Raw genomic sequence first — 70,880 nt, forward strand, 5'->3', positions numbered from 1 at the left:
TAAAACATATATAAAATCATAAACAAACATCGAAATATGTATCTAATCTGACTACATGAATCAATGACTCGTGATCTAATCTAATCTTATCTCAAATCTAGGGATCCCAATCTAATTTAGACTTTGGTATGCTGTATCGAGTGTGTCTGAGACAGACGTCGATCTACATCTGAAGCTCGTCGATACACCGTAAGTCTAGAGTCTTATCGGTTCTGAGAAAGACTCGGCGGTTCTGCCCTAGCTAGGCTGTCTGCCCTAGACTCGGACTCTGACTCTGTTCTAAGTCAATACATTAACATATCAATCTGATAATCTGCAAATATCAATGCAATAAAATAAAATATGTGATTTAGGGAAACTCAAGTCAAACCCAACTCGAGTTGTGCAATCCCGAATCAACATTTATTTATACCTTTCTTGCTGTCGCTCTGATACAATCGAAGTCTCGATTCAAAGTCTGTCACTGTTCAATCTGGCAATGACAATATCAATATATTCTGTATCAATAATCTAATCAAATCACAACACATCTGTTTTATCAAATTCTGGCGGTACAACAGCACAATCTTGCGATACTGATAATACTATATCAGTCTATATCGATTCCAATCATTTACAATCAACCAACATATAAATCTGATATCAATTCTAGTCAATTTCCTTCTGAAATTCATAACAATTCCATATTCAGTCCGTTTCTTAATCTGACTTCGATTCTACGCTGTCTAACATGTCAAGAATAACATATATGACGTGTATTCAATTCTAACAACATCATAATTTCAAAACATGTCAAAACGTAGTAAAACTTACGTCCAGTTGTAGCCTACGTCGATAGGAACTCGGTACCGAAGTCGGATTTAAAATCTAACGGACGGATTGAAATATAAAGGCGTAAGGATTTTCACTCTTTTTCCCAAACCCTTTTCTCGGTTATATTCTCAAAATTCAGAAGAATTTCGTTTGATACGTATATATATATATATATATATATATATATATATATATATATATATATATATATATATTGCATGCAACCATAAGATACGTGGCATGATTTTTCATAAACCACGTCTCTCGCTCGGGCGGACATAAATTTCCGCCCGGGCGAGCAACTCTCGGCCCTTCTGCGCGATTCAGTCTCGCTCGGGCGGACAAAAACTTCCGCCCGGGCGAGACACTTTCGGCCCTCTTGCATAATTCTGTCTCGCTCGAGCGGACAAAAACTTCCGCCCGGGCGAGACACTTTCGGCCCACATCTTGGCTCTTCCTATTTCTTGGTCCAATAAAATCTCAGACTGGCCCGGCTATAACCACATTAAGTCATAATCCATAATCTCATATTAATCTAATTAAAATCTCGGGCATTACATTTCTCCCCTCCTAAGATACGATTTCGTCCTCGAAATCACAGGTATTTTATTCGTATCACTAAGGAGTATATATACAAAACTGTATGCAAATTTACATCATCGAAATAACTCTGGGAATTCTTGTCTCATATCTGATTCAGTTTCCCAGGTTGCTTCTTCAACACCATGACGAGTCCATTGAACTTTTACAAGTGGAATAGTCTTCGTTCTGAGATGTTTTTCTTTACGATCGATAATCTGAATCGGTTTTTCAATATAGCTCAACGTCTCATCCAGTTCGGCCTCGTCTGGTGGAATAGCATGTGAAGCATCAGGAAGATACTTCCTTAGTAACGATACATGAAAAACATCATGTATTCTGGATAATGAAGGCGGTAAGGCGAGTCGATAGGCACGATCTCCTATTTTCTCGAGAATCTCATAAGGCCCAATGTATCGCGGAGACAATTTTCCTTTCTTGCCAAATCTGACAACTCCTCTAAAAGGTGAAATTTTCAAAAATACTCGGTCTCTTACGTCAAATACCAATGGTCTACGTCGAACATTGGCATATTTGGCCTGTCTGTCTTGTGCTGCCTTCATTTTCTTTCGAATTAGCTTCACTTTTTCTGTCATATCTCTGATCATATCTGGTCCAATTTCAGGCACTTCAGAGATATCATCCCAATAGAGAGGGGATCTACACTTCTTTCCGTACAACGCTTCGAATGGTGCCATCTCAATACTCGTCTGATAGCTGTTGTTGTACGAAAACTCACAAAGAGGCAATGCATCTTGCCAATTAGTGCTAAAATCTAGCACTACTGCTCTCAGCATATCCTCCAGTGTCTGGATAGTCCGCTCTGACTGTCCGTCGGTCTGTGGATGATATGCGGTACTCAGATGTAACTTCGTACCAAGAGCCTGCTGCAAGCTCTGCCAGAAGTGCGAAGTAAATCGAGGATCACGATCTGATACAATCGACTTCGGCACTCCATGCAATCTGACCACTTCTCTGACATAGATCTCTGCCATCTGGTCAAATCTGTACGTCATCTTGTACAGTATAAAACATGCAGATTTGGTCAATCTGTCAATCACGACCCAAATCGCATCACAACCTCGGGAGGAACGCGGCAACTGCGTCACAAAGTCCATGGAAATGTGATCCCATTTCCATTCAGGAATGGACAAGCTCTGTAATAAACCTCCTGGTTTCTTTCTTTCTGCTTTCACCTGTTGGCAATTCAGACATTTGGAAACAAATTCGGCAATGTCAGTCTTCATTTGTTTCCACCAGAACTGTCTTTTCAAATCATTATACATCTTTCTGCCACCAGGATGAATACTGAATCGACTGTTGTGCGCTGCTGACAATATCTGTCGTCTCAAATCTGAAACATTCGGCACAACCAGACGATTATTCACGTACAAAACGTTATCACGTACCTGATACTCTGATCGATGTCCTGTTCTGACCATCGATACTGATTTCTGTACATTCTGATCACCTCGCTGAGCTGCCTTAATTCTCATAATCAGCTCTGGTTCTACTTGCACCGTATAAAGTCTCAACGGTCTATAATCCGTTTCAAATTCTAATCCAGACAAACAGCAGTCTTTGATCAAATTTGAAACACCAATCGTCGATAAGGATAAAGAACATACCTTTCGACTTAGTGCATCAGCTGCTGCATTAGACTTTCCTGGATAGTATTTGATTTCACAATCAAAATCTTTAAGCAAATCAAGCCATCTTCGCTGTCTCATATTCAATTCAGATTGTGAAAACAGATATTTCAAACTCTTATGATCAGAATATATCTCAAACTTTTCACCGTAAAGGTAATGTCGCCATATCTTTAATGCAAAGACAATGGCTGCCAATTCTAGATCGTGAATTGGATAACGAGTCTCATGTGGTTTAAGCTGTCTTGAGGCATAAGCGATAACATGCCCTCGTTGCATCAGCACACATCCCAACCCTCTGTGAGAAGCGTCGCAATAAACCACAAAATCACCAGTACCGGATGGAATAGTCAACACCGGTGCACTGGTCAACCTCTTCTTCAACTCCCGAAAACTGGTCTCACATTCTTCAGACCAAACAAATGGAGCATTCTTCTGAGTCAGCTGAGTAATTGGTTTAGCTATACTCGAGAAATCTTTAATGAAACGACGGTAGTATCCCGCTAAACCCATAAAACTGCGAATTTCAGGTACTGATGTCGGTCTTGGCCAAGAAATCACGGCTTCCACTTTACTGGAATCAACTGATATACCATCTCCTGATATAATATGACCCAGAAATACTACCTGTCTTAGCCAAAACTCACATTTCGACAGTTTAGCATATAACTTCTCAGCCCTTAGAATTCGCAACACAGTTCTTAAATGCTCAGCATGCTCACTCATATTCTTTGAATAAATCAAAATATCATCGATGAAAATAATCACAAAATCATCGAGATATTTCTGGAAGATACGGTTCATCAATCCCATGAATACAGCTGGAGCATTCGTCAGACCAAACGGCATGACAATAAATTCATAGTGTCCATACCTGGTTCTGAATGCTGTCTTTGAGATATCAGAATCTCTGACTCTCAGCTGATGATATCCCGATCTCAAATCGATCTTGGAATATACTGAAGAACCCTGCAACTGATCGAATAAATCATCTATACGAGGCAAAGGATATTTATTCTTTACCGTTGCCTTGTTCAGTTGCCGATAGTCGATGCAGAGTCTCATCGAACCATCTTTCTTCCTTACAAACAGTACTGGAGCACCCCAAGGAGACACACTCGGTCTGATGTACCCCTTGGCCAGTAAATCTTCCAGCTGGTCTTTTAATTCTTTCAATTCAACTGGTGCCATTCTGTACGGAGCTCTCGAGATCGGCACGGTACCTGGCATCAGTTCAATGCTGAATTCCAATCGAAGTCTAGAATAACTCAAAAATAAAATATCCAATACAACCATATCGAATCAAAACAATACCGATAAACTAAACCAACCAGCTACTCAACGTCCTCCTCCTGCTCCTCCTGAGCTGTCCAACCTGAGGCCTGCCCCGTGGGAATGGGGTGTCCAAGAATAAACAAAACCGAGGACGTGAGCGATAAGAACGCCCAGTACAAAAGTATGAGTATACAGACCTATATGAAATGCACATGCTATGATCATGATACCGGGGTAGTCAAGAAACAGGAGTCACAAAAGGATCTCAACAATGCTCAGTCTAGAGGCGCCAAGTGGATAGTGCCGCGCGGTCCAACCTCTGGGTCACTGCATCCACTACAAGACAGACGTGGACCTAAAAATGTCCCGGACCACCGAAGCCCTCCCGACCCGTCGGCCACTGTGTACTCTCGGTGTCCATGCGTCCACAAGACAGGGCTGAGCGGCCCCAAGATATAGCTTATCTCGAAAGAGATACAGCTCAACAGTAAAGGCTATCTCAAAGGAGAATACGGCTCAACATGAAATGCAACGTGCAGTAATAAACGTGACATAATAACATGCATCATATGACATATAACAATGCACCACATACTCATGCAACACATATATGAATGTATACTCAACCAGGATATCTCGGATAGTACTTTCGTACCTCTATCACAGTAATCCTAATCCACTGGAACCACCAGACAACAGGTCTAATCCAAGCCTATTCATCAAGTGAAAACCATCACTAAACTTATCTACCAGACTTAACTAGATAATCCTGAGATAAATACTGATAAAATTCCAAACCTTCGTCCGTCGCTAGCCCGCTGATGCCGCTAGCTCCCAACTAGAGCACAGCTCTGCTACAAGACCAGTAGCTCCCCGCTAGTGCCCAAATCTCGGAACAAGACTAGAACCTGTCAGAAACGACTGAAATGCTATGAAATGCTCTGAATTGGCGAGTCAAAATGAGGAAATCCGATCTCTCTAACTGGAGGTAATCCCGGGATCTCATCTGGGAAGACGTCAGCAAACTCACGTACCACTGGCAGATCTGCCAATGCTGGACTCGACTTCAGTAAATCTACTGAATATAATATACAAGGAATCCTTCTGCTCCTTTCTGTAACAATCGAGTCATAGATAATACGGATACTAAAGGAATTCTCGATCTAGAACCCTTACCGTAAAATTTCCATTCTTCAGCCATATCTGGTCTGAATCTCACTATCTTGTGGAAACAATCAACTATCGCTCTGTACTTGGTTAGCATATCAACACCGATAATACAATCAAAATCTGACAACCCAAGTACGATGCAATCTAACTCAATCTCATGCCCGTCATACTGTAGTACACAATGGTTAACCGAATTCACGGATATCAAACCCATCCCCAACGGAGAAGAAACAGACACTACATTAGCTAACGACTCTACAGGCAATGCATGACTCAATGCAAATCGTTCTGAAATAAATGTGTGTGAAGCACCGGTATCAATTAATACGTAAGCAGAGTAACCACATAAAGAACAGTTACCTGCTACAACGTCATCTGGGGCTTCCTGGGCCTGCTCCTCTGTCAAAGCGAAGACTCTGGCCTGCTGTCTCGGAGGCTGGCCAACTGTCTGGCTTCCTCCTGACCTCTGCTGTGACTGAGCTGGCGCTGGCTGGAATGTATGAACAGCAGCGGATCGTCTCTCAGTCTGTGCTGCTGATCCCGATGACTCGGCCCCCTGCGATCTTTGGGAACCTCTCTGGGGACACACTTTAGCAAAGTGCCCCGGCTGTTTACAGAAATTGCAACTACCAGTCACTCCCTGGCATTGCTCAGTAGCATGTCTTCCTCCGCAAGTCTTGCAATAAACTCCAGTGTAACTCTGGCTCAGTCTGGAACCACCGGAGCTGGAAGAACTACTGCCAGATTTCTTGAATTGCTTTCCCCTGGCTTTCAAAAATTCTTTCTTTCCTCCACTACTGCTGCCACTCTCAAATCTGGGAGGTGGTTGTTGTGGTCTCGGTGCTGGAAGCACAAATGAAGCCCCTTTCTGTCTCATCAGACCGGCTTCTGCTCCCTTGGCTCTGTTCAGGGCATCAGTAAAATTATCTGGTCGCCCTGTGTTCACCAATGTGAAAATGTCGGGGTTCAAGCCATTGATGAACTGGTCAGCAGTAGCTTCTTCGCTGTCAGCCACATGTGGAGCAAATTTCAGCAAGGAGGAGAACTTTGACACGTACTCCTCTATGTTCATTTGTCCTTGCTTGAGGTTGGCAAATTCCGCTCCCTTGTCCTTCCGGTACGACACTGGAAAGAAACGTTGATAGAATTCAGTTCTGAATATATTCCAGGTAATATTCGTACCTCTATGCTCCATGGCTCTCTTCCTCGTAATCCACCAGTCCTTAGCAACGTCGTGTAACTGGTGTCCAATTAATTTTACCCTCTTCTCATCTGTATACTCCAAGGATTCGAACAACATTTCTATATCATCGAGCCAACTCTCGCATTCCACAGCGTTCTCTGTGCCTTTCAAGGTTGGCGGATGAAATGACTGAAATCGTTTCAGTAACATTTCCATTGGAGTCGGTGTGACATCCATTGGAGGATTGGATGTACTTCCCTGTTCTGGTACTCGTCTCGGAGGCATATCTAATAATCAAATAGATTAGTAACAGATACAACAATTCTGTTTCAATTCTCCTCTGATCATCTTACTGCTGATCTAGAATCAGTACTGATCCAATCTCAATAACACATATTACTATATCAAATCAGATAAAGAAGTAACATGTAATAAAGCAGTAAGACATGCTAGCATTAAAAAGCAGGAAAGAAAACCTCAATCTACCCCGCTCACTAGCCTCTTCTATCTCAATCTAAAGGATCTATCGCTCTGATACCACCTGTTGTGGGGACCCGGACGCTAATCATCTTTTAATCATGATTGGGACTAATTAATCAATTATAATAAACAGGGTCTAATTTTTTTTTTTTTTTTTTTTCAAATGCGGAAGGTAATGGAATCAACTACTATACATATCAGTATAAACGTATCACTCTGATAAAATATACAATCATACATGCTCAGGTTCAACAACTACAATCAAGTGTTTAAACCCTAGCTCTAGTCCAAGTCCGGTATCACCACTCTAATCTCAGTCTGTCTTCATCTCTGTGACCCTGTACCTGTCCCACCTGTTGTCATGCACACATACAAACAAGACAACAGCCGGATAACTCCGGTGAGATATAAATATCCCAGTATAAACAATGTGTTACATGCAATCATATAAAACATATATAAAATCATAAACAAACATCGAAATATGTATCTAATCTGACTACATGAATCAATGACTCGTGATCTAATCTTATCTTATCTCAAATCTAGGGATCCCAATCTAATTTAGACTTTGGTATGCTGTATCGAGTGTGTCTGAGACAGACGTCGATCTACATCTGAAGCTCGTCGATACACCGTAAGTCTAGAGTCTTATCGGTTCTGAGAAAGACTCGGCGGTTCTGCCCTAGCTAGGCTGTCTGCCCTAGACTCGGACTCTGACTCTGTTCTAAGTCAATACATTAACATATCAATCTGATAATCTGCAAATATCAATGCAATAAAATAAAGTATGTGATTTAGGGAAACTCAAGTCAAACCCAACTCGAGTTGTGCAATCCCGAATCAACATTTATTTATACCTTTCTTGCTGTCGCTCTGATACAATCGAAGTCTCGATTCAAAGTCTGTCACTGTTCAATCTGGCAATGACAATATCAATATATTCTGTATCAATAATCTAATCAAATCACAACACATCTGTTTTATCAAATTCTGGCGGTACAACAGCACAATCTTGCGATACTGATAATACTATATCAGTCTATATCGATTCCAATCATTTACAATCAACCACCATATAAATCTGATATCAATTCTAGTCAATTTCCTTCTGAAATTCATAACAATTCCATATTCAGTCCGTTTCTTAATCTGACTTCGATTCTACGCTGTCTAACATGTCAAGAATAACATATATGACGTGTATTCAATTCTAACAACATCATAATTTCAAAACATGTCAAAACGTAGTAAAACTTACGTCCAGTTGTAGCCTACGTCGATAGGAACTCGGTACCGAAGTCGGATTTAAAATCTAACGGACGGATTGAAATATAAAGGCGTAAGGATTTTCACTCTTTTTCCCAAACCCTTTTCTCGGTTATATTCTCAAAATTCTGAAGAATTTCGTTTGATACGTATATATATATATATATATTGCATGCAACCATAAGATACGTGGCATGATTTTTCATAAACCACGTCTCTCGCTCGGGCGGACATAAATTTCCGCCCGGGCGAGCAACTCTCGGCCCTTCTGCGCGATTCAGTCTCGCTCGGGCGGACAAAAACTTCCGCCCGGGCGAGACACTTTCGGCCCTCTTGCATAATTCTGTCTCGCTCGAGCGGACAAAAACTTCCGCCCGGGCGAGACACTTTCGGCCCACATCTTGGCTCTTCCTATTTCTTGGTCCAATAAAATCTCAGACTGGCCCGGCTATAACCACATTAAGTCATAATCCATAATCTCATATTAATCTAATTAAAATCTCGGGCATTACAAAAGATGACCTCTATATGATTTCAATTTCTGATGGCTTCAGTGTAATGGAGCTGTTTCTCAATCTTGGAAGAAAATGTGATGAAATTTGTAGAACCCGTAAATTAGACTACGTATAAGCCATGCATAATTCTAGTATTTTAAATTAAAATGATTTTATTGCATGAGTATTTAAATGCTTTTCTTTAAAGTTAATTATTTTATGCAGTAGTTTATTTTTTATCTTTTCAGTTAATTCAGTGAGGCCGGACTGGAGTTGGAGTTTTGAGATAAAATTTAAGATTTAAGAAATCATTCCCAGAGTTTATTTTAGCTAGCTAGTAAGTTGATTTAAGTTAAAAAGGAGGTTTAATGAATTGTTTTAGTAACTTGAGGTGAGTAGGAAATAAGTTCATTTAGGTTCATTAATTGAGGTGTTAATTCACTAAATTATTTAAAGGATAGGTAAGGCTCTTAAGGTTTAAAAATTTACTAACCAAACAATATTTTCCTTCCATTTATTGAATAATTTCGGCCACCCCCCTTAGTGAGACAACAATTCTATGCCAACTCACCCTTTGACCATTTCCTTGTCACTCCTTAGCATGGTAATCTTTTCACCCTTAATTAATTAATATTAGAACATTATCCTAGTCTAGGTTAGCATGAGAATTCGGCCACACCTCATTCTAGATTTCTCCCACAATCATTTGATATCAACGAATTCAAAATTCAAAAGAGAGGAGACTTGGTCATACCATTTGAATTCCTTTATTATTGGATCTCCCTCACTCTCCTAACCACCATTTCCCTACTCCCCATTCTCGAATTCCAGAGTAATATTAGGGTGAAAAACCATGAGTTCTAGGGAAGAAATAAGAGAGAAAAATCGAGCTTAGCAAGAGAGAAACAAGGAAAGAAGAACGCTCCGTCTCCTCCGCGCCGCGTCGTCGTTTCGTTCGTTTTCTTTTTAAAACGAACAAAGGCATGTTTATATTTCCTTTCACTCTTCAATCAAGTCATACTAATATTTTAAAACATATCACGTGCATGATTTATTAGGCAAAAACCGAAATATTACAAAATCATTTTCAAAAAGGTAGTGCAGATTTTGTTGGCTTCACGCTATGCCTCACAGTTTTTGCTGTTTTTGTTGAGTTACAGGTTGATTAGATTCCTGGCTCCCAAGGCTGCATCTAAACACATACTAGGGTGTGTCAATACCATGTTGGTCCATTCAAACAAGTTCCATGCATGCTAGAAACCTAAAATGACAGCAACCCCTCATTTATGCCATTTGAGTTTCGAATTTTTCTGTTTTGATGTCAAGGTGAGTTTCTGATCTTGGCTGCCCTAATGGCCTATAGTCATGGTTAGAACACTTCCCTATCATATCTAAGACGTGACCAAGTCGCCCATTTGAGGCTCGGTCCATGGTGAAATCGGTTTTCAAATCAAACAACAAGAACAGCCCCTTCGATCCTTTTAAATTCTGCATGTGTCCTCTCGGTTTTGGGTGTTGGTGTGGATCTTGGTTGGCTCTTAAGCCCTTAGCCATGGTTCATACCATACCCCATGATTTCTAGATCAAGCCATGGCCAACCATATGGCCATTGGTATGATGCATGACAGCAACAAAACGAAATTTCAGAAACATCACCGTACAGATTTTTGTGTTCTCGGTTGAAGCGTTGTGTTGTCCTAGGTGTTGGATTGGATTGTGTTTGGCCTAGGGCCCTTAGCCATGGTTCAAGCCACTCCTTAGGATGTTGGGAAGAGACTCTGGTCGGTGGTTCAAGCCCCAATGACCAATCGTCTCGCAAACGAAGCAATGCAAGCGCAAGTGCAGTTGCTGGAATTTTCTGGCAGCAACTTGATGCTTCGGTTCGGAGGCTCGTTTGAGTTCTTGGTTTGATTTTAGCCTATGTCCTTGGAAAGGACAGTGCCTCATCGTTTAAGAAGGTCATGTTTTTATCCTTTTTTGATTCGGATCATTTTTGAAGTCGTACGAGAAATTACGGTGCGATGTGCCAAATTGACTCTCGAAAGAGCGTTTCATGTTTTGGCCTCCATTCACCAAAATTTCGGCCCTTATCGTTTTTGGAGCATTATTTCATCATTTTAAATTTATTTTAATCATGACTAAATGATGGTTCGGTGTTGGTTCGGGTCGGCACGGAGTCATGATTAAATACGGAGTCGTTGGGCGTAATTGTCTCGTTTTTGTATTCAATTACAAAGTTTTGTCAAGAAAATCATTTGCATATTTTTCATGTTAGATTTAAGTTGCAGCGAGCCTGGGAACGATCCAATCCATATGGTAAAATAATACAGGATATTTCATTATGCCATTTAATTATATTACGTGCATAGAAAATATTCATTTTTGAGATTTATACGATATTGCTTGTGGTCATTTCACTATCATGGGAGCATTGTATTATCCGGTCGCCAGTTACTGGTCAGTTCAGTTCAGTTTCACCCAGTATACTCTGGCATTAGTCTGATCAGACAAATATTACTAAACCCGGGCGCCAGTTACCGGTCCGGTCGCCAGTTACCGGTCAGTTCAGTTCAGTGCATGGGCCACTTGCGTAGACCATAATCTCAACAGAAAATTATTATATGCTATTTCAGTACAGGGCTCCAAGGAGCAAACATTTTCACTATGATTTTCAGTTAAGTTTTGTACGTATTATAATTGCTCATGACAAGTTATTTTCACATTATGCCTCATGACATGATATTTTTATCCCATGCAAATTTTACTATATTATTTACTCGTTATTTACGATATATGCATGCTGAGTCTTTAGGCTCACTAGACTTGATTGTTGTAGGTACTGATGATGTCGGGGCCGAGGGCGGGGACCAGTGAGCTAGCTTGGGTCGGCAGTAGTGGCACCCGATGACCTCTTTTACAACACTTGCCATTTTTTTATGCTCAAACATTTTATCAGTTGTTGGATACTTTAACTTATTATTTTGGCGAGTAATAATTTCTTCCGCTGCTATTTTGAACATTTAAACTTGATTTATCAGTTGATTTTGTGAATGAGGCAATTTTGATTATTTTAAAAAGAAAATTTTTAATTTTTCCGCAAATTTTCAAACACGAATTTTCGGGCCATTATAGCTGGTATCAGAGTAATGGTTCTGTAAAAGGGTTGTACTACTACTGACCACGAGAAGCTCATGAAGTCACGTCTTCGGTCTGTAAGTTTTACATTTACGCATTTTATTTAAAGCATGAATTATTTAACAGCATGTTTTCATGAAATGTTTTACGTCCAGATTTATTTTATTGTTCAGTATTTAAATTTGAATAAATTATGGAATTATGCATGTTAGTTACGTATGGGTTATGTATGGAACAGTATGCCCCCTAGACGCATCCTCGAGCGCACTAGAAATGAGGAGCCTCGCCAAGAGGACAGGGAGGAGCACATGCAGGAGAGAGAGACCTACAACCTCCACCTGACATGAATGCCCAGATGCTAGCTGGGATGACTCAGTTCTTCGCACAGTTTTCGGGGAACCATGTTGTGGCGGCCAGGCCGACAGGGCCCGAGGCTGTCTATGTGAGATTCATGAAGATGCGTCCTAAGGAGTTTTCAGGGACATCTGATCCCATGGTTGACGAGGGCTGGATCAAGTCCCTCGAGGTTATCTTCGAGTTCATGGAGCTTGGAGATGCAGACAGAGTCTGATGTTCAACATATTTATTCGGAGGAGATGCCCGCTTATGGTGGGAAGGAGCATCTGTAGCCCTGAACTTGGCTACACTGAGCTGGACACGCTTCACGGAGGTATTCTACTCCAAATATTTCACTTAGGAGGTGCGCACCAGGTTGACCACTGAGTTCTTAAGCCTGAGACAGGGAGATCTGACTGTTACGGACTTCATCCGTAAATTTGAGAGGGGTTGTCCTTTTGTGCCAGTGATCGCGAATGATGCTAAAGCCAAGTTGATGCATTTTCTGGTGGGTCTACGGCCGATCTTGCGCCGCGATGCTAGGGTGTCTGACCCTGCTTCTTACGAGGTCGCTGTTTCCAAAGCTCTAGCCGCAGAGCAAGATCAGCGTGATATTGAGAGAGACCGCCAGTGCATGCGCCCAGTCCAGGTACCAAACCGCCCTCCTCCTCAGCAGCATCAGCAGCAGAACAAGAGGCCTTTTCACGGGCCGCCTAGAAACAGAGGTCAACAGCAGCAGCAGAGACGCCCTAGCCCCGAGGACTCTTGAGCACCGAGTTTGCCCTAAGTGCTCACGCCGCCATCCTGGAGCATGCATGTTTAGCTCAAGGAAATGTTACAAGTGTGGCAGTCCAGACCACATGTCGCTGCAGTGCCCTCAGAGGAATCTGCCTACCCAAGGCAGAGTGTGGTGACCCGGCCGCTAATCATACTCTTAATCATCATTAGGACAATTTAATCAATTAAAATAAACAGGGTCTAATTTTTTTTTTAAAAAAATACGGAACGTAATGGAAATCGTACTAATATACATATCAGTTTATAACAAGGTACAAGTCCTGTACGACATACATTCACTACAGACTAAGGTTCAACAACTATATATCAAGTGTTCAAACCCTATCTACAGCAACGTCAAGTCCGTGGTCTCCACTCTAATCCTGATCTCTCGTCATCTTCTCGACCCTGATCCTGTCCCACCTGTTGTCATGCACACATACAAACACGACAACAGCCGGATAATTCCGGTGAGAACATAATCCCAGTATAAATCAACGAACATGCAATCATATAATCAATATAAAGCATGAAGCAGATATCAGATATAAATCAAAATCTGAAAACATAATTAATGTAAAACTATCAATTATCCTCGTGACTCCACGACTCAGACTAGACTCAATCCTAGTCTAGGGATCCCTATTTCCAGACGTTGGCATTCCATATTGATCACCAGTAATAGAAGAAACTCCAATTCTATCCACATCGATAGCCAATCATCCGGTGACAGACTTTGGCACTATCGCCAATACACTATCTTGTGACATCGTGCAATGTGCCCGTGGCGATCCCACCACTATCAGGAACTTCTGTCACAAGATTACTCATCTAATACATGCTTCCTACAAATCAATAGAACAACATATAATAATCAAATCAATGCATACAATAACAATAAGTATGTGATTTAGGGAAACCCAAGTATATCCTACTTGAGTCGATCTCTCAATACCACATTGACTTATACTTTTCGTTTGTAGTCACGGTCTGAAGCAATCTCAATTCTGAACTCAAGACTGTCTCTGTAAATCTAAAACGACATATCGAGAATCATAATATCAATATTCCATTCTCAATTCAACACTGAATCTGATTTATCTGGATTTAATTCAAATCACGGCATACCGGTACAATCTCAGTATCCCCGTCAATACCATATCAACAGATATCAATTACAATTCATAACTCATATCCGATACCATAAGTAATCAGTCCATAATACAAATCTGTCCAATATCAATCGATGTCTAACATGCCAAAAACATCATATATGAAGTGTATTCGATTCCAACAATATCATAATTTCAAAACATAACAAAACGTTGCAAAACTTACGTCCAGTGGTAGCCTGCGTTGATAGGAACATAGTACTGAAGTCGGATTCTAATTCGGAAGGACGGATTTCTCACAAGATCAATTTAAATCCACAAAGTAAAAGCTTTTTCCCTGGAACCTTTCTCGGTTGGTTTTGGCTTCAATAATGGAGGAAATATGTTGTTTTACATATATATATTACATGCATGGAATCACACGTGACATCCTCCAAAATTTTGTCAAAATACCTCTCGCGTATATGCGCGTACTATCTTCGCGCATATGCGCGAGACCTATTGTCTCGGCTCATAGCATCACGGGGACTCGCGCATATGCGCACCCTCATTCGGCGCATATGCGCGAGGTCCTTCAAAAATTGCACAACTCTCGGGTACCATATGCGCGGATACACGTCGCGCATATGCGCGAGATGTTCTGCCTGCCTCGCGGATATGCGCCCAGTCTGGTCGTGCATATGCACGAGGTGCTCTGTCCTCGCACATAAATATCGCACAGTACCTTAAATCGTGTCTCGGTTGACCCTTTCATAATCACATTAAATTATAAATCAATATTCGTCAATTAACAGTGATTAATTCTTGGGCCTTACACAGAGTTTTTGCCCTGTATGCGACAGAGACAAACCCGGAGACCATGCTTATGACAGGTACATTTAAGCTTTAAGTTTACATTTGGGATTTAATGTTTGGGTTAAGATTTTTGAATATAGAATTGCAATAGGATTGAATGCTCTACTCAGTATTATTTTCGGGAATTAGGTTAGAAGAACTTTGACCTTTGCATGTCTATAAGTTAGTTCTTGTGATTATTGGGTTCAACTTAGTAATCCAACCTTTCAGGGAGAATATTTATATCTGGTTCCGCTACGAAGGCCTTGATAGATTCAGGGGCCACTCACTCATTTATTTCGGAGGTCTTTGCTAATTTCCTCAAGGTCAAGACTGTTGGGCTAGATGTAGCCTATTCAACACGAAATATTTTTCGAGAGTACGTTTGGATTTTTGGGCCACTTTTAGACTTATTGGGATTAAACTCTTTTAAAAACTTTTAAAATTCATTGTTGGCTCATTAACTAATATTTTATCTATATAATTAAGCCCTAAGCATCCATTTACCCTAAACCTAAAACATGTATCAGCCGCCCACCTCCTCCAATTGGCCATCTCCATCGGAGTTGCAGCATCAAAGATTTCGGTGCTTCTTTTTCCACCAAGCTCAATTCTTTCCACGTCCCGTGTTCCTCCGGACGTTTGTGCACCTAGCATCATAAGGCACACTTTATTCCATTTTTTCTTGTATCACACACATGTTATACACTGATGTTGGTATTCATGCATAAGAAATTTTGATTCTAAGTCATTCCATGAAAGATCTTTTCGGTTTCATGAGGGTCTCGTTTTCTATGAATGTCACTCACGTTTTTCTGCATATTGGTGCAAAGGGCTGCGGTTATTGAGTGTCTAGAGGCTGCTGTGTAAGGTGGTCAAGGGTCTGTGCAGATCAGGAGTGAGAGGCGTAGGCGCTGGAAGTGTGAAGTTGATCGGGTTTGGTTGTAAACGTGAGGGGCCAGGGGCTGTGTGAGTTGCGAGGGACTGTAGGTCTGGTGCAGCTGTCGTGGGGTTATAGGCTCGCGTCTATGAGTCCAGCAGGGTTCATTAGGGTCCCTAATGGTGCGCCATAAAGGTTGGTTAAGTGCTGGAGAAGATAGAACCAAAATAGTTAAGATATAAATTAATTTATGTGGGTTGGTTCGAAAGTTTCTGCACATGGCTTGAGCAAGAATTATGGGACTCGGTTAAGCTTGGTTTAGGAGGTTCATTAAGGTCTTAACGGTGAACCTTAAAGGCTAGACACGTGACGATAGAGGTGGACCAAAATATTTAAGGGATTGAAGAGAAGACATGTGTTGGAAGATAAGTATACAAGGGTGGCCGAGAGAAATTTTGGGAATATTGGGTGCTGGCCGAATTTCATAGATTTATAGGACATAGTTTAAGTAGGAAATGGTTAAGAAGGAGTTGTTTAAATTACGGTTCTAAGTTGGGAAATTTTTTATTTAGTTTCGAGTCAATTCGGGTTAAAACCGGGACCTCGGTCCAAGTTTTAAAACGAATCGAATAAGTTATAAAATGGGCTCGAGTTTACGTCTAAAAATTTTTATAAATATGTTTTCGGACATTTTAAGGGGATTGATAAGTTTCGGGTCAATTTTAGAGGTCCAAGGGTAAAACGGTGGGTTTCCAGGGGCAAAATGGTCATTTTGCACCCGGGGTGAGATCTTGGTCCTGGCAGTGCCCTGAGCACAAATCATGATATTTTTAAATGTTCATGCATCACGTTTACGATTTTTACGTTATTATAATAATTATGGTGCATGCTTGGTTTAAAGAAATTAAGAGAGAAGAAGTGAGAAAGTGAAGAGCACTCTGTCTCTGCCGCGCCGCGTCGTTATTTCGTTTGTTTTCTGTCAAAACAAATCAAGGCATGTTTATATCTTCTTTCACTCTTCAATCAAGCCATATATGTATTTTTAAATATCGCAAGTACATGATTTTAATGCAAGAAGATCGAAATTGTTCATATTTAATTATGTTGGTTAATTATATTACGTGCAAAATATTCATTTTGAGATTTATGCGATATTGCTTGTGGCCATTTTACTATCATGGGATTATTACTTCACCCGGTCGCCAGTTACCGGTCATGGCAGCATTACTAAATCCGGTCGCCAGTTACCGATCAGTTCGGTTCAGTTTCACCCAGTATACTGTGGCATTAGTTTGATCAGACAAAAATTACTAAACCCGGTTGCCAGTTACCGGTCAGTTCACTTCAGTTCATGGGCCACTTGCGTAGACCATAATCTCAACAGAAAATTATTGCATGCTTTTTCAGTACAGGGCTCCAAGGAGCAAACATTTTCAGTATGATTTTCAGTTCAATTATGCACGTATTGTAATTGCTCATGATAAGTTATTTTCAAATTATGCCTCATGACATGATATTTTTACTCCCATGCAAATTTTACTATATTATTTACTCGTTATTTACGATATATACATGCTGAGTCTTTAGACTCACTAGACTTGATTGTTGTAGGTACTGATGATGTCGGGACCGAGGGCGGGGACCAGTGAGTTATCTTGGGTCGGCCGTAGTGGAACCCGAGGACCTCATTTTTTAGCATTTATTATTTTATGATCAAATATTTTTATCTGTCGTTAGATTATTATTTTTTTTATTTTTTTTACGGTTATTTTGCAAACATTGAATACTTCCGCTGCCATTTTGAACCTTTAACTTTATTTATCAAGTTAATTATGAATGAGGCCTTTTATTTATTTAAAGAGAAATTTTTTAAATTTTTCCGCAATTTTTCAAACACGAATTTTCGGGCCTTTATAGTGATAGCATATGCTTCCCGTCAGTTGAAGACTCATGAGAAGAATTACCCTACCCATGATCTAGAGTTGGCCGCCGTGGTATTTGCCTTGAAGATTTGGAGGCATTATTTGTATGGAGAGAAGTGCCAGATCTTTACCGACTACAAGAGCCTCAAGTACTTCTTTACGCAGAAGTAGTTGAACATGCGTCAGAGGCGTTGGTTGGAGCTTGTGAAGGATTATGAATGTGACATTAGCTACCATCCGGGTAAAGCTAATGTAGTTGCGGATGCATTGAGCAGAAAAGTCGCAGTGATGGCTCACTTGATGATTCAGAGACCTCTTTAGACTGAGATGCAGAGGTTTGGTCTAGAGACTTATCCTCGAGGTAGAGTTCCCCGTCTATCTACTTTGACTATTCAGTCATCTCTTCTAGACGATATTCGCAGTGGTCAGTCAGCAGATGAACAGTTGGCAAAGTGGAAGAAGAGAGATGAGGACAAGGGCAGTATCTTGTATTCAGTCAGCGACGGTATTGTGAGATACCGAGACAGGATGTGGGTTCCTAGCAGTGGTTCTATCCGAGCAGATACTCTATCAGAGGCCCACATGTCGCCGTGCTCTATTCATCCAGGGAGTACGAAGATGTACCGAGATCTGCAGTCATTGTATTGGTGGCCTGGGATGAAGAAAGACATCAGACAATTTGTGTCTGAATGTCTGACTTGTCAGTTAGTGAAGGCGGAGCATCAGAGACCAGCAGGTTTGCTCAAGCCTCTTCCCATTCCCAAGTGGAAGTGGGAGAATGTTACCATGAACTTTGTGACCGGATTGCCGAAGTCAGTCAGAGGGTCAAATGCTATCTGGGTGATTGTTGATCGTCTTACCAAATCAGCACATTTCTTGCCCATTAAGACGACTTTCACCATGATTCAGTATGCAGAGTTGTACATCCGGGAGATAGTCCGACTTCATGGTATTCCAGTTTCTATCGTATCTGCGAGAGATCCCAGATTCATTTCCTCATTTTGGAAGAGTTTGCATTCGACTATGGGTTCGAAGTTGCTGTTTAGTACAGTTTTCATCCGCAGACAGATGGGCAGTCAGAGCGAGTTATTCATATTTTGGAGGATCTTTTCCGTGCTTGTGTGATTGATTTCTCTGGGAGTTGGGAGTCGAACTTGCCATTAGTAGAGTTCACCTACAACAACAGCTTCCAGTATTCTATTGGTATGGCTCCATATGAAGCACTATATGGCCGTAAGTGTAGATCTCCTGTTCATTGGGACGAAGTAGGAGAGAGAGCAGAGTTGGGTCCAAAGATTATTCACAGGCTGCCGATGTAGTAGTCAAGATCCGTGATCGGATGAGGACTGCTCAGAGTCGACAGAAGAGTTATGAAGATCAGAGGAGGAGAGACCTAGAGTTTGCCGTTGGCGACCATGTCTTTGTGAAGGTGGCACCTATGAAGGTTGTCATGAGATTTGGGAAGAAAGGGAAGCTCAGTCCGAGATTCATTAGACCATTTGAGATCCTCGACAGAGTTGGGACGTTAGCTTATCGTGTTGCTCTTCCGCCGAATCTGGCCGGAGTACACAATGTGTTCCACATCTCTATGCTGAGAATGTATATGGCGAATCCTTCGCATGTCTTGAACTTTGAGCCGTTGCAGCTTACTCCGAACCTATCTTATGAGGAGAGACCAGTGCAGATCTTAGACAGACAGGAGAAGAAGCTTCGGAACAAGCTGGTTAAGCGAGTAAAGGTCAAATGGCTCAACCATTCAGAGGAGGAAGCTACGTGAGAATCTGAGCCAGAGATGAGGAGTCGTTATCCCGAGTTATTCATTAAGTTTTAATTTCGAGGACGAAATTTCTTTTAAAGGGGGAAGGGTTGTAGAACCCGTAAATTAGACTACGTATAAGCCATGCATAATTCTAGTATTTTAAATTAAAATGATTTTATTGCATAAGTATTTAAATGCTTTTCTTTAAAGTTAATTATTTTATAAAGTAGTTTAATTTTTATCTTTTCAGTTAATTCAGTGAGGCCGGACTGGAGTTGGAGTTTTGAGATAAAATTTAAGAAATCATTCCCAGAGTTTATTTTAGCTAGCTAGTAAGTTGATTTAAGTTAAAAATGAGGTTTAAGGAATTATTTTAGTAACTTGAGGTGAGTAGGAAATAAGTTCATTTAGGTTCCTTAATTGAGGTGTTAATTCTAAATTATTTAAAGGATAGGTAAGGCTCTTAAGGTTTAAAAATTTACTAACGAAACAATATTTCCCTTCCATTTATCGAATAATTTCGGCCATCCCCCTTAGTGAGACAACAATTCTATGCCAACTCACCCTTTGACCATTTCCTTGTCACTCCTTAGCATGGTAATCTTTTCACCCTTAATTAATTAATATTAGAACATTATCCTAGTCTAGGTTAGCATGAGAATTCGGCCACACCTCATTCTAGATCCCTCCCACAATAATTTGATATCAACCAATTCAAAATTCAAAAGAGAGGAGACTTGGTCATACCATTAGTATTCCTTTATTATTGGATCTCCCTCACTCTCCTAACCACCATTTCCCCACTCCCCATTCTCGAATTCCAGAGTAATATTAGGGTGAAAAACCATGAGTTCTAGGGAAGAAATAAGAGAGAAAAATCGAGCTTAGCAACAGAGAAACAAGGAAGGAAGAACGCTCTGTCTCCTCCGCGCCGCGTCGTCGTTTCGTTTGTTTTCTTTCCAAAACGAACCAAGGCATGTTTATATTTCCTTTCACTCTTCAATCAAGTCATACTAATATTTTAAAACATATCACGTGCATGATTTATTAGGCAAAAACCGAAATATTACCAAATCATTTTCAAAAAGGTAGTGCAGATTTTGTTGACTTCACGCTATGCATCACGGTTTTTTCTGTTTTTGTTGAGTTACAGGTTGGTTCAATTCCAGGCTCCCAAGGCTGCATCTAGACACATACTAGGGTGTGTCAAGACCGTTTTGGTCCATTCAAACAAGCCCCATGCATGCTAGAAACCGAAAATGACAGCAACCCCTCATTTATGCCATTTGAGTTTCGAATTTTTCTGTTTTGATGTCAAGGTGAGTTTCTGATCTTGGCTGCCCTAAAGGCCTATAGCCATGGTTAGAAAACTTCCCTATCATGTCTAAGACGTGACCAAGTTGCCCTTTTGAGGCTTGGTCCATGGTGAAATTGGTTTTCAAATCAAACAACAAGAACAACCCCTTCGACCCTTTTAAATTCTGCATGTGTCCTCTCGGTTTTGGGTGTTGGTGTGGATCTTGGTTGGCTCTTTAGCCCTTAGCCACGGTTCATACCATACCCCATGATGTCTAGATCAAGCCATGGCCAACCATATGGCCACTGGTATGATGCATGACAGCAACAAAACGAAATTTCAGAAACATCACCGTACAAATTTTTGTGTTCTCGGTTGAAGCGCGGTGTTGTCCTAGGTGTTGGATTGGATTGTGGTGAAAGGGGATCGGTTACGGTGGCCGGAAGCGCAACGGAACTTTAAAAAATCGAATTTTATAGGGAAATTCCGGCCACCTACTAGTCTTGTGCAACAAATACAATAAAAACACATTATGACATTCATAGGGTGTTAGAAATAGTTTTACCTATCAATCTTTAAAATATTGATGAATGACACCAACTTTGTTGTCAAACAACAAAGCTCTTCAAGGCAAGACAATCTACAAGCTTCCTCCTTTGAACACTCCTTGTTCAAAAATCAAGCCCACCACTAACTAGGAAGATCCCCTCATATTTTGCACTAGAAAAATATGAGGATTTTTCAAAGAGAAGTGTGTTTTATCTCCAACAAATTGAAGAACAAAAATAAGAAAAATGGAGGAGAGAAAATTGCATCAAGAATTCGGCCAAGGTGGAGTGGGAGGGAAGGAGAGTGAGTTAATTGCATGTCTTGGTTGTGAGAAAAGCAAAAAACAAAAGGTGCATGCCTTGCATTATTTTAATAAAAAGTAATCTCCAACCCTTCACCTCCCATGCATGCATATAATATAGTTTTTAATCAAATTAAAAACTTTGGACTAAATTTAATTATCTCAAACACATTTGAGACTATTTAAACATTACTTGGATTTACCCAAGTCCCACTAGTTAAATAATTATTTTAATTGAGCTCTACAAGACTCAATATAATTTAATTAATTCAACACTTGAATTAATTTAATTATTTGGACTCTACTAGGTCCACTACTGTTTAATTAATTCAACACTTGAATTAATTTATTTAGTCCATAATAATGTTTATGAAAATCACAATTTTCAATTACATTATTCTCTTGGCCAAATTTTAATTTAGGAACACTTCCATAAATCAAAATTTACATTTCTCTCATAGAAGTCATACTTCTATTTTTCCTTACACTTATAAACTCATTTATAAGTCGTTCAACACATTGAACTATTTTCTCCTTTATAGAAGTCATACTTCTAATTTTCTTTACGCTTATAAACCCCTTTATAAGCCGTTCAACACATTGAACTATTTTACTTCTCAACGGGATCTAGAAAGCAGCACTTGTGTGGCCCTCAATGGTTCATTGATACGACTAGCCGTGGGTTCACATCTCCATGTGATTCGGACTAAACATGTCCTTATGCGAGCATACCCCAATTGCTCCATTCTTACTTATCAACACCTTGATAACAAGAACGTCAGAACTCAAGTCTGATAGTGCCCAACTAATCATGTTAAACGCCTAGCAGCATCGCTTACATGATTCCCTAGGTATCAAATGATAGTGCCTGCAAGAACCATTCAATTATGGTTAGCGTACAGTACAGTCCCTTCAACTCATATATCCCGACCGATTCGACAACCATTGGTTTATCGAGAGTTGTCAATGAATCGATACTATGTGTCATGTTGTAGTTGCATCGATGGTGTAATCTATGAAACCCCTTTCATAATTACAACCATACTCTGGCCAGAGATTTCAACCTACATACACATGATAACACATAGGATATCCATACCCGAAGGTAAGCGGTGAATCCCCGACTACAATGCATCGACTCCTATGTGTTTCGACAGAACACCCAACCTTGCCACCTGATGACCCCATGAGAGTCGGTAAACAAGTCAAAGTGTAATTCTAGCACATAGAGTCTCAATGTTGTCCCGGGTCATAAGGACTAATTCTGTACAACCATAAACCAGGACTTTTCCACTCGATAAGTGAGAACCACTTGGAAAGTCCTTTTATGGAGGGTTGTTCAGTGCACTCTACAAGGAGCACCTATCTGCATGTTCGGACATCACAATGTCCCCTACCAATGAAACATGGTACTCACATCGCAAATACTAGTCTCTAACTCGAGCGGCCTATATCCTTCTTAGTGGCGGCTGCATCGACTAGGAACCGTGTAGAATATACAGTATTACAAATATGAGTTTCATGATACTCATCATATGAGCATCTCATATTCTTTCTACTATTTGTATATTCAAGGGCTTTATCTATGCAGCTAGCATGGGTATACAGATAAAGATTTGCCAAAATAATAATTTCAAATATTATTAAAACAAAGATTGCTTATACATAGAGTTTCATTGTGAACACTCGGCCAACACTTGGCTCGACGGGCACCTACTCTAACATGTGGTTGGCCTAGGGCCCTTAGCCATGGTTCAAGCCACCCCTTAGGATGTTGGAAAGAGACTCTGGTCGGTGGTTCAAGCCCCAATGACCAATCGTCTCGCAAACGAAGCAATGCAAGTACAAGTGCAGTTGCTCGAATTTTCTAGGAGCAACTTGGTGCTTCAGTTCAGAGGCTCGTTTGAGTTCTTGGTTGGATTTTAGCCTATGGCTTTGGGACAGTGCCTCATCAAGTTAGGAAGGTCATGTTTTTGTCCGTTCGTGATTCGGACCATTTTTGAAGTCGTACGAGAAATTACGGTGCGATGTGCCAAATTGACTCTCAAAAGAGCATTTCATGTTTTGGCCTCCATTCACCAAAATTTCGGCCCTTATCATTTTTGGAGCATTATTTCATCATTTTAAATGTATTTTAATCATGAATAAATGATGGTTCGGTGTTGGTTCGAGTCGGCACAGAGTCATGATTAAATACGGAGTCGTTGGGCGCAATTGTCTCGTTTTTGGATTCAATTACAAAGTTTTGTCAAGAAAATAATTTGCATATTTTTCATGTTAGATTTAAGTCGTAGCGAGCCTGGGAACGATCCAATCCATATGGTAAAATAATACAGGATATTTCATTATGACATTTAATTATATTACGTGCATAGAAAATATTCATTTTTTAGATTTATGCGATATTGCTTGTGGCCATTTCACTATCATGGTAGCATTGTATTATCCGGTTGCCAGTTACCGGTCAGTTCAGTTCAGTTTCACCCAGTATACTGTGGCATTAGTCTGATCAGACAAACATTACTAAACCCGGTCGCCAGTTACAGGTCAGTTCAGTTCAGTGCAGGGGCCACTTGCGTAGACCAAAATCTCAACAGAAAATTATTACATGCTATTTCAGTACAGGGCTCCAAGGAGCAAACATTTTCACTATGATTTTCAGTTCAGTTATGTACGTATTATAATTGCTCATGACAAGTTATTTTCACATTATGCCTCATGACATGATATTTTTATCCCATGCAAATTTTACTATATTATTTACTCGTTATTTACGATATATGCATGCTGAGTCTTTAGGCTCACTAGACTTGATTGTCGTAGGTACTGATGATGTCGGGGCCGAGGGCGGGGACCAGTGAGCTAGCTTGGGTTGGCAGTAATGGCACCCGAGGACCTCATTTACAGCACTTGCCATTTTTTTATGCTCAAACATTGTATCAGTTGTTGGATACTTTAACTTGTTATTTTGGCGAGTAATAATTTCTTCCGCTGCTATTTTGAACATTTAAACTTGATTTATCAGTTGATTTTGTGAATGAGGAAATTTTGATTATTTTAAAAAGAAAATTTTTAATTTTCCGCAAATTTTAAAACACGAATTTTCGGGCTATTATAGCTGGTATTAGAGCAATGGTTCTGTAAAAAGGTTGTACTACTACTGACCACGAGAAGCTCATGAAGTCACGTCTTTGATCTGTAAGTTTTACATTTACGCATTTTATTTAAAGCATGAATTATTTAACAGCATGTTTTCCTGAAATGTTTTACGCACAGATTTATTTTATTGTTCAGTATTTAAATTTAAATAAATCATGGAATTATATGTTAGTTACGTATGGGTTATGTATTGAACAGTATGCCCCCTAGACGCATCCTCGAGCGCACTAGAAATGAGGAGCCTCGCCAAGAGGACAGGGAGGAACATAGGCAGGAGAGAGACCTACCACCTCCACCACCCCCTCCACCTGACATGAATGCCCAGATGCTAGCTGGGATGACTCAGTTATTTGCACAGTTTGCGGGGAACCATGCTGTGGCGGCCAGGCAGACAGGGCCCGAGACTGTCTATGAGAGATTCATGAAGATGCGTCCTAAGGAGTTTTTAGGGACGTCTGATCCCATGGTTGCCGAGGGCTGGATCAAGTCCCTCGAGGTTATCTTCGAGTTCATGGAGCTTGGAGATGCAGACAGAGTCCGATGTGCCACATATTTATTCGGAGGAGATGCTCGCTTATGGTGGGAAGGAGCATCAGTAGCCCTGAACTTGGCTACACTGAGCTGGACACGCTTCACGGAGGTATTCTACTCCAAATATTTCACTTAGGAGGTGCACACCAGGTTGACCACTGAGTTCATGAGCCTGAGACAGGGAGATCTGACTGTTACGGACTTCATCCGTAAATTTGAGAGTGGTTGTCATTTTGTGCCCCTGATTGCGAATGATGCTAAAGCCAAGTTGATGCATTTTTCTGGTGGGTCTATGGTCGATATTGCGCCGCGATAGGGTGTCTGACCCTGCTTCTTACGAGGTCGCTGTTTCCAAAGCTCTAGCTGCAGAGCAAGATCAGCGTGATATTGAGAGAGACCGCCAGGGAAAGCGCCCAGTCCAGGTACCACACCGCCCTTCTCCTCAGCAGCATCAGCAGCAGAACAAGAGGCCTTTTCATGGGCCGCCTAGAAACAGAGGTCAGCAGCAGCAGCAGGGACGCCCAGCCCCGAGGACTCTTGAGCCCCCAGTTTGCCCTAAGTGCTCACGCCGCCATCCTGGAGCATGCATGTTTGGCTCAGGGAAGTGTTACAATTGTGGCAGTCCAGACCACATGTCGCTGCAGTGCCCTCAGAGGAATCTGCCTACCCAAGGCAGAGTGTGGGATTTGGACGTTAATCATACTCTTAATCATCATTAGGACAATTTAATCAATTAAAATAAACAAGGTCTAATTTTTTTTTTTTAAATGCAGAACGTAATGGAAATAATACTAATATACATATCAGTTTATAAAAAGGTATAAGTCCTGTACGACATGCATTCACTACAGATTAAGGTTCAACAACTATCTATCAAGTGTTCAAATCATATCGACAGCAACGTCAAGTCTGTGGTCTCCACTCTAATCCTGATCTCTCGTCATCTTCTCGACCCTGATCCTGTCCCACCTGTTGTCATGCACACATCAATTTGTCATATGAGTTTGCATTTATCTCGTAGTAGTGTCTACTAAAAAAATTACGCTCGAATTCTCGAATTATGTATATGAATTGATACAATGTATGCTGAAATTCATATAAAATATGCTGAAATATAGTGTGTTTGTACCAAAAATAGTGGCGTAAAAGACGATTGTTGGGTGGACTCGAATCGCTGTAAAGAAATAAATTCCCAACTCTCACCCATCAATTTGCCATATGAGTCTGCATTTATCTCGTAGTAGTGTCTACTCAAAAAAGTACGCTCGAATTCTCTAATTATGTAATCGAATTGATACAATGTATGCTGAAATTCATATAAAGTATGTTGAAATATAGTGTTTTTGTACCAAAAATAGTGCCGTAAAAGACGATTGTTGGGTGGACTTGAATCGTTGTAAAGAAATAAATTCCCAACTCTCACCCATCAATTTGCCATATGAGTTTGCATTTATCTCGTAGTAGTGTCCACTCAAAAAAAGTATGCTCGAATTCTCGAATTATGTAATCGAATTGATACAATGTATGCTGAAATTCATATAAAATATACTGAAATATAGTGTTTTTGTACAAAAAATAGTGCCGTAAAAGACGATTGTTGGGTGGACTTGAATCGTTGTAAAGAAATAAATTCCCAACTCTCACCCATCAATTTGCCATATGAGTTTGCATTTATCTCGTAGTAGTGTCCACTCAAAAAAAGTATGCTCGAATTCTCGAATTATGTAACCGAATTGATACAATGTATGCTGAAATTCATATAAAATATGCTGAAATATAGTGTTTTTGTACCAAAAAAAATGGCGTAAAAGACGATTGTTGGGTGGAATTGAATCATTTTGTAAAGAGATACATTCCCAACTCACAGCCATCAATTTGTCATGGCAGTTTGCATTTATCTCATCCTACTATCATTCGGGAAGTATGCTCGAAATCACCATATATGTACTCAAATTAATACCATGTATGCTGAAATTCATACCAAATAGGTTGTAATTTACTATTTTTGTTCCAGAAATGGTGATGCAAAAACGATTGTTGAGTGGACGAGATTCATTGTAAGGAAATAGATTCCTAACTCACGGCCAACCATTTGTCATGGCATTTTGCATTTATCTTATCCTACTGTCATTCAGGACGTATGCTCGAATTAACCATATATGTACTCAAATTAATACAATGAAGGCTGAAATTCATACTAAATATGCTGAAATTTACTATTTTTGTACCATAAATGGCAGTCTGCATTTATAATGCTGTGCAGAAACGGGAATCGTGGTTTTAAACAACAAGCCACTGTTGGAACTTGGCAAAATAACTTCAATGTAACTACAACTTCAATATTTAATTAAACATTCCTTCTTCAATGTAAAGTTACAAAATAACAAGATATATTATCTACTCAAAACATCAACAAGCTATAGATACAAAATCAGAAGATAATATTATCTACTCAAAATACCAACGCAGCGATACGTGCTCATTTATCTTTACCGAACAATCCATTATCGTCAGATAGAATGGTTGCAGCAATACGTGCTCTGAAACTGTTGATTGTACATACCTTTTCATAGTTCCAAGCTTCATCGTCATCACGAGCATAACACTCCGCCCACAAACATGTGTAAATACCACAATTCAAATCAGCACCTTGTTGTCGATAGAAAACGTGGTTCACCTTTTTATCCATTCTGTAATTGAACAATATCCTCATATACCCAACTAAGAAAGTAGCCTAACAATAACAACAAACAATCAGTTAATATGAACAAAATGCTCGTAATTAAATAACCATTTAAATATCAACTTACATAAGATCTTGCTGTTCCAAGTGACATGGATGTGTATATCGAGTTTCTAAATTCAAACTCTCTTTTGTATAGAAGTAAGAACCAGTGATATTTAATGTTAATTGGGAAAAACAAATATCTACAACGATCCTTCAAATTTCATTCTAATTGTTCTAATTTTCCTTTCGAATCATTTGTCAAATTTGATAAAAAAATTATGATAGCCATCATCATTCAACTTCCGTTTTCTGTTCAATTTCTGGAACGCACCCAATATGTAAGGACCGTGTATCGTATTATCGTACATCCTGTGTTGATTATCGATAATTTATGAAATTGTCATGTGATTATGTATTTGATGTATATCGTGACAATGAATTAAGAAATGAGTATTGAATATGAATTGACGTTGTAAGAGCTCGAGTGGAGAGGCCGGACGCCAATTTAGTACAAACATAAATATTTGTACAGAACATGTGGCGCCCGGGCGGTAGAAAATGACCGCCCGAGCGCCAAGGTATGTAAAGTTGGTGTTCGGGCAGAACACTTCGCGCCCGAGCGCGATATAAGTGGCATTTGGACAGAACATGCCGCGCCCGAGCGGTAATTTGTGACCGCCCGAGCGAGGTACATATTTGAGTCGGGGGAAGAACTTCTCGCGCTCGGGCGCGAGAATTCTACCGCCCGAGCGCGAGAGGCGGTGGGATAAGGATAAATTCTTCTTTTCTTTCCCTCCGTCAGTTAATTACAGAGACTTCGAGAGACACGAAGGAATTTGAAATTCATTCTTCCAAATCGACTTCGAAACGCTGTCTAAACGCGAAACAAATTATATATTTGTGATCGTTGCGTTAAGGGCTTCTGACTGAGGTAATTTTCTTCTAGTTCCAGCAGCTTGAAATATCAAAGTGCTGGAATAGCATGTATTTGAAGAAGAATTTCTGATCTGTAGTAGAATAACCGACAATAAACTCGTATTCGAAGTCGGAATTGAATTATGATATGATTATGATTTGATATGAATTTTTGAAGTTTCAAATGATATTTGAAACTCATATTAATGATTTTGGAGTATGTTATTGATGTAGATAAAGTATTATATTGGTATCTTCAAGCTACATCCACTGGAAGGAAGAATTGAGGTATGTTGCGACCGGGTAACATACGACAGGTATCTGTATTATATGATATATGTTGGATTGATTGGATTGAGAATGTGTGTCTATATGCCTATTTGTTGATTTATGTGGCATACATGACATTGAGATTGAGATATCGATGTATAAAATAAATGTTTTGTTAACACACATCATTTTATGCATACATCGATACATGACATGCACGTTGAGCTATGATCTTTGGATACTTTGATATGATTGGATTGGATTCCGGGGTTTGTGAACACAATTGCTATGTTGGTATTATATGACCCGTGAAAACATAGACATTTGTGGCCCCATATGATTGGATATAAGATGTGGGATTTGATGGCGCTTTGCCGACGCTATCATACGTGTATTCCCATATTGGATGGTGTGCCAGCTCGAGCATTGATTTGATAGCGATTCATTTGATTCTGACATGTGCTCAGTGGATGGGCATTCGACCTGATACCTCCACGACATACATGCATTGCATACCATATATCATTGTTTAGATATCTGTGGTATATATGATTGGTTGTTCCATACGGAGCTTTGCTCACCCCCAAGGAGGGCTGTTGTCGTCTTTGTGTGTGGACAATGGCAGGTACTCCAGGTTATCAGGAGGCCAGAGAGGGTACTTCTGGAGGGAGTCACTGTTGAGATGAGGTTTTATGTCTTGTTCCCAGTATATATGTATCTATATACCGGGGCATGTCCCGAGGATATAAGTTGTTTGTATGTGATTGGTTTTGATTACGTGTGGGCGTGTTTATGACGTGAGATTAAATACTATTTTTAGTATTCAAATGAAATGATTCGAGCTCACTGTAAAGAAATTTTAAACTCGTTTTTCGCTGTGATTAATTAACCCTAATCAGATTGCATTGTAATAACGATTAGGAGCTAAGGGCCCCACTCAAAGTGGTATCAGAGCCTAGCTGGGAATGCTCTATTGAGTCTTGTGTACACTTGAATAGGCACAAATGAATTGTGAGTATGTGTTTGACTTATTTGTATTACTTGCTCTTATGTGAGTTGATTTGAGTATGTATATGATGAGATTGATGCTATGAGATGATGATATTATGAATTGATATGAAATTGTGATATTCATCTTTTGATTTGTAGATGGATCACACAAATGAAACTGCGAGTAGCAATACTGAGAGGATTGCTGGGCAATTTGAAGGATTGTCCATGGATGTTGTGATGGCTCGATTCCAGGATCTGAAACCACCGAGGTTCTTTGGCACTGAGAGTGCTGAAAGAGCTGAGGCCTGGCTGAAGGATATCGAGCACTTGTTTAATATTGTTGAGTATTCCAAGGCGCGGAGACTGAAACTTGCTTTATATCAGCTGAAAGACCGAGCTAAATCTTGGTGGGAAGCCGCTGAGATTGGATTGAAAGAGGCCAGGATTGAACTCACTTGGGATGTCTTCAAGGCCCAGTTTTTGGAGCAGTATTCCCCTCCTTCCTATTATACTGCTCAGGAGAATGAATTCAATAATCTGCAGCACGGAACGATGTCTGTTGCAGAGTATGCTTCGAAGTTTTCTACTCTGTTGAAGTATGCACCTCACGTGGCTGGGAATGCGAGGGCAAAATATAACAGGTTTGTGAATGGATTGCATCCTGCTATATATAATTTTATCATTTATGGTTTGCCTACCAGCTACGCAGAGGCAGTTGAATGAGCCAAGGCAGCCGAGACTGGACTTAGGAGAGGAGGTCCACAGTATATTCCTCCACCTTAAGTGTCAGCTCAGCAGCCTGCCCTGCGTCCCAGAAGTAGGAAAGATTATTTTGTCCGAGAAAGTTGTGCATAATTGTGTATTGATATATGAGGATAATGTGGTATTTCTGAATTTGATTGTCCTCCCAATGCACGACATTGATTGTATTATTGGCATGGATATCTTGACGACAAATCGAGCTACTGTGGATTGTTGTCATGGAGTAGTTCGATATCGACCGATTGATGGATCCAAGTGGAGTTTTTATGGAAAGGGTTCCCAAGCCAAAATTCCATTGGTATCTTCCTTGGAAATGTCTCGACTTTTGGCTAGCGGAGATGAGGGTTATCTTATCTACGCTATTGATGTCTCTAAGAAAGAGCCTTTTTTATCGGAGATTCCTATTACGAAAGAATTCCCAGATGTATTTCCCGATGAGATTCCTGATTTTCCTCCTCATCGAGAAGTTGAGTTTAGTATTGATCTTGTGCCGGGGACTGCACCTATTTCGAAAGCTCCCTATCGCATGGCACCACTGGAATTGAAGGAATTGAAAGAACAATTACAAGATCTTCTCGATAAGGGATATATTCGACCGAGTGTATCACCTTGGGGAGCTCCAGTTTTATTTGTTCGGAAGAAAGATGGTACTATGAGAATGTGTATAGATTATAGGCAGTTGAATCGGGCTACTGTGAAAAACAAGTATCCACTTCCTCGTATTGATGACTTATTTGATCAGCTTCAGGGTACTTCTGTATACTCGAAGATTGATCTTCGTTCTGGGTATCATCAAGTACGTGTTCGAGATGAAGAGGTGCCCAAAACTTCTTTTCGTACGAGGTATGGCCACTATGAATTCTTGGTTATGCCTTTGATCTTACGAATGCTCTTGCTATTTTTATGGATTTAATGAATCGTGTCTTCCGATATTATCTTGACCGATTCGTTATTATATTTATCGATGATATTCTTGTTTATTCGAAATCGAAAAAGGAGCATGCTGAACATTTGAGACTGGTACTTCAAAATCTTCGTACTAGTGACTTATATGCTAAATTGTCCAAATTTGAATTCTGGATGGACAAGGTGGTATTTTTGGGCCACTTCATTTCAAGACATGGCATATCTGTTGATCCTGCGAAGGTCGAAGCTGTATTGAATTGGCCGAGACCTACGAATGTTCCTGAGATCCGTAGCTTCATGGGTTTAGCGGGATATTATCGTCGTTTTATTGAAGGGTTTTCAAAAATAGCTAAACCGATTACTCAACTGACACAGAAGAATCAGTGATTCATTTGGTCAGATGAATGTGAAGCTAGTTTTCTTGAATTGAAGACGAAATTGACCACAGCACCTGTGCTAACTATTCCTTCAGGTACCAGAGGATTTGTGGTGTGTACAGATGCGTCTGGTAAAGGTTTGGGCTGTGTTCTGATGCAACACGGCAAGGTGGTTGCTTATGCGTCTCGTCAATTGAAATATCATGAAACACGTTATCCTGCTCATGATCTCGAATTGGCTGCCATTTTGTTTGCTTTGAAGATTTGGCGCCATTATTTGTACGGAGAAAAGTTTGTTATCTATTCGGACCATAAGAGTCTGAAATATCTCTTTTCTCAATTTGATTTGAATATGAGGCAACGCAAGTGGATGGATCTCCAGAAGGATTTTGATTGTGAGATTCAATATCACCCTGGATCGGTGAATGTTACTGCGGATGCCCTGAGCCATAAAGTTCATGATTCTGTGTTAGCTTCTGTCAATGTCGCCAAGGTACATGAGGATATATGTACTTCTGGTTGGAATTTTCACTCGAATTGGAATTCTGTCACTATCTCAGCATTGCAAAATGAGCCGAATTTGATATCTAAAATACGAAAGGCCCAACGAAGCGATGCTCAGATCCAAAAGTCGAAAGAACTTGTATCTGCTGGACATCAGTCTGGATTCCTGATTTTTTCTGATGGTTCTTTACGACTTAATGGACGGTTGGTAGTTCCTGATGATTCTGATTTGAAATCTGCCCTTCTTCGAGAAGCACATTGTAGCAAATACAGTATTCACCCTGGAGGTCGGAAGATGTATTTGACATTGAGACCTCAATTCTGGTGGAAACGTATGAAGAAGGACATTGCTGAGTTTATTTCGAAATGTCTTGTCTGCCAGCAAGTGAAAGCCGAGAGAATGAAACCTGGAGGATTGCTCCATAGTCTTGAAATCCCGAATTGGAATTGAGAACATATTGCTATGGATTTTGTGACTCATTTACCTCGTTCGCCCAAGGGCTGTGATGCTATTTGGGTGATTATTGATCGGCTTTCGAAATCTGCACATTTTATTCCGTATGAGCGGACTTATCCTTATAAGAGAATGACCCGTTTATACATTAAGAATGTTGTGAGGCTGCACGGTGTGCCAGTCTCGATTGTATTTGATCGTGATCCCAGATTTGCTTCTAAATTCTGGGGTAGTTTTCAAGAAGCGATGGGTACGCGTTTGGCTATGAGTACTGCTTATCATCCTCAAACTGATGACCAGACTGAGCGTACGATTCAAACTTTAGAGGATATGTTGCATGCGATTGTGATGGACTTCAGAATGGGATGGCAAGATGCCTTACCATTGATTGAATTTTCTTATAATAATAGCTTTCAGACGAATATCGGTATGGCACCGTTTGAAGCTCTATATGGGACACGATGTAGATCACCGTTATTCTGGGATGAGATTGGTGAAAGGCAATTGACTGGACCTGAAATGATACAGGAAATGAACGATAAGGTTCAATTGATTCGGCAGCGGATGAAAGCTGCTCAGGATCGTCAAACGAGTTATGCGAACAAACGAAGACGACCCTTGGAATTCCAGAAAGGTGACAAAGTTTTTTTGAAAATATCTCCCTTTAGAGGCACTGTTCGATTTGGCATGCGAGGGAAGTTATCTCCTCGTTATGTTGGTCCATATGAGATTCTGGATCGAGTCGGTGATCTTGCGTATCGATTGGCATTACCACCAGCTCTATCTGCCATTCACGATGTATTTCATGTTTCTATGCTGAGGAAATATGAACCAGATCCATCACATGTGCTGGCACCTGATGAAGTTGAACTGGATCCTTCTCTTTCCTATGTTGAACAACCTGTTCGCATTATGGATCGAAAGGAGAAGATATTGAGAAACAAATCGATTCCCCTAGTACGAGTGCAATGGACACGACATGGTGTTGAAGAATCAACGTGGGAATTGGAGAGTAAGATGCGAGATTCGTATCCGCATTTGTTTGATTCTACGACATCTATTCCATTGTATTCGATGTATTCTGATCCTTATTCTGATTTTAGTTTTGATATGTACTATAAATGGTGACATATGTATATGTACCAATGTTATGTATATAAGATGTTTGAGATTTCGAGGACGAAATCTTTTTAAGTGAGGGAGAAATGTAAGGACCGTGTATCGTATTATCGTAAATCCTGTGTTGATTATCGATAATTTATGAAATTTTCATGTGATTATGTATTTGATGTATATCGTGACAATGAATTGAGAAATGAGTATTGAATATGAATTGACGTTGTAAGAGCTTTGAGTGGAGAGGCCGGACGCCAATTTAGTACAAACATAAATATTTGTACAGAACATGTGGCGCCCGGGCGGTAGAAAATGACCGCCAGAGCGCCAAGGTATGTAAAGTTGGTGTTCGGGCAGAACACTTCGCGCCCGAGCGGTAGTTTTGACCGCCCGAGCGCGATATAAGTGGCATTTGGACAGAACATGCCGCGCCCGAGCGGTAATTTGTGACCGCCCGAGCGCGGTACATATTTGAGTCGGGGGAAGAACTTCTCGTGCTCGGGCGCGAGAATTCTACCGCTCGAGCGCGAGAGGCGGTGGGATAAGGATAAATTCTTCTTTTCTTTCCCTCCGTCAGTTAATTACAGAGAATTCGAGAGACACGAAGGAATTTGAAATTCTTTCTTCCAAATCGACTTCGAAACGCTGTCTAAACGCGCAAATTATATATTTGTGATAATCGCGTTAAGGGCTTCTGACTGAGGTAATTTTCTTCTAGTTCCAGCAGCTTGAAATATCAAAGTGCTGGAATAGCATGTATTTGAAGAAGAATTTCTGATATGTAGTAGAATAACCGACAATAAACTTGTATTCGAAGTCGGAATTGAATTATGATATGATTATGATTTGATATGAATTTTTGAAGTTTCAAATGATATTTGAAACTCATATTAATGATTTTCGAGTATGTTATTGATTGGAATGAGTATGTTATTGATGTAGATAAAGTATTATATTGGTATCTTCAAGCTACATCCACTGGAACGAAGAATTGAGGTATGTTGCGACTGGGTAACATACGACATGTATCTGTATTATATGATATATGTTGGATTGATTTGATTGATTGGATTGAGAATGTGTGTCTATATGCCTATTTGTTGATTTATGTGGCATACATGACTTGAGATTGAGATATCGATGTATAAAATAAATGTTTTGTTAACACACATCATTTTATGCATACATCGATACATGACATGCACGTTGAGCTATGATCCTTGGATACCTTGATATCATTGGATTGGATTTTGGGGTTTGTGAACACAATTGCTATGTTGGTATTATATGACCCGTAAAACATAGACATTTGTGGCCCCATATGATTGGATATGAGATGTGAGATTTGATGGCGCTTTGCCGACGCTATCATACGTGTATTTCCATATTGGTCGGTGTGCCAGCTCGAGAATTGATTTGATAGCGATTCATTTGATTCTGACATGTGGTCAGTGGATGGGCATTTGACCTTATACCTCCACGACGTACATGCATTGCATACCATATATCATTGTTTAGATATCTGTGGTATATATGATTGGTTGTTCCATACGGAGCTTTGCTCACCCCCAAGGGGGCTGTTGTTGTCTTTGTGTGTGGATAGTGACAGGTACTCCAGGTTATCAGGAGGCCAGAGAGGGTACTTTTGGAGGGAGTCACTGTTGAGATGAGGTTTTATGTCTTGTTCCCAGTATATATGTATCTATATACCGGGGCATGTCCCGAGGATATGGGTTGTTTGTATGTGATTGGTTTTGATTACGTGTGGGCGTGTTTATGACGTGAGATTAAATACCATTTTTAGTATTCAAATGAAATGATTCGGGCTCACTGTAAAAAAATTTTAAACTCGTTTTCCGCTGTGATTAATTAACCCTAATCAGATTGCATTGTAATAACGATTAGTCGATAAGGGCCCCACACAATACCTCATCCTAAGCATATAAAATAACAAATCATTACATTTACATTGAATATATACAAACAAATTATTCACTCTATTTTTATGTAAGAAAATACGAACCTGGACTGTCGTATCCATGCAGAATATTTCAAAACCATTTCTTACATTATACACTCACAATTTTCATATAGTAATCGATGATATTGCCTTTCAATGCATTACCAAAAAGCAAATCACATCAATAATGCCAAATATTTTGAATCTTTCTCCTTCCCACACGCTGCCACTAAAAAAACAAGATTATGGTTAAATATAATAAAAAATAATAAATAAATATAAAAAATACTGTGAATTGTACCTTAATCTTTCCCCCGTAAGATAATTCATTATCAATGTGTTCCATGTTTCAATGCTGAGGAAGTACCTAGCTAATCCTTAATATGTTCTGAGCTACGAGCCGTTGCAGTTGGCTCCAGACCTGTATTATGAGGAAATACCTGTCCAAATCCTAGACAGACAGGAGCGGAGGCTACGAAACAAAGTGACCAAGTTGGTCAAGGTCCGGTGGCTAAATCAATCAGTGGAGGAAGCCACTTGGGAAGCAGAAGCAGATATGAGGATTCGCTACCCGGAGTTGTTCGGTAAGACTTAATTTTGAGGACGAAATTTTTTATAAGTGGGGGAGGAACTGTAGAGCCCAAATTCAGTACATGTATAACCCATGCATTTATTAATTTTTAAATATTTTATTAAAATTTAAAATGATTTAGTGATGCATGATTTTTATAAATTGCATTATTTCAATGTTTATGTGATGCACGTTAAAATGTTTTTCAAGTGTCATGTTTTAGACGATTATTCGAAGGACGATTTTGGCAATTTTAACGTGGTATTTTATTTTTGAGTTGAGGTTGGGGTATTTTAACTAATTTATTATGTTGTTAGTATTTTAACGCCTAATTTATATATCTAGTAATTTAAGAGTTGAAACTTTTAAAGTTAGCATTTTGTGTATGTGTTATTTTAATTAAGGGATTTTATTAAGAGTGTGTAGTGAATTACTATTTTATTGACTTGGAATGGAGTTAGCATTTTTAAATAGCTCGATTAATTATTTAACTAAGCAAAATTTTCCCCTAATTACTCACTTACACACATTACACACACACTTACACGTTTTTACACACACAAAAACACACACATTAAGATTTTTATTTTTGAGAGAGCAAAAACCTAGGTTTCTAAGAACCCTTGCAGCCGCCCCTTCCCTCTCCATCGTCCAGCAAACTTTCGTGTGTTTTCTTCAAAGATTTTAGCGCCACGTTCGTCCCAGATCAATCCTCGCGCCATCTCCGCTTCGGTATCGTCGTTACGGTATTTTAAATATCAACGGAACGTATATTCTGTTATTTCTGCATCGATATCGTCATATTATGTGTCGTTTTATTTTTATGCGTAAAATTGTATGTATGACGTTCTTCGTTTGAGCAGAAAATGGTTTGGATCAGATTTGAGAGAATTTTTAGATCTGAAAACTTATTTTTATTGTCTTTTCAAATTATGCGATTTTTCGGTCGTGAATCTGAGAAAACTTTGAACGGAAAAATTGTAGAACTTTTGGATACCTTCGATTTGATATAAAATTCGAACTATTTAGATAACAACTGAGTGAGTTATGATTGTTTTCGTGGTACTGCTCAAAATGCGTTTCCTGAAAATTATGTTAGTGATATGTTCTTGAAGTTATTTGTTGCAGGCTTGGTTAGGAATCGCCGAGCTTGTGCTACTGCATTTAGATATGTTATGGGATGTATTTAGGTGTTATGTCGTGGTTCGTCTGGGTCAGGATTGGCTTGGGATGTAATAGAAGTCGTAGGAAGCGAAACGATGCCGAATTACGGGTTAGTGTTGTATTGAAGTTACTTGTCGATGTTTGGGAACGTTCGGGGTATTTGTATGGGTTTGAATCAATGTAATAACATCTTAGGATGAGTCTTGAGGTGTTGGTTTATGATCTTTAGGCTTGGATTGAAAGGGTGAATGAATAAGTTAGTGAATTTTCGTGAGTTTGCAAGTCCAGTGCCTACCCGGACCCCTACACGGGGTCCGTGTCCGTTTTCCTTCAAAAATAAGAAATTCTAGTGCCTACCCGGACCCGTACACGAACTCCTACACGGGGTACGTGTACCCCCTTTTAAAAAAATGTTAATTTTTTTTTTTTATTTTTTTTAGGATTTGCTTCGGGGTTCTATATCATGGTTTAGCACCATGGTTAAAATTTTTTTATGTAAAAATATAGGATTTGTTTTGTGGCTTTATGTCATGGTTTATTATGATGATTAAACGAGGTCAAGTCCGGAGCGAACTAGAATGTCATAAGCTACTTATTCACTTTGGTGGTGAGCTCGAGTACCTACGTCTAAGACATGCAAGTTAAGTATTTAAATTCATGTTAGTATGTGCAATAGCGGCCCCAAGTGAGATCCAACGAATCCCTCAACTCCAAGTAAGTATGTTGACGTGGAAAAAAAATATTTCAAGTTTTTGAGGTATGCTAAATGTCTTGTGACCAAATTATGAATGGGTTTGGAAGTCGGTGAACGTGGCCGAGGACCTCTCCACCCCGTTAAATTATTAACGGGTTTAGATCAGGATTGGAAAGCTTAAAATTATGAACGCGGACCAATCCGCTCGTTAAATTATTAACGGGGATCTCATGTATGTGGCAGTGGATACGTCCCTGTCAGCCCAGTACTGTGGTTTAGTCTGATCAGGCGAAATATGTTATGGGTCACTTGCTTTAAAACATCCTCTACGCAAAATGATGAAGTTCATGTATGTTCAAGTATGTACAAGTAAGCAAGCATGTTAAGAAAAGTTTATGTTGATCGCACGTCTAAGTATGTATGTACGTATGTTCAAGTTTTATTATGCAAGTTCAAGATTTAAGTACGTATGTCTTATTTTAAAATTGCATGTGATTTTATTATGTACTACTCGTTACTCCCAGTTTATCCGTGTTGAGTATTTAGACTCTTTAGACTTGATCGATGCAGGTGAGGATGTTTATGAGGAGGCTGGAGGTGGGGACCAAGGAGCAGGCTTGGACTGAGCGGGAGGCTAACCCGAGGAACGTCATGTTTTACTTTTTATGCAAACATTGAATACTTTTTCAAACTTTAACTTTCAAATCTTTTGTTGCAACAACTTGTTAGACGTACAGTTTAACTCTTTAAATTAATTTTGAAGGTTCACGTTTTATTTAAGAAAATTTTGAATTTTTCCGCAAATTTTAAGTAGTAAAGTACGGTACGTTACAATTAATGTACATGATACCTCATCACTAAGTACAGTGTACTCTTTGCATTCTACAATGGCCTTTGTTTTGCGTCTTGGGGTGGAACTTGGAGGAGTGTCAAACATGTCTGGCTTTCTCTTTTTCACACGATTAGTTCTTGTAAGTACATTCTTAACAATTGAAGATATAACATTACTAACTGTGTCATTTGAGCCAGATACACAATTAACATCATTACTTTCATCTATTATCTCTCTCGAAGACTCCTCTGTGTGAACCTTATTTACTTCCACATCCACCTCAGTTAAACCAACACCGTCGCCTTTAATCACATTTTGAACGACACCAAAATCATGGAATCCATTGTATCCATCTAAATCGTTGTCAAAATCTTCAAACGAAACATTGTTATCGTCCTTTTTTCCAACATTCACCTCACAATCTACCCGACCACCAACAACATTCTTTGTCACCATTCCATCAGATTGACAACACATTTGTTTAAGCATTTGAATCTCTTTGAATTGGTCTTCAACAAGTTTTTCCAATCTCTTAATTTTGTACATTGTTTCTGCATCTTTCATTTTAGACGATATCTGAAAATTCAACACCTAAATAAATCAACACTGATTCTTAATACATCCTAAAATACATTTGATGAATATATTTGTATACCTTTATATTTTCCTCCCTCTGATCAAATAGTTCCAATTCCTCACCAAATGGAATGATGTCAAACACCTTTCAAATATTAAAAAAGAAAAATTATAAACTTTGAAATACTAAAAAATTATCTGAAAACAAAATACCTTCGTACAAGTGATTCTTTTGAGCAAAGCCTCCGCTTCTTCAACTTTTAACGAAATCTTGCTTTTACACCACTTGAACAAACAGGGATATGTATGCGGGGATCCGGATACTACTCCTAAGGAAGGAAATTTTTCATACACCCAAGCTTACATAAATAATTATAAAATAAAAATTATGATACAAAATATTTATACAAAAGTTGTTACAAAAAATAATACAAACTCACCATCATCGTGACAACACAACCATCCAAGTATGTTTTCCTTCCAGATTTTCCTTCCGAATTCACAATATGTCCAGAAATTTTATCGCATAGAAATCTATGCGCAGCGTCTCCCCATGAATATCCAAAGAAATTGGTCAAATCATCAATGTAAGAAAATACAAACCGGGGAGTCAAATAGGTACTCAGTGGAAATACTATGCAATTAAACGCAAACAAGATATACATTCTAACAAAATCATCTAAATGTGAGTCATCTTCTGATTCGGCTATTAACAACAGATTTTCAGAAATCGACTTCCTCGTGGCTTTGATAAGCCTGCAAAATAACGTGACAAAAAATCCGACTTTGTTCCGAGCTCTTGGTTTACAGGTTGGCATCCATGAGGTAGACCAATGACGATAGAAAATTCGAATGATGTGAAAGGGAAGATGATGCCCTTTCCAAAGATAAAAGAGAGTGAGTCAATGTTGAAACTCCTTAATACGACATCAACTCGGGTACTGTAGATAGACAATTTAGGCATCTTCAACCATTTACAAAAAGGAGTACCAATGATCCTTGCTCGTTGCCCCTCATTCAGTTTTGGTTCAAGTTTGTTTATTACTTTTCTAAAATAAGTAGAAGAACATCGTGACATTGCATCTTTTCTGCTCTGCATATGAGCCTCATTTTCATCAACTTTCTTTTTAACCATTTCTACATAAAAGACAAAAAGTAATAATATCAATATACAGAAATAAAAACAACATAAACTTATAAAATTAGTCCACATATTTTGTACCATAAAATTTAGTAAAATAAAAAACAAGACAAAAAAAAACAGAAACACTGCCTTCCTAGCAAAAAAAATGAAAAAACAAGGAGATGGTGGTACAGGATCGACAAAAATAATGGTTGTACAACCGAACGAAATAACTTATTTTGAAAATACAATAAATGTTAATTTTGGAATTGAAATCATAACTGTATACATGACCACATATTATTTCAAACAGTCAAATTACAGCAAATACGAATCACTAATTTTGTATATGACCATAGATTTTTTGAAATGACATAAAATATTAAATATATAAATTAACAAATGAAATAACCGTACACACACCCTATTCTTTTCATGCACCAAAAAGGGTATCCTAGAGACAGAGCGCTCCGTAATCTGCAGAATAATATTCATCAAGAAGAAAAAAACAAAAACATAGAAAATGGAGTTCTCAACAAAAAAAAAAACAACAGCAATATTTACAACATGAAATACACAATACGCAATTGTCCAAAATGATAAGAGACAGTAAAGTAAGTCAAAGACAAAAATCCATAAGCACTCAACCAGCAACTGAGCTAATGATTAATGAGCATGAGCATCAGGAGAAAACAATATGCTTACGGGTTTTAAAATTTCACGACTGCAGACAGGATGGATATCACTTCCTGTAACCCCCAGAGAATGCCAATAGGCACCACAAAATGCACGATCGCATTCTAAACCTTCAAAGAAAGGAATCTTTTGAAGCCCGTACAGATTTGTTGAAATATATGGTGAAAATACAATTTAACACCGAAGCAGTGCACCACACAGCAAATATGCACGAGAACAAATGGTTTTCCTACCAGTGCAATTTTTTTTCACTAATTTTGTACATGACCATTGATTTTTTGCATCCACTTCTTCTGAGGTCCACGAGATATATCTAATGTAAAAATCCTTTACTACACTTTTTAGAACATTGTATTTATATCCAAAAAATTAGATTGTAAAATGGAGAATTAAACTACGGAAAATATCAATTTTTACTTGCACTTGAGCACATTCAATTAATTTATCAGCATCCCGAGCCTTATAACATCATGATACACGTACCTCTTTATTTGAAATTCACACCAAACAAAGCCACTAAACTAGAAAATAATCAATTAATAAAGAAAGGGAGAAAACTCCCCCCAAAAAAATCAAACCATAGATTAATTTATGGCATTACATTACGTAAATAACATATATTTTTTTAAAATATGAATCACTAATTTAGAGACATACCTGCAACAGTCGGCGAGAAGGATGATGAATGAGGCAACGAGGGCAAATTCCTTCACAGCAGTCCAAACAAAGAAAATTCTTCTCATTCTTACAAATCGACAGAACACGCAAATAATTTTAACAAAAATGGTAAAACTCACAGTTCTCGAAGATCAATGAAAGTAATTTCTCCAATGAATAAACTACAAAAAATCGACAACAAATGTTGTAAGATCCACAAAAAACCACAAAAACATAAAAAAATTTCGAAAATGAAAAATCGGAGAAACTCACTGTAATGCCCGAGATTTTGATTCTATTAATCTGATATGATTTATTGATTATGAATTGATGTGATTATAGACGGGCTATTACGAGACCAGATTGGCCAAAACATATGAAGGGTGCAATTTTGAGACAGAACTATTGGCGCCCGAGCGGTAGAAAATAACCGCCCGAGCGCCAATGTGTAACGGGAGCATGCTTCGGGCAGAAGATGTGGCGCCCGGGCGGTAGTTTGTGACCGACCGAGCGCAAATGTGTAATCCCAAGGAGCTCGGACAGAGAATGCCGCGCTCGAGCGGTAGTTTAGCACCGCCCGAGCGCCGACCGAAATTCATGAAAAATAGACACGTATCATTAACCGAGCAAATTGATATATATATACGTATGTCTTGCTATATTCTTCAAAAACCAGCAAAAGGAATCGAGAAAAGGTTTTTGTGAAAGAGTGAAAAATCCTTACGCCTTTATACTTCAATCCGTCCGTCCGAATTGTAATCTGACTTCAGTACTGTAATCCTATCAACGTAGGCTACAACTTGGCGTAAGTTTTGCTACGTTTTGACATTCTTTGAAATTATGTCATTGTCAGAATTGAATAGGATTCATATATGATGTTCTTGATATGTTAGACATCGTAGAATCGAAGTCAGATTAAGAAACAGCTTGATTATGGAATTGTTATGAATTTTCAGACATATATCAGTTGATATTGGACAGATTTGAATTATAGATGATTGTAGAATGTATTAGATATGGGTTATGGATTGTAACTGTTATCTGGTGATGTTGTATTGACGGGGATACTAAGTTTGTACCGTTATGCCGATGATTTGAATTAAATCCAGATTAATCAGATTCAGTGTTGAATTGAGAATAGAACATTGATATTATGATTCTCGATATATCGTCTCAGATTTACAGAGACAGTCTTGAGTTCAGAACCGATATTGCTTCAGACCGAGACTACAAACGAAAGGTATAAGTCAATGTGGTATTGGGATATCGACTTGAGTTGGTTTAGACTTGAGTTTCCCTAAATCACATACTTTATTTTATTGCATTGATATTTGCATGTATTTGATTGATATACTTGTTCTCTTGATATATAGATAGCAGGTATCAGATTACTTGTTCTCTTGATATATAGACAACAGGTATTATTCGAGTAATCTTGTAAAAGAAGTGCCTGATAGTGGTGGGATCGCCACGGGCACATTGCACGATGTTACAAGATAGTCTATTGGCGATAGAGCCAAAGTCTGTCACCGGAGGATTGGCTGTCGATGTGGATAGAATTTGGTTTTCTTCTATTACTGTTGATCGATATCGTATCGGTGTGGATAGAATTGGAGCTTCTTCTATTACTGGTGATCGATATTATATCGGTGTGGATAGAATGAGAGTTCCTTCTATTACTGGTGATCGATACCATATCGGTGTGGATAGAATCAGACCTATTTCTATTACTGGTGATCGATACCGTATCGATGTGGATAGAATTGGTATTTCTTCTATTACTGTTGATCGATATGGAATGCCATCTTCTGGAAAATCGGGATCCCTAGACTAGGATTGAGTCTAGTCTAAATTGTGTAGCTACGAGTATTGTCGACAATTTGATATTAGTTATGTTTCAGATTTTGATACATATTGCTGTTACCTGTTACATGCTTTATATTTGTTTATATGATTGCATGTTTCGTTGATTTATATTGGGATTATATTCTCACCGGAATTATCCGGCTGTTGTCTTGTTTGTATGTGTACTTGACAACAGGTGGGACATGTTCAGGGTCCAGGAGATGAGGAGAGATCGTGATTAGAGTGACGGCTCCGGACTTGGATTAGAGATAGGGTTTGGACACTTGAGATTAGATGTTAAACCTTAGTTGAATAAATGCATGTAGTACATGACTTGTTCTTTTATATACTGAGATGTATATATGTTTTTATGTCACTACGTTCCGCATTATTTAAAAAAAAAAATTTAGACCCTGTTTATTATAATTGATTAATTAGTCCCAATGATTATTAAGAACATGATTAGCGTTCGGGTCCCCACACTTACGGTCTTTCTCACTTGATTTTGTTTGTTACCTCATGCGCCTTACTAATGTTTCTCCGTCGTTTTCCGAAGACCCTTTCGGCCGATGGGTTTCTCCGATCAGTGAAGAAAGTGGCTGGGTTTTCTCAAACGAGGGTCGATTTCGTGGGTTGGGGGAAGGAGGGTTTTATGACACAAACAGAGGAGAGAAAATAGAAAAGGAATAATAGAGAAGTCCGGTCCAAACAATTCCTAATAATAAAAGTCTGGTCCTACATATATTACTTAAATATTAGCTGGAAAAAAAATTAAAGAGAAATTGAATTAATAATTGATTTAGGGACTCAAAAAAAAAAAAAAATTGGATCTAGGGAGTGCAGCATATGATTTTATTAATTGGGGACTGAGCACACATTTTAAGTTTTCATGGGGTATTTTTCAACAATCCTCCCAAAAAAAATTCAATTTGTATATTATTTTATCTATTTTTTCAATCAAAATAATTAAATTTCTATAAATTCAATCATTGAATATTTTTTAAATTTATGTTAAAATATGTTTAAAGAGTATTTGTTTTATGATATGATCTAATGAAGGTTTATGATTTAAAATTTTTATTCAAAGAATATATTTAGTATGAAAGAAACTGTTCAAAACAGTTTAAATGAAGAATATTATTTATTAAAAATTTATATTTATTGAATAAATGGATTATATAAGTTAGGAACTTTGAAAGCATTGGTTTCAAACAAATAGTTAAAACTACAGAATCACCAGTACCTTTTCATAATGAAGAAATGGTTATTAGATTGTTAAACAATAAAGATATTTTACCTTATAAGAAAAATTATAGATTTACTCATATTGGTTTATTCAAATTGTCTTTAGACATTTAACTTTAGAAGGTTTACCAGAAAGCTTTATAGCAGCTTTAAGAGATGGTAGAAACTTTAATTGGAAACAATCCCTTATGAGAATAATTCAATCTAGTCTGGCTCATTGTCCATTTTATTTTGATGTTTACCCAAATTTATCTTTATCTTTTTCAGATATAAATATAATAGATATTTTAACATTAAATGTTAAAACTCATGGTTATAATTATATTCCTGGAACAGAAGTTATATGTATCTGTTATCAAATTTATTATAAACCATTATTTATACTAAATCTTATGTGTAAAAGAATAGATAAAAAATTAAATGAAACTAATTTTAATTGATCTAATATTATAAATCGTAGATCTATAAAATGAGAAGAAATTGAATTTCCAGAAAATTGGATAATTGAACAAGTTGTTCCTAAAAATCCTATAATAAAAAGAGATTTACAACACGTTATACAAAATAATGAAGGATATATATAAATATAGTTTAATAATGAGCAAAAAAGATTATTACCATTTTCTGTCTATACTAGATCAAGTCCAGTCATTCTTTTATTTCACCTTTATATTATATGGTGGACATTCCACAAATATCTAGAGCATCTACTTCTCAATTAAGAGAGAGATAGCATCTTCTATAAAAGATACAGTATAATATTTAATTATTAATCAAAATAACTTTCAAAAAGTTAGAGAAATTGATACAGTTTCAGAAAAGAATTTTACTATTTAATGGATAAAGACTTAAAAATAGATTTTTCTAAAGAATCTCGTGCTAGAGCAAAGATCAATGCAGAATTTTATCAACCCGAATGAGAATCTTTCAGAAATTGGTATTTTAAAAATTTCTTTGAACAAGAATTTGAATATATTGTTAGATAATTCTACAAATATTGTGAAAACTAAAATAGATTAATACATTTTGTTCTTTGGTTTTTTAAAACATTTATTATAAATTATATTTCTATTTTTGAAAGAAATTATAAATGTAAGGTCCATGAATTTAATTCACGTAACCTGAATGCATGCAATCTAATATTTTATTTAATAATGTGTTTAATATTTTTATGCATTTTATGCATAATTACTGCATTATAGATTTTATTTTATGAAATTTGAAAAGTGCATGCATTAGGATTTCTAGATGTATTTCGCGCTTGAACGAGGAACGAAGACCGGGGAATTATCAATTTTTTTAATAAATTATTAATTTGTATTAATTAATATAAGATGTTTTAAATGTATTTTTCAAGAATTGGGCTTTGTTGGGTATTTTTACTCGCCAGAACATATTTTTCAGTGGTACGCAAATTTTATCGAAGCAGCGGACTTTTTGAGTGTTCGGCTAATAATTTCAAAAACTTACCAAAACGAAATATTTTTCGAGGTGTGTTTAAACCTAATGAGCCTAGTTTTAAGCTTATTGGCCTTGGAACCTCTTTTAAAAATTTCTATGGCCCATTTGTGCAAACTTATCATTTTTAATTACCCCTTAAACTCACTCTAAACCTAATATTCTATACACCAGCCGACACCCCCTCCATTCAGCTCTCATTCTCTCGGTTTCAGCAACTCCCACAGCTGAAAAGATTTGGCCAAGCATCTTCCTTCAAGAAAAAGTTCTCCGGTGCTTTCCCGACGTTCGTTCTTTGACGTTCTTGCGTAGAATTCATCAAGACATGCCATGTAACATTGTTTTTGCATCATTCACGTCCGATATTGATGTTTTGTATGAATTTGTGTGAGAAAAGTTTCGATCTAGCCTTGAGCATGGGAAGTTTTCGGTTTTTACTATTTTTCTTGCAAATCCCATTATCGTTACTCACGTTTTTCTTACTCTATTGAAAGGGGCTGCGATTTCTGGTTGTTAAGGGGCTGATTATGGTGTCAAGATGTTGATTTGGGGTTAGAATCGGTTGTTGTTTGATGTACGGTGAAAGGCCGAGAGGTGCAATCAGAGGCTTGTATCGCGTGGGCTGTAGATCGAGTGAGGGGTGGTGCTAGCGATGAAAAGGCTGAACTGGGTATGGACCTGAGTCATGTCTCAGGGAGGCTGAACCACCTCTGCGGCCGTCCATGTAGTCAGTCGTGCGTGTGGGAGGGGTGAAGCTCGGTGAGGTGATGTTGGGTTCTAGCGATCATGTGCATTGTTACGGGTTGCATTGTAAGGTCCAAAAATAAGACGATGTAATCCAACTGCATGCAAATCTAGGAAATACGAAAAATGAGTAATTAACTAAAATTAATTGCTAATTAATTATGTGACTTACTTGTTTACTTGCTAAATGAGATTTAATTGTCATCATGCATAAAATGATATTTAAAGGTTATTCAAGTGGCGATCGAGGAACGGGGACCGAGGGCTGAAGAAAATGTAAAATATTTTTATTAAATGCTTATTTTTAATTATTTAAAAGATGGTCGATATTTTTAAGCATTTTCGAAAATAAGGAGTTTTGAGATGGTTTTATACGCCGGGACGTAGATTTTATCGGTGTTGGCTTTTCAAGCAAGAATCGAGCTTTTTAGCAATCCGGCTAGTAAATTCAAATTTTTATTAAAAGAAAACTTTACTATCTTTTTAATTAAAACCTAATTTAATTAATTGGGCTTTAATTTATGGCTTAATAGGCCTAATGTTTAAATTAAGGGGTAATTAGTATTTAAAGTATAAAATTTACAAAAAACCTACACAATTCTAGAAACAATTGATCGGCCACCTTGTTTTATTTTGTGAAAACTCTCCCAAATATCAACACACACACACACACGGCACCCTCAAAGTTTTCTGGAAAAGAAAAACGGCAGCAACCTTGCCTTGGAAGGTTTCACTTGGAGTTCAAGCCCGTCGTCTCCTCCGTTCTTCGTCGTCGTCGTACACCCGAGCGTTTATAACGCAAAGGCACACCTTAATCTCCCTTGACTCATCCATCATGTCATATTTATATATTTTTAAAGTGGTTTGATTGAAGCATGATACTCAAAACTTTGCTGCAAATTTCTGTCGTGCATATGCTAGCATGGGGCTGCCTTTATTCACGTTTCCTTGTTAGACTAAGGGACTGTCATGACTTAGGATTTATTAAGGGAGGGTTTTGCATGTAAGAGGGTCACAAACACTTAACCGAAACCATCTAAAATTAAAGGAAGAGAAAGAGCAGCCGCAGACAGTAGCCGAGAAGTTGCTGTCATGTGGTGGGGCGGTGTTTCAGCAGGCATCATCATCGAGGGGCCGGCCTGGGCGTGCGTTTGGGCTGGCTAGGGACTTGTGGGAGTCTAGACGAGAGTCCTAAGCAAGCTAGGTTTCGAGTTGGAGGGTTGGGAGGAGTCCTGTTACACAAGGACTCCTACCCGCGCATGCACAGAATCTGTGCGGTGGTGCGCTGTTCGCTGAGAGGGAAGGGCTCGGTCCAAGGCTCAGGGGCTGGGCTAGGGCGAGTCCTAAGGGTCTTAGGGAAGTGCACGGGTGGTTGGTTCATGGGCTGGGCTCGTTGGTAAGGGTTGGGAAGCAAATCATAGAGTCCTACCACACTAGGAGTTCTCGGCCAGAATATGGGTGACTCGGGGTGGCTCGTTTATGGGTTTTTGGGTGTTGTCGTGACAAAAATAGTGTCCAGTAGGTAACTTTAACATGTTGGGCAACTTTTGGCTCTATATGGTTCGGGATGAACTCGATAAAATTAAGAGATGGCTCGGGGTCGAATTTTAGGTGTCAAAACGAGTTTTAAAATTAAGAATTTTTGGAAAACGACTCACGGGGGTCGAGTCGTGATCCATAAGGGCTAAAATAATATAAAAATACTAAATTTAGAATTTAGGAATTTTATATTAAAGTTTGATATTTTTCGGGATTAAAACACCGTTAAAATAATTAAGAAAAGATAATTGAAAAAGTCTAAGTCTTGGGCCTAATAAAATTACGAAAAAATTCACGTAAGCTTAAATAATTATTTGGGACATGTTAGAGTCATGAAATCAAGAAAATAATCGAAAACGTAAAATGTCGAAGCCAGGGGTAAAACGGTCATTTTACACCGGGAAATTAGTAAATGTCATGGCAGTGCCCGAAATGCTGTTTTTACGTTATTATGATGATTTTGAAATGTTTATGAATTTCTCATGATTAAATTATGATTTTTAAATGTCTAAAGAATTTTCATGATTGAAGAAGACATTTAAAATACATGTTGCATGCTTGGTTTAAAAATGTAAAATGTTATGTCATGCACGTTTTTAATAAGTGATGTGAATGAACTACGTTGAATGAAGTGAAGTGATTGTGACTAGTTCGTTAATAGTGGCGATATCGTGAGGGTGATGGTCCCAGTGGGAGCCCGACGATCGTGTTTCCATTATTGCGAACAAGAGGTTAAGAGGTTATGAGGTTTTGAGGTAAGGATAGGAATGTCGTGAGGGGAGAAGCCCATTGGGAGCCCCCGACGATCGTATTTCTATTCGATTCATGTTAGGCCAGGGCCCAGTTGACCGGTGAGAGTGTTGCTGGTGTCCCCCTGCCGCCCAGTACTGTGGTTATATTTCTGATGGATCCATCGATATGTCATGTCATGAGAGGAAAGTCACAATTAACGATCTAAATTCAACAAAGGATAAAGAAAGAGGAAAATGTTATGATTATGTCAAAAGGATTTTTATGTCATGTTGAGGAAAATGTTAAGTTATGCATATCATGAAATGTTTTTTTTCTTAAAAGTATTTTTCACTGTTATATGTTGACTGTATTATATATTACTCGTTATCAAGATTATGGTGTGTTGAGTCTTTAGACTCACTAGGTGTGATGGATGCAGATGTTGATGTAGGAGGACTTGACGGATGATCTGGACTGGACTGAAGGTGCACACAACCCGAGGACCAGCGCTACACTTTCCGCATTATGATTTAGTTTTATTTTAAAGATTTTTAATTATGCGTTTGAGAGATTTTTGAGAGTTTAGTATGGGCTATACTTTCAACATTTATTGCTTTTTAGGTTTGGTAAAACGACATACAATTTCTAGTTTGACAATTTCCTTTCAATTTTCAAATACTAGTTAGACGATTTAATTTAAAATGGTGCAAGATTATTTTATGTGCATGTGCATGTGCATGCAATGTTCGAAAATTTGAGAGTTTAAAAAAATAAAAAATTCTAGTACTTTTAAAGCAATAAAAAGATCAGGACGTTTCAGTTGGTATCAGAGCAGTGGTTCCTGTAAAGGGTTGTGCCACCATCAGCGCTGGGAAGATCAGTCGTCAAGCCTCAATTTGTAAGTTTACATGCTTTATGTGATTTTATGATTTGACCTGCATGAAGTTATGAATATTATGTTTACGATGCATGTTTATTAGCTTTTGAGTATTTATGCTTTGCATGCTTAATTTGCTAATTGAGTTAGGAATTGTCGCATGATTAGAGAACTTAGATTTAAACGCATGTTGGTTACGTTAGAATTTGGAAAACATTCAGATATTATGCCTCCTAGACGTGCTCACGCTCACGAGAACCAAGCCGAGAACAGTGTTAACCGACGAGGGAACAGTCAAGGAAATGCACCACCACCACCACCACCACCCCCACCAGGGGATCCTGCTACTCGTGCCTTAGAAGGCATGACTCGTCTCTTTGAGCAACAGATACAGCAGCAACAGTTGCAACAGCAGCAGTTACAACTGCAGTTACAGCAGATGCAGCAGCAGCAGCCGCCACCTAGGCCACCGCAGGATATTTATGAGCAGTTCCGGAGGCTAGGGCCAAAGAAATTTTCTGGCACCACCGACCCATTTGCTGCTGAGAGTTGGATCCGTTCGCTAGAGTTGAATTTCCGCTATCTAGACATGGGAGATGCCGACCGTGTGAGGTGCACTACTTATCTGCTGAGGGATGATGCTTCTTTATGGTGGGAGGGAGCCGAGCATGGTGTTGACCTTGCTACACTCACATGGGCTCAGTTCAAGACGAAATTTTATGAGAAATACTTCACTGCTGATGTCCGGAGTCGGATAAAGAGGGAATTCATGACTCTCCGTCAGGGAGACGTACCTGTTGCTGACTTTGTGAAGAAGTTCGATAGGGGTTGCCACTTTGTGCCCCTTATTGCAGGAGATGCGGAAGAGAAGCTTAGGCTTTTCATGGATGGCCTACGACCTACTGTTCGGGATAAAGTCATGATGATGAATCCGGGGAATTACGCTACGGCAGTTACATGTGCTTATCGGGCTGAGCAATCCTTGAGGGATATTGACTTTGAGCTACAGCGGAAGAGGCAACAGCATCATAATAATAATCAGCCTGCCAAGAAGCCATATGCGGGACCTCCTAGACCTCAAGGGCCTCAAAAGCCCCAAGGTCAAGTTAAGAAGCCAGTGCCGCCAAAGCCACAGAATCCGGGAGCACTGAAAGCCTAATGAGAGACAACCTTGCAAGCAGTGCAACCGTTTTCATCTTGGCAAATGCGAATGGGGATCTCGTAAATGTTTCTTCTGCAAAGAGGATGGACACATAGCCAATGATTGCCCAAAGAGATTAGCAGCTACTACGGCCCGAGCTTATGTGATGAACGCCGAGGAAGCTGAAGGGGAGGCAGACACTACACTCATCACGGGTAACCTAGTCATTTAACATTTTTATATTGCTTATTTCTGCATGAAATGTTAAATTGGTTATTAAGATTGAATTGTGATTAAGTTTCAACCTAGAATAAATTAGGTTGCATGTTCTGCTTAGTTGGACTTAATCAATGATTCTAGAAACCATTGAGAAATGATTTGAATTTTGTGCCTTATTTTATGTGAAGGATGTTATAATTCCAAATAAAAAGTTTTAGGGCCAAAATTAAAGAAAATCTTGAAGAGGGGTTTCGAATTATTTTGGGGGCCAATGTGCAATTTTCGGAAATTTAAGGGGCTAAGATGCAATAACTCGAATTTAAGGAACCTAAATGAAAAATTCTGAATTCTTAAGGATCAAAATGCAATTCTCGATCATCAAAGATTAAATCAGAACTTCGAACAATATAAGGACTTAATTGCAATAATTCGAAATTATGGGTCAATTTTGCAAAATTCCAAAAGTTAAGGGACTAAAGTGCAAATCTTCCTAGAAATGTTTAAGATCAACACGAAATCTTCGTCCATCCTTGGGAATTAATGATAGTAAATCCTTAAGTTTCAAACCGAAAAGATTTAAAAGACTTTTCAATCACAGGGAGGATCATCATTCTAGGGGTAGCTACCTATGCTTTGCTAGATTCAGGAGCTACACATTCCTTCATATCAGAAACCTTCACCAAAAGACTGAATATTACTCCTCAAGATATGGGTTTGGGTTTCAAGGTTTCGATTCCTTCCGGTGATCAGATGCTCACATCTAAGATTGTTAAGAATCTGGAGCTTCGTTTATTCAGAGATGTCGTTTGGGCAGATCTTATTGTGCTTCCCATGCCCGAATTCGACATTATACTTGGGATGGATTGGCTATCAGCGAATGGAGCTTCGATTGATTTCCGTCAGCGATCTGTATCTATCAGGCCACCCAGTGGCAAATCTTTTGTTTTCGAGGCGGCGAGAAACAAGCAAATGCCGCACATTATCTCTTGTTTATGTGCGAGGAAGCTTATTAAGCGTGGATGTCCAGCTTATCTAGCTTGTGTCACCACTACACATGAACCCATCAGCCAGAGGTTAGAGGATGTTGATATTGTGAGAGACTTTCCTAGCGTCTTTCCCGAAGACGTTTCTGGCATTCCACCCGATCGGGAGGTGGAGTTCTCTATTGATCTCATGCCGGGCACTGTTCCTATATCTAAAGCACCATATCGTCTAGCACCCGCCAAAATGAAAGAATTGAAAGATCAAATTCAAGAACTGCTAGACAAGGGTTTCATTCGCCCTAGTTACTCTCCATGGGGCGCTCCAGTGCTATTTGTGAAAAAGAAAGATGGTAGCATGCGTCTTTGCATTGATTATCGGGAGCTCAACAGGGTCACCATAAAAAATAAGTATCCATTACCGAGAATTGAGGATTTATTCGACCAATTGCAAGGAGCTTCGATATTCTCTAAAGTTGATCTGCGATCGGGATACCATCAGTTGAAAGTTAAGGAGTCTGATGTGCACAAGACGGCATTCCGCACAAGATATGGGCACTATGAGTTTATGGTCATGCCCTTTGGGTTGACCAATGCGCCAGCGATCTTCATGGATCTCATGAATCGCGTCTTTCAGCCGTTTCTGGATCAATTTATTATTGTCTTCATTGATGACATTTTGATCTATTCCAAGAGCAAAGAGGAGCATAGCCGTCATTTGAATACCGCACTGCAAGTACTGCAAGATAGAAAGCTGTATGCAAAATTCAGTAAGTGCGAGTTTTGGCTTGATAGAGTGGCGTTTTTAGGCCACATCATCTCTAGTAGTGGAGTAGAGGTCGATCCAAGTAAGGTGGAAGCAGTGAGAGAGTGGCCAGTACCAAAGAGCGTCACCGAGATTCGCAGTTTCTTGGGACTAGCTGGCTACTATCGCAAGTTTATTCAGGGGTTCTCATCTATAGCGGTACCCATGACCGCCTTGACAAAGAAAAATGCAAAATTTGTTTGGGGACCCGAGTGCCAAGACAGTTTTGACAAGTTGAAGCAACCCTTGATTTCAGCGCCAGTGCTATCTATGCCATCAGGGCAAGGGGATTATGTTCTTTATACCGACGCTTCTAAGCTTGTTCTAGGCGCAGTTCTTATGCAAAACGACCGAGTTATCGCCTATGCGTCAAGACAGTTGAAAATTCATGAAAAGAACTACCCCACTCATGATCTTGAGCTTGCAGCAGTAGTCTTCGCACTGAAAATTTGGAGACACTACCTTTATGGGGAGAAGTGCAAGATATTCACCGATCATAAAAGTTTGAAATACTTCTTCACCCAAAAGGAGTTGAATATGAGGCAGCGCAGATGGCTTGAATTGGTAAAGGACTACGACTGTGAAATTAGCTACCATCCGGGAAAAGCTAACGTAGTGGCAGATGCATTGAGTAGAAAGGCAGCAGTTATCGCTCAATTATCACTCCAAAGACCGTTGCAGTCCGAGATACAGCGGTTTGAGCTTGCAGTTTATGTCAGGGGCGAGGCCCCTAATCTTGCCACGATATCAGTCCAGTCGACATTGAGAGATCAAATCCGTGATGGACAGTACACTGATGAGCAGTTGCAAAAGTGGAGAACTAGAGATGAGGCTAAGGGCCAGAATCTATATTCAGTAGTGGATGGTTTAGTCCGTTATCGTGACCGTCTATGGGTTCCCAGTGACGATTCCTTGAGCAATCTTATTATGAGGGAAGCCCATGACACGCCATATTCCATTCATCCTGTAATGCTCGAGAATTAATTATTATAATCAGACATTGATTATTGACATGATTGAGGTTATAAGAACTCAAATGACGAGGTCGGGCATCGTTATAATATAAGCCAAGATGTTCAACCGAACATCTCGATCTCGAGATGTTCGGCCGAACATCTCAAAAGAAATGACCAGCGCACATGCGCGAAGAAACACGCGCATATGCGCGAGGGGTCCAGAAGCCCTCGCGCATATGCGCGAGAAAATGCGCGCATATGCGCGACAGCTCCAGAATCTTTGGCGCATATGCGCGAGATGAAGCGCGCATATGCGCGAGTGGTGTTTTGGCAAATTTTGGAGAAGCCACGTACGATTTACATGCAATATATATATATATGCATACAACCGATTCTTCCTTCAGAATTGAGCAAAAGAATCGAAGGAGGAAAGCTTCAAGTTTTTGTGAGTGAGAAATTGATTGTTACGCAAGATCCGTCCGTCTGTTTTCAAATCCGAGTACAGTACTGTATTCCTATCGACGTAGGCTACAACTGGACGTAAGTTTTGCTACGTTTTGATATGATTTGAAATTATGGTATTGTCAGAATCTAATATGATTCATATATGATGTTCTTGGCATGTTAGACATCGTATAATCGAAACCGGACTGAGGAACAGATACCATATGAAATTGTTATGATTTTTAGAGTTGAGTTGATTGAGAATTGATATCAGAATTGAGTTGTTATCGAGTATGAGATATTAGAATTAATATCTGATTGATATGGTATTATTGGGTATATTGATATTATACCGTTATGCCATCGATATTGAATTAGGTTAAGTATTGAGCAGAACAGATTTGATTCGAGTGGTGTATTGATATTATACTCCTCGATATTGTTCTTGTCAGATTGAGTATTGACAGATTTGAGTTCGAGACTTCGACAGAATCAGAGTATCAGAAAGAAAGGTATAAATTAATGTTGAGTTGGGATTGCACAACTCGAGTGAGGTTTGACTCGAGTTTCCCTAAATCACATACTTTTACTTATTGCATTGATATTTGCAATTGATGAGACTTATGATTGTAGTCTATTGATTTATAGCTACTGTATGATAAGATTGATATTTGTAGCCTATTGATTTATAGCTACTGCATGTAATGACTGCTGATTCGCTAGTCATTGACTGATTTGCTTAGATACTGAATGCATGTATTGATTACTGAGTCGTTGAGTCATAGGCTGATTCGCCTAGTCACCGGCTGATTCGTCGGGTTATTGGCTGATTCGTCTGGTTATTGACTGATTCGTCTAAACTTAAGCTGATTCGCTTAATTACAGGCTGATTCGTCTGGTTATTGGCTGATTCGCCTAATTCTTGACTGATTCGTCAATTCTGCGGCTGATTCACCCAGATACTGGATATATGAATGATATCGATGTCGTGTAGGGATTGATTCATTTCTAGCGACTGAGATTCGGTATATTTATCATTATCCAGACACCGGGATCCCTAGGATAGAGTTGAGTCGAGTATAAGACGACGCGTTGTTGAGTCAAGTCTGAGTCTGAGTATGATTCTTTGCTTGATATTAATTATGTTTCAGATTTGAGACATGTTATGAATATTTGTTATATGCTTTTATATATGTTTTTATATGATTGCATGTGTACATTGTTTATACTGGGATATTTATATCTCACCGGAGTTATCCGGCTGTTGTCTTGTTTTGTATGTGTACATGACAACAGGTGGGGCTGGATCAGGGTCAAGAAGAGGATGAGAGAAGATTAGATAGCGTGGAGATCCGGGCTTCGAAGCAACATAAGATTCAGCACTGATATGTAGTTGAACCTAGTTGAATTCTTGTAGATAACACAAGATTTGTATGTTCATGTTTAATATGTAATTTTTGTGAATTACATTACGTTTCCGCTTTGTATTTATAAAAAAAAAATATATATATATATATATAGACCCTGTTTTATAATTGATTTATTAGTCCCAATGACGATTAAGAAGATGATTAGCGTCCGGGTTCCCACAACAGGTGGTATCTGAGCTGTAGGTACTAGAACTGTAGATTCTTGAGATTGAGATAGAAGAGGCTAGTGAGCGGGGTAAATTGAGGTTTTCTTTCCTGCTTTTGAATGCTAGCATGTCGTACTGCTTTATATAATACCTGTTACTTGATTTATCTGATTTGATTTTGTAATATGTATTATTGGGAACGAATCTGAATTGATTCTCGATCAGCAGTATGATGATCGGAGGAGAGACTAAATTGAAACAGGTGTGTTGGATTGGATTACTAATCCTTTTGAGTTTCAGATATGCCTCCCAGAAGAATACCAGAACAGGGTAGTACATCAAATCCTCCAATGGATGTAACACCGACTCCAATGGAAACCTTGCTGAAGAGGTTTCAGTCATTCAAACCACCCACTCTGACGGGTACTGAGACATCAGTCGAGTGTGAGAGTTGGTTAGGTAGCATTGAGTTGCTGTTTGATTAACTGGAGTACAGTGCTGAGCGCCGGATTAAATTTATTGGGCACCAGTTGCTTGATGTTGCACAAAGCTGGTGGGTTACAATGAAGAGGGCCTTGGAGCAGCGAGGTACGATTTTTACTTGGGATGTATTTAAAACTGAGTTTTATCAGAGATTTTTCCCAATATCGTACAGAAAAGACAAGGGGGCGGAGTTTGCCAATTTGAGACAGGGTCAGCTGAACATTGAAGAATATGTGACCAAGTTCTCTACCTTGTTGAAGTTTGCTCCACATGTGGCTGGAAATGACGAAGCCGTTGCTGATCAGTTCACCAATGGCTTGAATCCCGATATTTTTACATTGGTGAACACAGGACGACCGAATAACTTTGCTGATGCCATGAATAGAGCAAAGGGCGCTGAAGCGGGCCTGATAAGGCAGAGAGGAGCTGAATTTGTTCCTCCAGTGTTGAGACCACCGCAACCACCTCCTCGATTCGAGAGTGGCAGTAGTAGTAGTGGAAGAAAAGATTTTCTGAAGGCTAGAGGAATGCAGTTTAAGAAGTCTGGCAGCAGTTCTTCTAGCTCTAGTGGTTCTCAGCAGAGTTATACTGGTGTTTACTGCGGAAATTGTGGCGGAAGACATTCCACTGAACAATGCCAAGGAGTACTTGGTAGCTGCCACTTCTGCAAACAACAGGGACATTTTGCCAGAGTATGTCCACAGAGGGGTTCCCAAAGATCCCAGGGAGCCGAACCATCTGGACCAGCGGCACAGTGGAGTAGAAGATCAGCTGCCGTCCCTTCATTTCAGCCAGCACCATCTCAGTCACAGCAGAGGCCAGACAGTTGGCCAACCTCCTAGACAGCAGGCCAGAGTATTTGCTTTGACTGAGGAGCAGGCTCAGGAAGCACCAGATGATGATGTTGCAGGTAACTGATTTGTTTAATTATCCTGCATATGTATTGAGGGATACTGGTGCTTCATATACTTCTATTTCTGAGAGATTTGCATTGATGCATGCATTATCTGTTGAGTCCCTATTTACTGTAGTATTTGTTTCTGTTCCTTTGGGAATTGATCTTGTATCAGCGATTTCTGTTAGATCTTGTATACTACAGTAGGATAAGAATGAGATCGAGTTAGATTGTGTGGTAGATGATATTTTACTTGTGTTCTATGATTTTTGAACTGCATTACTGATATTGATATGCTGACCAAGTACAGAGCTACCATCGATTAATTTCAGAAGATGGTGAGAAATGGACCTGAGATAGCTTGGGGATGAATATTGTACGATAAGGATTCTAGACTGAGAATTCCTTTGATATTCGTACTAGCTATGACTCGATTATTACAGAAAGGAGCAGAGTGACTCCTTATGTATTCAGTTGATTTACTGAAAAGTTGAGTTTATCATTGGCTGATTTACCAATGATATGAAAGTTGTTAATGTTTTCCCCAGATAAGACTTCAGATCTGATTTCAGAGAGATTGATTTTAACCTTGAATTGATATTAGAAACGGTTAAATGGTGAATCTTGATTGAGACAGATTGTGTTCAGGGATTGTTATATCTGAAAATGATGTATCTGTTGATTCTAGCAGAGTTAAACCGTGATTAGTCAGCTGAGGTTGACATCAGTGTCGGACAGTTGCGGTTTATGAATTTAGCATGTTTTGAATCTGATTGAATATTGATGTTATTCTGAACACGTGGTTGAGACTGATTGTAGACAATGAAGATTATATTGTACCGTCTGAATCAGAGCTGATTTTGAAACGTTAGCAGTTCAAAAAGCTGATTAGAATGTTTAGAACTCAATATCGATAATCAGAACAGAGTGTCGATCAGAGTAACAGATATGTGATTGTGTATGTTGTATGAGATTGATTATTCTGTGATGTCAGATGTGTCAGAATTGTACAATAAAGCTTGATATTGATAGTCAGAGCCGAATACCAGGTAGGTATTTCCTCTTTAATTTATGTTATTAACTGAATTGTGTATATCAAATAGTTCGAATAAGAAAGAACAGATATTGTCAGAAGCTTACAGTCATGGATTCTGTGTTCAGTCTGATGATTGAGATTGTATTGTATTCGAACAGATAGTGGTGATATAGACAGATGAAATCAGTTATAACAGAATTGTATTGAAATGTTGGCAGAAATTGTACTGATATGTCTAAATTTCTAACAGATAAGATAGAAAGATAGAAATCAGGAGAATTATTACAGAATTGTAAAGTTCTAAATAGAAATGAGAGTACATTTCTATAGCCTTCGTAATGAAATTACCGTCATTTTACAGATTGTAATATGATATGATTAAGATTGACAGATTGTTCAATCTATATCTATCAGTTTGTACTAGATAATGTACAAACATGATCAAATGACACCGATTGATGTCAGAGAAGTGGTCAGAAATATCAGAATGCCACCATAGAATGTATCAGAAGAGTGATTAGACTGCACTGAATGCCTAAATTGACGATATCATACCATGATTTTTTGGTTGATTTTGTATTTTGGCAGAATAGATCACAAACTCTTTCATCTATCGTCTATAGATTGACGGATAATCAGAGCAAATTATCCGGATACTGGAGAATATCCAGGAACTATAGTGCTAGATTTTAGCACTAGTTGACATAATTTATTGTCATTTGTGAATTTGCGTACAACAACAACTATCAAACGAGTATTGAGATGGCTCCTTTAGAAGTGTTGTACGGAAAGAGGTGTCGATCCCCTCTTTATTTGAATGATAACTCTGAAGTTCTTGAGATTGGATCTGAAATGATTAGGGATATGATTGAAAAGATGAAGAAAATTCGAAGGAAGATGAAGATAGTTCAGAATGGACCGATTTAAGATACCAACGTCAGATGATGACGAGTGGTATTTGAAGCTGAAGACTGTAGATGTCTTTGATAATAGCAGATGGTACGGATATGTGATGAACTATAGATTGGTTTATACGGACATTGTATAGCCAGTAATGCGAGATTGATTCCGTCAGAAGGATTGGAGAAGTATTATGACATTATACTTAGTGAATTCTTATTCCAGACCGGAATCAGATATTTGAGTTTTTGTTTAAACTCTATATATACATTTCTTCTGAATCGATTACTTGTGAGTTCGAGGACGAACTCAGATCTAAGAGGGGGAGAAATGTAATGCCCGAGAATTAATTATTATAATCAGACATTGATTATTGACATGATTGAGGTTATAAGAACTCAAATGACGAGGTCAGGCATCGTTATAATATAAGCCAAGATGTTCAACCGAACATCTCGAGATGTTCGGCCGAACATCTCAAAAGAAATGACCGGCGCACATGCGCGAAGAAACACGCGCATATGCGCGAGGGGTCCAGAAGCCCTCGCGCATATGCGCGAGAAAATGCGCGCATATGCGCGACAGCTCCAGAATCTTTGGCGCATATGCGCGAGATGAAGCGCGCATATGCGCGAGTGGTGTTTTGGAAAATTTTGGAGAAGCCACGTACGATTTACATGCAATATATATATATATGCATACAACCGATTCTTCCTTCAGAATTGAGCAAAAGAATCGAAGGAGGAAAGCTTCAAGTTTTTGTGAGTTAGAAATTGATTGTTACGCAAGATCCGTCCGTCTGTTTTCAAATCCGAGTACAGTACTGTATTCCTATCGACGTAGGCTACAACTGGACGTAAGTTTTGCTACGTTTTGATATGATTTGAAATTATGGTATTGTCAGAATCTAATATGATTCATATATGATGTTCTTAGCATGTTAGACATCGTATAATCGAAACCGGACTGAGGAACAGATACCATATGAAATTGTTATGATTTTTAGAGTTGAGTTGATTGAGAATTGATATCAGAATTGAGTTGTTATCGAGTATGAGATATTAGAATTAATATCTGATTGATATGGTATTGTTGTGTATATTGATATTATACCGTTATGCTATCGATATTGAATTAGGTTAAGTATTGAGCAGAACAGATTTGATTCGAGTGGTGTATTGATATTATACTCCTCGATATTGTTCTTGTCAGATTGAGTATTGACAGATTTGAGTTCGAGACTTCGACAGAATCAGAGTATCAGAAAGAAAGGTATAAATTAATGTTGAGTTGGGATTGCACAACTCGAGTGAGGTTTGACTCGAGTTTCCCTAAATCACATACTTTTACTTATTGCATTGATATTTGCAATTGATGAGACTTATGATTGTAGTCTATTGATTTATAGCTACTGTATGATAAGATTGATATTTGTAGCCTATTGATTTATAGCTACTGCATGTAATGACTGCTGATTCGCTAGTCATTGACTGATTTGCTTAGATACTGAATGCATGTATTGATTACTGAGTCGTTGAGTCATAAGCTGATTTTCCTAGTCACCGGCTGATTCGTCGGGTTATTGGCTGATTCGTCTGGTTATTGACTGATTCGTCTAAACTTAAGCTGATTCGCTTAATTACAGGCTGATACGTCTGGTTATTGGCTGATTCGCCTAATTCTTGACTGATTCGTCAATTCTGCGGCTGATTCGCCCAGATACGGGATATATGAATGATATCGATGCCGTGTAGGGATTGATTCATTCCTAGCGACTGAGATTCGGTATATTTATCATTATCCAGACACCGGGATCCCTAGGATAGAGTTGAGTCGAGTCTGAGACGACGCGTTGTTGAGTCAAGTCTGAGTCTGAGTATGATTCTTTGTTTGATATTAATTATGTTTCAAATTTGAGACATGTTATGAATATTTGTTATATGCTTTTATATATGTTTTTATATGATTGCATGTGTACATTGTTTATACTGGGATATTTATATCTCACCGGAGTTATCCGGCTGTTGTCTTGTTTTGTATGTGTACATGACAACAGGTGGGGCTGGATCAGGGTCAAGAAGAGGATGAGAGAAGATTAGATAGCGTGGAGATCCGGGCTTCGAAGCAACATAGGATTCAGCACTGATATGTAGTTGAACCTAGTTGAATTCTTGTAGATAACACAAGATTTATATGTTCATGTTTAATATGTAATTTGAGTGAATTACATTACGTTTCCGCTTTGTATTTTAAAAAAAAAAATATAGACCCTGTTTTATAATTGATTTATTAGTCCCAATGACGATTAAGAAGATGATTAGCGTCCGGGTCCCCACACATCCGGGCAGTACCAAGATGTATAGGGATTTGCAGTTGTTATAATGGTGGCCCGGGATGAAGAGGGACATTCTGAAGTATGTATCCGAGTGTTTGACTTGTCAGCAAGTCAAGGCAGAGCATCAGAGGCCAGCGGGAAAATTGAAGCCACTCCCTATTCCCGAGTGGAAATGGGAAAATATCACCATGGACTTTGTTGTAGGATTGCCTAAGACTGTTAGAGGACTGAATGCCATTTGGGTGATAGTTGATCGTCTTACGAAATCAGCGCACTTTCTTCCGATTAAGACGACATTCACCATGGTTCAGTATGCAGAGTTGTATATTCGTGAGATAGTTCGTCTGCTTGGGATTCCAGTGTCCATTGTCTCTGACAGAGACCCGCGTTTCACTTCATTATTTTGGAAGAGTCTGCATGCAGCGATGGGGACCAAGCTGCTATTCAATACAGCATTTCATCCTCAGACCGATGGCCAGTCAGAGTGAGTTATTCAGATTTTGGAGGATCTACTGCGAGCATGTGTTATTGACTTCCAAGGCAGTTGGGATACAAGCCTATATGAAATGCACATGCTATGATATGATACCAGGGTAGTCAAGAAACAGGAATCACAAAAGAATCTCAACAATGCTCAGTCTAGAGGCGCCAAGTGGATAGTGCCGCGCGGTACACCTCTGGGTCACTGCATCCACTACAAGACAGACGTGGACCTAAAATGTCCCGGACCACCGAAGCCCTCCCGACCCGTCGGCCACTGTGTACTCTCGGTGTCCATGCGTCCACAAGACAGGGCTGAGCGGCCCCAAGATATAGCTTATCTCGAAAGAGATACAGCTCAACAGTAAAGGCTATCTCGAAGAAGATACGGCTCAACATGAAATGCAACGTGCAGTAATAACCGTGACATAATAGCATGCATCATATGACATATATCAATGCACCACATAATCATGCAACACATATAAGAATGTATACTCAACCAGGATATCTCGGATAGTACTTTCGTACCTCTATCACAGCAATCCTAATCCACTGGAACCACCAGACAACAGGTCTAATCCAAGCCTATTCATCAAGTGAAAACCATCACTAAACTTATCTACCAGACTTGACTAGATAATCCTGAGATAAATACTGATAAAATTCCAAACCTTCGTCCGTCGCTAGCCCGCTGATGCCGCTAGCTCCCAACTAGAGCACAGCTCTGCTACAAGACCAGCAGCTCCCCGCTAGTGCCCAAATCTCGGAACACGACTAGAACCTGTCAGAAACGACTGAAATGCTATGGAATTCTCTGAATTGGCGAGTCAAAATGAGGAAATCCGAGAACCAAAGTTACCTCTAGTGGAGTTCACCTACAATAATAGTTTCCAATCTTCAATTGGGATGGCTCCTTTTGAGGCACTCTATGGAACGAAATGTAGATCTCCTATTCATTGGGACGAGGTTGGGGAAAGAAGAGATATTGGCCCAGATGTGATTGGAGAGACGACTGAGCTTGTAGTCAAAATTCGTGATAGAATGAAGACTGCACAAAGCCGACAAAAGAGTTATGCGGACAAGAGGCGAAGGGACTTAGAGTTTGCAGTGGGCGACCACGTGTTTACAAAAATGACACCTATGAAGGGTGTTATGCGCTTTGGCAAGAGAGGCAAGCTTAGTCCGAGATTTATTGGTCCGTTCGAGATTTTGGAGAGGATTGGGACACTAGCTTATAGAGTGGCATTGCCACCCGCACTTTCTGGAGTTCACAATGTGTTCCACATTTCGATGCTGCGAAAGTACATGTCTAATCCGTCGCATGTGCTTAATTATGAACCTCTTCAACTAACTCCAAACATGACTTATGAGGAAAGACCTGTCCAGATTCTGGCTAGACAAGAAAGACGATTGCGAAACAAAGTCATTCCAATGGTCAAGGTCAAGTGGCTGAATCACTCGGAAGAGGAAGCTACTTGGGAAACCGAGAGGGACTTGAAAGGTCGCTATCCGGAGTTATTCGGTAAGTTCTAATTTCGAGGACGAAATTTTATTTAAGGGGGGGAGGAATTGTAAGGTCCAAAAATAAGACGACGTAATCCAACTGCATGCAAATCTAGGAAATACGAAAAATGAGTAATTAACTAAAATTAATTGCTAATTAATTATGTGACTTACTTGTTTACTTGCTAAATGAGATTTAATTGTCATCATGCATAAAATGATATTTAAAGGTTATTCAAGTGGCGATCGAGGAACGGGGACCGAGGGCTGAAGAAAATGTAAAATATTTTTATTAAATGCTTATTTTTAATTATTTAAAAGATGGTCGATATTTTTAAGCATTTTCGAAAATAAGGAGTTTTGAGATTATTTTATACGCCGGGACGTAGATTTTATCGGTGTTGGCTTTTCAAGCAAGAATCGAGCTTTTTAGCAATCCGGCTAGTAAATTCAAATTTTTATTAAAAGAAAACTTTACTATCTTTTTAATTAAATCCTAATTTAATTAATTGGGTTTTAATTTATGGCTTAATAGGCCTAATGTTTAAATTAAGGGGTAATTAGTATTTAAAGTATAAAATTTACAAAAAACCTACACAATTCTAGAAACAATTGATCGGCCACCTTGTTTTATTTTGTGAAAACTCTCCCAAATATCAAGACACACACACACACGGCACCCTCAAAGTTTTCTGGAAAAGAAAAACGGCAGCAACCTTGCCTTGGAAGGTTTCACTTGGAGTTCAAGCCCGTCGTCTCCTCCGTTCTTCGTCGTCGTCGTACACCCGAGCGTTTATAACGCAAAGGCACACCTTAATCTCCCTTGACTCATCCATCATGTCATATTTATATTTTTTTAAAGTGGTTTGATTGAAGCATGATACTCAAAACTTTGCTGCAAATTTCTGTCGTGCATATGCTAGCATGGGGCTGCCTTTATTCACGTTTCCTTGTTAGAGTAAGGGACTGTCATGACTTAGGATTTATTAAGGAAGGGTTTTGCATGTAAGAGGGACTCAAACACTTATTCGAAACCATCAAAAAAAAAAAAGGAAGAGAAAGAGCAGCCGCAGACAGTAGCCGAGAAGTTGCTGTCATGTGGTGGGGCGGTGTTTCAGCAGGCATCATCATCGAGGGGCCGGCCTGGGCCTGCGTTTGGGCTGGCTAGGGACTTTTGGGAGTCTAGACGAGAGTCCTAAGCAAGCTAGGTTTCGAGTTGGAGGGTTGGGAGGAGTCCTGTTACACAAGGACTCCTACCCGCGCATGCACAGAATCTGTGCGGTGGTGCGCTGTTCGCTGAGAGGGAAGGGCTCGGTCCAAGGCTCAGGGGCTGGGCTAGGGCGAGTCCTAAGGGTCTTAGGGAAGTGCACGGGTGGTTGGTTCATGGGCTGGGCTCGTTGGTAAGGGTTGGGAAGCAAATCATAGAGTCCTACCACACTAGGAGTTCTCGGCCAGAATATGGGTGACTCGGGGTGGCTCGTTTATGGGTTTTTGGGTGTTGTCGTGACAAAACTAGTGTCCAGTAGGTAACTTTAACATGTTGGGCAACTTTTGGCTCGATATGGTTCGGGATGAACTCGATAAAATTAAGAGATGGCTCGGGGTCGAATTTTAGGTGTCAAAACGAGTTTTAAAATTAAGAATTTTTGGAAAACGACTCACGGGGGTCGAGTCGTGATCCATAAGGGCTAAAATAATATAAAAATACTAAATTTAGAATTTAGGAATTTTATATTAAAGTTTGGTATTTTTCGGGATTAAAACACCGTTAAAATAATTAAGAAAAGATAATTGAAAAAGTCTAAGTCTTGGGCCTAATAAAATTACGAAAAAATTCACGTAAGCTTAAATAATTATTTGGGATATGTTAGAGTCATGAAATCAAGAAAATAATTGAAAACGTAAAATGTCGAAGCCAGCGGTAAAACGGTCATTTTACACCGGGAAATTAGTAAATGTCATGGCAGTGCCCGAAATGCTGTTTTTACGTTATTATGATGATTTTGAAATGTTTATGAATTTCTCATGATTAAATTATGATTTTTAAATGTCTAAAGAATTTTCATGATTGAAGAAGACATTTAAAATACATGTTGCATGCTTGGTTTAAAAATGTAAAATGTTATGTCATGCACGTTTTTAATAAGTGATGTGAATGAAATACGTTGAATGAAGTGAAGTGATTGTGACTAGTTCGTTAATAGTGGCGATATCGTGAGGGTGATGGTCCCAGTGGGAGCCCGACGATCGTGTTTCCATTATTGCGAACAAGAGGTTAAGAGGTTATGAGGTTTTGAGGTAAGGATAGGAATGTCGTGAGGGGAGAAGCCCATTGGGAGCCCCCGACGATCGTATTTCTATTCGATTCATGTTAGGCCAGGGCCCAGTTGACCGGTGAGAGTGTTGCTGGTGTCCCCCGCCGCCCAGTACTGTGGTTATATTTCTGATCGATCCATCGATATGTCATGTCATGAGAGGAAATTCACAATTAACGATCTAAATTCAACAAAGGATAAAGAAAGAGGAAAATGTTATGATTATGTCAAAAGGATTTTTATGTCATGTTGAGGAAAATGTTAAAGTTATGCATATCATGAAATGTTATTTTTACTTAAAAGTATTTTTCACTGTTATATGTTGACTGTATTATATATTACTCGTTATCAAGATTATGGTGTGTTGAGTCTTTAGACTCACTAGGTGTGATGGATGCAGATGTTGATGTAGGAGGACTTGACGGATGATCTGGACTGGACTGAAGGTGCACACAACCCGAGGACCAGCGCTACACTTTCCGCATTATGATTTAGTTTTATGTTAAAGATTTTTAAGATTTTTAATTATGCGTTTGACAGATTTTTGAGAGTTTAGTATGGGCTATACTTTCAACATTTATTGCTTTTTAGGTTTGGTAAAACGACATACAATTTCTAGTTTGACAATTTCCTTTCAATTTTCAAATACTAGTTAGACGATTTAATTTAAAATGGTGCAAGATTTTTTTATGTGCATGTGCATGCAATGTTCGAAAATGTGAGAGTTTAAAAAAAAATAAAAAAAATTCTAGTACTTTTAAAGCAATAAAAAGATCAGGACGTTTCATGCATGGAGCTGGGTTCGAGGGTATGTAGGTTCCTTCGGGTTTTCTCTAGGTCCTAGGTGGCTTGGTTTGTGTCTGGTGCGAGCTGGTGGAGCCTAGGGGGTGCTAATTTTCAAGTTGGTGCATTGAGAGTTTGATAGGGAGAATAGCTAACATTTTTCTGCAACTTTGGGGCTAGGTTTTGTGAGCTTAGGTGGTTTGGATTAAGGGTTTAGGAGCGGGTCTAGTAAGTTTAAGACATGGTGTGAGTTGGAAAGATTTTGTGAAACGTCTGCTTATTCGTTTTCTTACAAAGTACAAGAAATTTTTTTTTATCTTCGAAATTAAAAATATACTTACATATAAATACTTTAAAATATCTTGTCACCATTTTTAAAATAAAACATCCTACTAGTACTTGAAAATCCAAAGGGAGAAGTCAAACATGAAATCTAAATCGTTTTACCAAACCTAAAATGCAATAAATATTTGAAAAGTGTAGCCCATACTACCTCTCCAAAATCTCTCAAAAACATAAAGTAAAATGTCGTAAAAATCTTTAACTTAATAGTCATAAACTTAAGTGCGGAAATAGAAGCGCTAGTCCTCGAGTTATGTGCACCGACACTCCAGCAAGTCACTCGTCAAGACCTCCAATACCATTGCTATTTATCTCACTTGCATCAACACACCTTGTGAGTCTAAAGACTCAACACGTCCTATCTTTGATAACAAATAATACGTAATACAGTTAACATCTAACAGTGAAAAATACTTATACTTAAAATATCATTTTTCTTAATAATGCATAAAATTTAAACTTAAACATTTTCAAAAGAAACATAAACATATCACATACACCTATTCAAATCATATCCATATTCATGTCCATGTTCATATTCATATTCATAATCATATTCATGTTTGCGTTCGATGAATTCAGATCGTTGATTGTGACTTTCATATACGTGTTAGGCGATGGATCCATCTACATGTAACCACAGTACTGGGCGGCGGGGGACACCAGCAACACTCTCACCGGTCAACTGGGCCCTGGCCTTACATATTATCATATCATCGTATACATATACATTTCCGTATCCAAGGAAATACGATCGTCGGACTCCCACTAGGAACATAACCCTCACGATATCTCCAACATATCATCGTGTTAGTCACAATCCTTTCACATCCTTCAACATGTTATCATCACTTAAAAAAATCATGCATATAACATTTTTCATTTTAAACCAAGCATGCAACATGTCTTTTATTTGTCCATTTTAATCCTTAATAATTCATGACATTTAGAAATCATATTTCAACTTGTGAAAATTCATAAACATGATACATTAACATATTAGCATATAAAACAGCAAATAGGGCACTGCCATGACGTTTACTAATTTCTCGGTGTAAAAAGACTGTTTTACCCCTGGACGTGACATTTCACGTTCTCGACTTTTTTCTTGATTTCATGACTCTAACATGTCTCAAACAATTATTTAAGCTTACAAGAATTTTTCCATAATTTTATTTAGCGTAAATATAAGACTTTTTCATTTATCTTTAATTAACTGTTTTGACAGTGTTTTAATCCCGAAAAATCCCATACTTTAATACAAAATTCCTGAATTCTAAATTTAGTCTTTCTATATTATTTTAGCCCTTATGGACCATGACTCGACCCCCGTGGGCTGTTTTCCAATTTTTCAAGTTTAGGAAACCCTAAAATGACACAATATCTTCGCACCCGAACCATCTCCTAATTTTATCGAGTTACCCTCGGACCATAATGAATCAGAACCTGAAAAACATACTGGAGTATGCTACGGGACCAACAAAACTCACGGAAAACACCCCAAACCAAAAAACGAGCCCCTACCCTCCTACCATAACCTGACCGAGAACTCCTTGTTGGGCAAGGACTCTTGATCAAGCTTCCTAGCCCTACTAATGAACCCAACCTCTGAACCAACGTTTTGTGAACCCACCAGGGACCCTAAGGACTCGACTTGACCCAGCCCAGGCCCCCTGGACTGAGTCCCCAAGCCTGCGCGAAGTTCAGAACTAGCGCCCCCCCTCCTTGGCCTTCTCGGGTAGGAGTCCTTGCTGTCAAGGACTCCTCCCAGCATCTTAGCTTGAGTCCTAGCTTGGCTAGGACTCTACCCTTGACTCCCTCATGACCCTGGCCAAGCCCTAGTTCCAACCGAACCCAATCCAAGCCAACAATCCCATAGAACCGAACCCCTTGATCTCTCAACATCAAATTTTCTGTTCCAGCTTGTTCCTGTGTGTGTGTGCAGCCTGTTTGTACGTTTTTTAGGCCCTCAAACTCGTGTAAAACATGCCCTATATCATCCTAATTCATGGCAGCCCCTTAGGTGAATGAAATTCATGGTTCTCAGATCAACATGCATGTTTTAAAAACCATAAAAGAGGCATAAACGAAAATCTTCAAATGTGTTACTTGTTTTCATGCAATTTCAAACATAATTAAATAATATTGTGTGATGATGAGTAAAAGGAGAATATGGCGTGCCTTTACGTATTTAAGGCACGATTTTACAATGACAAATCGAAGAACGGCGGAGAGAAGACGATGGCTTGAAACCTTTTGCAACTTTTTAACTTTTCTTCAAGTTAGTGATGGTGTGTGCCGTGTGATTTGAGGTCTTTGGGAGAAAATTTCAGACTTTTGGCGTGTAGTTGATAGGTAGGTTTTGGGGTAATTAGCTTATTATATATTAATAAAACCCTTAGTTAAGCTTAGGCCTATTAAGCTCATAATTAGGCCCATTAG

At 39.0% G+C, this 70,880-nt stretch overlaps 1 protein-coding gene and 1 long non-coding RNA gene across 2 annotated transcripts; both read right to left on the reverse strand.

The window, feature by feature from the left end:
* Nucleotides 1-31,155: 31,155 nt before the first annotated feature.
* On the reverse strand, nt 31,156-40,686 carry LOC140816131 (uncharacterized). Its single transcript, XM_073175200.1, has 4 exons — nt 40,540-40,686; nt 40,406-40,471; nt 39,762-40,326; nt 31,156-31,214 (listed from the first exon to the last, which is right to left on the reverse strand). Exons 3-4 carry the CDS (start codon nt 40,312-40,314, stop codon nt 31,156-31,158), a joined length of 612 nt encoding a protein of 203 aa, XP_073031301.1. The 5' UTR covers nt 40,315-40,326; nt 40,406-40,471; nt 40,540-40,686.
* Nucleotides 40,687-40,749: 63 nt separating this feature from the next.
* LOC140816953 (uncharacterized) lies at nt 40,750-45,319 on the reverse strand. Its single transcript, XR_012114696.1, has 3 exons — nt 45,135-45,319; nt 42,803-42,984; nt 40,750-41,463 (listed from the first exon to the last, which is right to left on the reverse strand). It is a non-coding gene; the product is annotated as an uncharacterized lncRNA (long non-coding RNA).
* Between the last annotated feature and the right edge of the window lie 25,561 nt (nt 45,320-70,880).

This window comes from Primulina eburnea, chromosome 16 (genome assembly GCF_022965805.1).
Source record: "Primulina eburnea isolate SZY01 chromosome 16, ASM2296580v1, whole genome shotgun sequence".
NCBI classification, from domain to species: domain Eukaryota; kingdom Viridiplantae; phylum Streptophyta; class Magnoliopsida; order Lamiales; family Gesneriaceae; genus Primulina; species Primulina eburnea.

What these genes read in the sequence shown, in the direction of transcription:
- LOC140816131 (XM_073175200.1), bottom strand. Translation starts at nt 40,314, where the DNA reads ATGAAAGATGCAGAAACAATGTACAAAATTAAGAGATTGGAAAAACTT. An exon ending in ACTTAGTGATGAGGTATCAT is followed by an intron (nt 31,215 to 39,761) that starts GTACATTAATTG and finishes TCTGGGACGCAG; the next exon opens with GGCAGGCTGCTGAGCTGACA.